Here is a 72,089-nt window from a genome sequence, read left to right as displayed (position 1 = left end):
TATTTATAAAGCCCTTCTTACATCAGCTGATATCTCAAAGTGCTGTACAGAAACCCAGCCGGAAACACCAAACAGCAAGCAATGCAGGTGTAGAAGCACGGTGGCTAGGAAAAACTCCCTAGCTAATAGTTGATACAATGTTCCAAGTTCGTTGCAGACAAGCCATGCATAGCCAATGAATTATAGGATATTTATTTTTATTAGGATATTTTCCCGACTGCAGGCTGCAATGTTTTTACTTGTTGGCTTTGTAGGCTATTTTTTACATAGTTGGCAATGTCCATATAACTAACTTTTTAGGTTTGTATAATTTTCATTTAAATTTGGATAGAATTTTGTATATATAGAAAAATACAGGCTTAAACATTTTGACCAATCAAACAGACAACTTTTGGTTGACCAAGATTTTTTTTAGTCGGGGACAGCCCAAGTTTGTTCTTTAGAGATGTAATTTTCTGATAACCTGCCATCAGGGATATACACACAGCGTTACAGTTTAACTCGTCTTTCTATTTGCTTCATATATCACACTATGCAAATGAGCGACCAGAGACTGAACGAGAGGTGATTGGCACATTTCCACTGACAGTATCACCGGGTGGATCTGCATAAGATAAAGAAGGCATCAAGGACTCAATGTACTGTTCCTATTAAATATAACTGAGGGGCTGCAATATCCAGTGTTCTTCACAGAATATGCCTTTGTGTCATGAAATTTTGATTATAACAATACCAAGTAAAAAACAGGGAAACGTATGAACAGTGCTCGTGGCAGAATAAGCTCAGTGTTAATTTATTAAATATATTTTACACTCTAGTGAAAAGCATGAGCTGGAGCACCAAAAAATAACCTGAAGAACGCAGAGTGATTCCGAAATGTTGGTGGTTTACCCAATAAATTACTGGAAGTTTACATACACTTAGGATGGAGTCATTAAAACTAGTTTTTCAACCACTCCACAAATTTCGTGTTAATAAACTATAGTATTGTCAAGTCGGTTAGGACATCTACTTTGTGCATGACACAAGTTATTTTTCCAACAATTTTTTACAGATAGATTATATCACTTATAATTCACTGTATCACAATTCCAGTGGGTCAGAAGTTTATATACATTAACTTGACTGTGTCTTTAAACAGCTTGGAAAATTCCAGAAAATGATGTCATGGCTTTAGAAGCTTCTGATAGGCTAATTGACATAATTTGAGTCAATTGGAGGTGTACCTGTGGATGTATTTTAAGTCCTACCTTCAAACTCAGTGCCTCTTTGCTTGACATCATGAGAAAATCAAAAGAAATCAGCCAAGACGTCAGAAAAAAAATGGTCTGATGAAACAAAAATAGAACTCTTTGGCCATAACAGTTATGTTATGTTTGGCGGAAAAAGGGGGATGCTTGCAAGCCGAAGAACACCATCCCAACCATTAAGCACGGAGGTGGCGGCATCATGTTGTGGGGGTGCTTTGCTGCAGGAGGGACAGGTAGATGGCATCATGAGATAGGAAAATTATGTGGACTTATTGAATCAACATCTCAAGACATCTGTCAGGAAGTTAAAGCTTGGTCGCAAATGAGTCTTCAAAATGGACAATGACCCCAAGCAAACTTCCAAAGTTGTGGCAAAATGGCTTAAGGACAACAAAGTCAAGGTATTGGAGTGGCCATCACAAAGCCCTGACCTCAACCCTGTAGAAAATGTGTGGGCAGAACTGAAAAAGCGTGTGCGAGCAAGGAGGCCTACAAACCTGACTCAGTTACACCAGCACTGTCAGGAGGAATGGGCCAAAATTCACCCAACTTATTGTGGGAAGCTTTTGGAAGGCTACCCGAAACGTCTGACCCAGGTTAAACAATTGAAAGGCAATGCTACAAAATACTAATTGAGTGTATGTAAACTTCTGACCCACTAGAATTGTGATGAAAGAAATAAAAGCTGAAATAAATCATTCTCTCTACTATTATTCAAACATTTCGCATTCTTAAAATAAAGTGGTGATCCTAACTGACTTAAGACAGGGAATTTTTACTGGGATTTAATGTCAGGAATTGTAAAAAACTCTTTGTTTAAATGTATTTGGCTAAGGTGTATGTAAACTTCTGACTTCAACTGTATAGAGCCTCTCTTTATTTTTATAAATATATTTTACTAACAACAACACTGAAGGTCTGAGCATTCACCTGAGTACACACACACAGTGACTGGGATTATTAAATGATAACTGCTAATTTAATTGTGGAAATAATGGAATTAATAACCCTTTACAAAAACAGGAAAACACCATCAGTTGATCTCTCCAGATTCATTGATTTTAATGAGAGGAAATGGCTACCTCCTTCATAAAAAGAGAACGCAGAAAGAGGGAGCGGGAAGGGCCCTAAGAATTGATATTCAAGAGCAGGACCCCAGTACACCCATTTAGAAACACTCATAAGACTGAAAAGGACATAAAATCCAAATGGAAAATGACAACTAATGCAGAACAGAATTAAGGCTTTTATTTGCCCTGACTGCTGAGAATCTCCCCTTGACTTGTGAAAGACAATAACCTAAACCATTTCCTGGTTCATTCTCTAGATCTGCATTTAAAATACATTCACAGTGTCAGGGTCCCCAAGCTGCAGACCCCACACAGACACTGATTGATATGGGATTTTGTTGGGCACGCGCCTATTACAATCTACAGTGGTGGCACACACAGGTTCACAAACAGTATAAAAGAGACATTACATCAAATATGACTCAAGTGTCAAATCAACATAAGTGGATTGCACAAAGGCACTCAACTGTATAACATCAACGGTAGCTGTCAGAGTACCACAAATGACAACAACCATGTCAAAAACATAGATAACGCAGATCATTTTGCAAAAAAAACTCAAAAAAAGAAGACTAAAGAAGAAGAAAAAAAAGTAATTTGGCTACACATCTTGAGACCCCCGCACACGTTTGTCAGAACAACCTCTCTAAGCCTGCATTTTTTTTACTGGGCTAATGAGTGATATGTATGTGTAAAAACCCATTATATTATTACCATGACAACACGATAGGATCAAAGAATAACCACAAGGTTTGTGAAAACCTCATTACACTAGGCTTGGGGCTTTAAAATGAAGAGAGTATACTATGTCATACCGGTGGTAATCCTTGCATATTTACAATGCCCTCTTCTCTAATTACCCATCTCCACCCCTGGATGTGGAGCTAAAGCACTGCGGGAACTATGTGGAATTACCTCTAGATCTATCATCATGATCAACGTGCACCCACTTTCACACTTTCATCACCAGCAGCAAAATGTCAAATTAGATGAATAAAATGAATTGGCAATATGTGTGTAACTACATGCTGCGGTCTGTGCCGTATAGTGTCTGAAGATTAGTCCGGAGAGTTATCCGCTGGTAGAATTGAACTGTAAAAGCTCATTGAGTATGTCTAAATACGTGGAATCCATCGGAGCCCTGGGATAGCATTATTATTATAGTAACCTACAAACCCTGCCGTAATTCACCTGGGTCCATGGTAACAGCAAATACAAACAAGTCATAGCAATAATCTGTTCCAGATGCAGAAACTACAAAGATTCTTAGTGAGCGAGATGGTTTCTCCTCTCTCCCTGTGACTAAAAATGTCCTTTCTTTTCCCACTAATAAATGTTTCACAAAACCGTCAGACATTTCTTGCTGCTGAATTTGTATTTCTGTTTCTGAAACCCGCTCTATAATTCTGGAACCTACTTCCATGTCAACAATGAACCGTGTGTTTAGTTGAATGTGTCTTTTCTGTGCCACTGATGTTTTTTGATCTACTCAGTGACATCACATGAAAGACCCCAGCAGAGAGAATACACTAACCATCTAAGAGGATTTCTGCAGTGCGCCCCTACAACAGTACAGGAATGAATTGAAAAGAGGAAGTTAGTACATGGATGGTTAATAACCCTAATTCTAATGATCACCCTATTTGAGTCATCAATCTGCATGATTTACACCAGTGGTTCCCAAACTATTTTGCATTGTGACCCACAAAACCTCACATTTTCTAGTCACCCAGATAAAGCCATGCTTCTAACCACAACCCAGGCTTCAGCTGTAGCCCAACACAACAAAGACTGGCTGTGAACTACTATTTGTCAACCACCCATGTTTGCACACCAACGTAAAATATATCACTGGTACTTAATTTATTTGTACAGTACAGTCTGTTCTTAAAACATAACACAGCTTATTGTAGTTTACATTAGTGGATATGGTTATATGGTTAGGTATTCTTGCGTAAATGTTATATTATAAACAGCCTATATTGTTTTCCATTAGAAAATACAAACACAACCATTGTGACTGTGGCTTGAAGGTCGCTGAGCTACAGCAGCAAAGGCCAAACAACAACAACAGCGTTCCAACCGTGCTCAATCTGTCTCCCCCTGCCCTACTATGTTTTGCTAATCTAACAGCAGCCCACATAAACCAGTAGTCTGAAACATTGCATCTAGAGGGTAGTGTTATGAAAATATAAATATTAGAATATGCATCCTCATTCAAATCAATGAGGCCTTATTCTTGGTGTTTAGAGAGAAAATGTTTTATGGGTTAAAGCTAGAATCCGTAGTGGTGAAATGTCCACATCTGTTTGTGATGTTGTGGAAACACACCACCAAGGACTCAAATCAAAGTAAATAAAGCAATCTTTGTTATCACAGCCGGGGAGGTTCACGAACTCAATACAAGCTTCATGAAAACTCAGAAAGGGGGGCGTTCCCCTTCAGTCCTTTTATACTGCTACTCAGACAAGTCATATGAGCATGGTTGGTTCCTGTATGTGACTGACTAATACCACACCAGGCTTCTTACCTGAAAACTGAGATATTGTATCACTCCTTCTAAATCCCAAAGCAATGTTATGGGCGTACTGCCAAATTGCTTATGAGTGATAGTGTGGTTTACTCTTTTGTGCAGTCAACTCGTCACTCGCATGAACCCAACCAAGACCGGTCATTACAAAAGCAGCATTGTGCTAAACTTACGATTACATAGAATAACGTTTCCATCACAGTGATATTACAACAACAAAGATGTCATTTCAAACAACGGACACAGTTTTTGTCCCTCAGACATCATTGCACACGTGATAAGAGCAGCAGAGTATGTACTACGATGAAGGATGGCCCTCTGCCACATTAAAAGAAAATATTAAAAAATCAATAATACCTGTGCCTGGGGTGACCAGTGGGGCTGTTTCACCTCATGTGTATTTCAGCTTTAAGATACTCAATTAGGCTTTTGAAGAGTTCCTCTGGAAATTGATTTGGCTCCAGGCGGTGAAAGTTTTTGTTTTTCCGAATGAAAATAGAACGTCTGGTTGAGGCCCTTGCCCTGAATGAGCTCTCATCTGGATTAAGACAAACAACCACCCTATCTCTTCCTTTGTTTGCCTAGCACTCATTTTATTAACTTTATCAGGACCAAACCACATTTATAGGTCATGCATTAGCATGTATTAATTAAAACAATTTTCACTCGAGACGAAAGGCTTATGTCCATTCTCACTTTTCCCTTCAGTTATTTTTCAAATGATTGTTTTCAGCCTGGGGTGATAAGAAGAAACAGATTGAGCTGCCTTTATATAGGAGGTAGAGAGAATGTTTCTCCAACACTGCAGATTAGACTGTGTTAACTGTCGTGAATTCAACTAGACCCATGTTCTCAACACACCTGTGCCTCATCTGGTAGTTTGTGTCCTCAGAATAGAACATCCTTTAATCATAACTCAAATCATCTGACCAACGCCAGAGCAGTCTGTGTCCTCAGAATAGAACATCCTTTAATCATAACTCAAATCACACTCCTGGCACATCTTCAATTTAACAGAATCCAACTGACAGTGAAATGATCACAACATCCCATCCCCTAAACAAATGTGTATGATCCATCAACAGAATATGAGGTTAAAGTAGCCTCTTTCACAAAGCACTCAGACTCCAGTCATTTGGGTGCTACTTCCTCCCTGTTACAATATTCTTTGTCGATTTCAGCCATACTCTCAAACACCTGCCAACTGAGAAATAGAATATGCAGTTAGAAATCATGTAGTTTATGGACATCATTTTCACCCCTCATTGTCATCTTTTTCTTTTTCATTGACGAATGCCTGGTAACTTCTGTGGTAATTTGCAGTTAGGTAGTAATGATTGATTTTTCTTGCATTCAAAGTACCCAGTATGCAAAGGGACGTCCGCTAGTTTGGAAAAACCACCATTGCCATCAGTTCTTTACAAGCACCATTATATGGGCCATTGACTTCACCCTATGTTAGTCCAACCGAACACTCCTAGTGGTTTCATTTTTACAAGCTACAGTTGAAGTCGGAAGTTTACATACTCTTAGGTTGGAGTCATTAAAACTAGTTTTTCAACCACTCCACAAATTTCGTGTTAACAAACTATAGCTTTGTCAAGTCGGTTAGGACATCTACATTTTTGCATGACAAGTAATTTTTACAATTGTTTACAGACAGATTATTTCACGGTATCAAAATTCCAGTGGGTCAGAAGATGACATGCACTAAGTTGACTGTGCCTTTAAACAGCTTGGAAGATTCCAGAAAATTATGTCATGGCTTTAGAAGCATCTGATAGGCTAATTTACATCATTTGAGTCAATTGGAGGTGTACCTGTGGATGTATTTCAAGGCCTACCTTCAAACCTTAGTGCCTCTTTGCTTGACATCATGGGAAAATCAAAAGAAAAAAAATGTAGACCACAAGTCTGGTTCATACTTAGGAGCAATTTCCAAATGCCTGAATGTGCCATGTTCATCTGTACAAACAATAATACGCAAGTATAAACACCATGGGACCACTCAGCCGTCATACCAAATCAGGAAGGAGACTTGTTCTGTCTCCAAGAGATGAATGTACTTTGGTGCGAAAAGTGCAAATCAATCCCAGAACAACAGCAAAGGACCATGTGAAGATGCAGGAGGAAACAGGTACAAAAGTATCTATATCCTCAGAAAAACGAGTCCTATATCGACATAACCTGAAAGGCTCAGCAAGGAGGAAGCCACTGCTCCAAAATCGCCATAAAAAAGCCAGACTACGGTTTGCAACTGCACATGGGGACAAAGATTGTACTTTTTGGAGAAATGTCCTCTGGTCTGATGAAACAAAAATAGAACTGTTTGGCCATAATGACCATTGTTATGCTTAGAGGCCAAAGAACACCATCCCAACCGTGAAGCACAGGGGTGGCAGCATCATGTAATGGGGCTGCTTTGCTGCAGGAGGGACTGGTATGACTTAAAGATTGTTGTACACCAGCGGAACCCATCCAACTGGAAGGAGCTGGAGCAGTTTTGCCTTGAAGAATGGGCAAAAATCCCAGTGGCTAGATGTGCCAAGCTTATGGAGACATACCCCAAGAAACTTGCAGCTGTAATTGCTGCAAAAGGTGTCTCTACAAAGTATTGACTTTGGGTGGGTGAATAGTTAGGCACACTCAAGTTCTGTTTTTTTTGGTCTTATTTCTTGTTTGTTTCACAATAAAAATATTTTGCATCTTCAAAGTGGTAGTGTTGTGTATATCAAATGATACAAGCCCCCCAAAAATCTATTTTAATTCCAGGTTGTATGCCAACAAAATAGGAAAAATGCCAGGGTGGTTGAATACTTTCGCAAGCCACTGTATATCAGACCGTATACCACAGGTATGACAAAACATACATTTTTACTGCTCTAACTATGTTCATAACCAGTTTATAATAGCAATAAGGCACCTATGGGGTTTGTGCTATATGACCAATACACCACGGCTAAGGGCTGTATCCAGGCACTCCGTGTTGCCATACCATGGCCATGGTATATTGGCCATTATACCACACCCCCTCAGGCCTTATTGCTTAAATAGCTCCCTGTAGGACTATAAAAGTGACTGCTTTTACAACGCTGGCGGAATAATAATAGGACTTGTTTCTCAATGGCTACACACCATTCAACTAAACCAGAAATCAGTTCTGGAAGAAGAAGAAGAAACAAAACAAAGGCAACTTGTTTGAAGTAAATGGATGGAGGAGGACGTTCAAAAGACAGGAGATTGACACACAATAGTATATCGTATCAGATGAGGCACAACCGCAGGTCTTAAAGATATCCTGATCAGTAAAGTTCAATCATTGAAAGACGGAAAATAACTAATCCACTTCCCAAATTTAATCACTAGATGATGCCATGCCGTGTATTAGAAAAAAACCCAAATCAAATTGTGAAACTCATCAATTATTTAATTGCACAAAGCTGGATATCCAATTTCTTATACTCTGAAAAGCCATATTTTTGAACAGTACTAGACAATCACGATTCAGTTAAAGCACTACAAGCCCATCTTGCTATAATTCTTAACTAATGGTCTGTCTTTCTTTCTTTTCCAGGAAACATAAGACGTTCAGACATTAGCTAGCTGAGCACCTGTCAGCAAGACCTAGTAAATAGAGCTCTGTAGACTGAGAGACTGTTATAGGCTGGAGTACCTCTTCACATTTTTACATCTTTATCAAGTATCCCCTCAAACATGTCCTGATTTGTTCTTCTCCCTCTCCTCCAGTCCAGTCATCCCCATCCCACTGTGTCTCTCTAGAGTGGACCATGTGTTGCACATTACAATGTGCTACTATTCACACAATGCAATGTGTTACACCCTGGGAGATGCAGCATGCGCAACTCCAATATCTACCATATGTCCCAGCGTGATGTCAGGTTGTCTCGAAAAAAACACATTGTCCCTTAAAGGGAAAACAAAGGTGATATCTGGTGGAGAACTCATATTAGGTCACTGAAGCATAAACCCAAGCCTTGCATACTGAGCAGGAGGTATGGTAGCCTTGGTTGTTGCCACACAGGAATGAGTATTTAGTGAGGCTGGTGAATCATTGATATGCTGGATATGTTCTCTTTGCATAAAGTGTAACCCAGGTGTGTTGGGCTTTGCCTACTTTGCTCAAGGGCATCCTCCTAGTTTCGGGGCCACTTAACCTTGCACGACCCCGGATGAATCTAACTCACGTCTGAAGAGTAGGATGCCGTTCTCCTACTTGGCGCCTTTTTTTGCACAGATCCAAATGACATTTTGTAATTATAAAAGCACATTATTCAGATGTGTTCATAAATATTTATTGTGAGATGCAAGTGAGGGAGCGGTATTCTACTCCACTTCCACCCCCCGGTCATGGAAATTATGCAATACAAGATCTGAATAGCAACTATTTTTGCCGGAAACCAGGGGGTTCAGCTGAAAACAGGTGGAAACAGGTCAGAAATTGACATTTTGTTGTGCTTGAAGCACTGCTGCCCTAGGTCACATGTGGGCTGGTTCACACTAGCCTGCTCCAGTCATGGCTGCCCATGTCCTGGGTTGGAGTGCAGGCCCTCCCTTTCTCCCACTCTGCTCTGCCTGATGCCAGTGATAAAGCTTCTTGTTTGACCGTCGTCAGGTCCAGTACATCTGCCAGTCTCTGTGCCAGGCTGGCAGTGCCCAGCCAGGAGAGTCTGGGTGGAGTCACTAGGCAGATTCACCACATTGTCTTTTTGTACTTGACAGATGTGACGGCTGTAACATATTCCCTGTAAGAGGTTGAATTACCACTACCTCCAGTGGTTAGAAACAGTTAGCGTTTGGTTCTATTGTGTTCGACACGAAGGACCATTTTATATTATATAATATTATGCATTTGCTTCTCATACACTGATGTTTGGGGGTGTGGCTAACAATAGAGTCATGTCTGATTGGAAGTATTTATACAGTCACAGGTTTTTAGAGAACACAGCCCATTTGGTAACTGCATAAAACAGAATTTGAATCAAAGAGTCTCTCATTATTTGACCGTTCTTTCATTATTTCTTAATACAATTAGGGTGAATTGAAAAATTATAATCATCTCCAAAGACAAAATGGCTCTATTCCATCAAATTCTTATGAATGCTGCCACAGTGATTTCCGGCACAGCTGCCAGTGTGTTAATGTGAGGAACATACTGTGGGTGTTTGGGTACGGAAGCAATGTATTTGACTCCCATTTCAGTCCCCCAACAGCCCTTTACAAGGTGCTGACTATTTTACCATGAATGTTCACATACAGTAGAAAGTGCTGTTGTATTTGCTGTTCCGACACAGACCAGTTTTTTTGTGCAGTAGGATAATATTGATTGGTGTCCTTAAGACTCATTGTCAATTCATTTGTCCGTTTTCTCCCACTGCCCAAGATTTTGACACCTTTAACATGACAAAAAGTGCAATATTATTCTGTGCATGTACCATACGTGTTCGGGAATAAGTTTCATAGTCAGGTGAAAAAGTATGAAACAAAATCATGAGTGGCTGAGCCCAGTTTTGCTATTTTGTTCACTTGTCAAGTAATTCATTATTTATAACCCACCTGTCACTCTGAAGCTTCTCCTGAGACACTGACACAGGAAACAGGAGGGCTCCTAAATATTTCACCTCAGAGCTCACAGCTCCATCTCTGGCTCAGCACACAGAGCAGTGCAACATGCGCCAACCAAGCTATTCACCTATGGGGCAGAGTCAAGTCATTGGTGCCAGGTTGGCTTCTACCGCCTAACATCCTCTCTATGCTAGCCTGTTATCCATCTTATGGGACAGATGTGTCGTGCCACCCTTGCAACTTCCTTTTAGGGCTTGTGTGGCAGAGCCTGCCTGGTTCTTTTTCCTTGGGCAATCCAGCTTGTCCTTGTATGCCAGTTGATTGGTTCGTCCCCTCTGACAGCATGCTATTTCACCTCTGGCAGGAAGCAGTGTTCTGTGTGGCTGATGGCTCACCTCTGGCAGTCAATTGTCCTGGTGCTGGAAGTCAGTGTCTCTGCCTACTATGTTCCAATTAACTCTCCACTCTCCTCACCAGAGTTTCGCATCTATCCCCCAGAACCACCTGTGACCCTCTGGCAGGTGCCAATCCAACAACAAAGCCATCACAGCTCTTATGATTACTAGAATAGAACATTTTGTAGATCTACCATTGTCATCATGCCTGGTGTGTTTCGGCCTTGCTCCCAGTCACATGTAGCTGCATATCACTGCACCATGCATGTGAATGAACCCCTAAAATGGGTGACCAATCACAATGTATGCTCTATATTTGGACTTTTATTTTATTTTATGAGCTTTCTATCCTCGCTGAATATTTTACAGTTTAGTGTGACTTTTATTTTGAAAGAAATTAGTTTACCTTCTCGGTTTTATGTGCCAAGGGTATATGGGAAACGGGCGCGAGAGGAAAAGGAAAATACGTTCTTGTTAAGGTTGTTCAAGCACCCAAGAAACAACGTAAAACTTAGCACCTAGCTGGAAAGAGAACAGGGTATTTCAATATTGGTCTTGTTTCAGATATCTTTCTAACTATTTTTAACATGTACTGAACATATATTTGTGTTGTAATTGATGTTAAGAAGTCTGCTAGCAATATGACATTATTAGCTGTAGCCTAGCTCCACTGGGTGCTGGCTAATATTAGTTAATCTTGACATTATTAGCTGTAGCCTAGCTCCACTGGGTGCTGGCTAATATTAGTTAAGCTTTCACCACATTATCAACCTTTTAGCAAGTAATCAACTATTCAGATAGAAATTCTCATGCATATTGATGCATTTGATGTATCAAGCACGCTAATGTAAAATTGTGTAGTGTATTAGGTATTGTTTGTGGGATGTATTGTTCATATTGTACAGTCGCTTGCGAAAGTATTCACCCCCTTGGCATTTTTCCTATTTTGTTGTCTTACAACCTGGAATTAAAATTAAAATAGATTTTAATTTGGAATTAAACCTGGAATTAAAATAGATTTTTTTCGGGGTTTGTATCATTTGATTTACACAACATGCAAAATATTTTTATTGTAAAACAACAAACAAGAAATAAAACAAAAAAACTGAACTTGAGCGTGCATAACTATTCAATCCCCCAAAGTCAATACTTTGCAGAGCCACCTTTTGCAGCAATTACAACTGCAAGTCTCTTGGAGTATGTCTCCTTTAAGCTTGGCACATCTAGCCACTGGGATTTTTGCCCATTCTTCAAGGCAAAACTGCTCCAGTTTCTTCAAGTTGGATGGGTTTCAATGGTGTACAGAAATCTTTAAGTCATACTACAGATTCTTAATTGGATTGAGGTCTAAGCTTTGACTCGGCCATTCTAAGACATTTAAATGTTTCCCCTTAAACCACTCGAGTGTTGCTTGAGCAGTATGCTTAGGGTCATTGTCCTGCTGGAAGGTGAACCTCCGTCCCGGTCTCAAATCTCTGGAAGACTGAAACAGGTTTCCCCCAAGAATATCCCTGTATTTAGCGCCATCCATCATTCCTTAAATTCTGACCAGTTTCCCAGTCTCTGCCGACGAAAAACATCTCCACAGCATGATGCTGCCTCCACCATGCTTCACTGTGGGGATGTGGTTCTTGGGGTGATGAGAGGTGTTGGGGTTGCGCCAGACATAGCGTTGTCCTTGATGGCCAAAAAGCTCAATTTTACTCTCATCTGACCAGAGTACCTTCTTCTATGTTTGGGGAGTCTCCCACATGCCTTTTGGTGAACACCAAATGTGTTTGCTTATTTTTTTTCTTTAAGCAATGGCTTTTTTCTGGCCACTCTTCTGTAAAGCCCAGCTCTGTGGAGTGTACGGCTTAAAGTGGTCCTATGGACAAATACTCCAATCTCCCCTGTGGAGCTTTGCAGCTCCTTCAGGGTTATCTTTGGTCTCTTTGTTGCCTCTGATTAATTCCCTCCTTGCCTGGTCCGTGAGTTTTAGTGGGCGGCCCTCTCTTGGCAGGTTTGTTGTGGTGCCATATTCTTTCCATTTTTTAATAATAGATTTAATGGTGCTCTGTGGAATGTTCAAAGTTTCAGATATTTTTTTTTATAACCCATCCCTGATCTGTACTTCTCCACAACTTTGTCCCTGACTTATTTGGAGAGCTCCTTGGTCTTCCTGGTGATGCTTGGTGGTGCCCCTCGCTTAGTGGTGTTGCAGTCTCTGGGGACTTTCAGAGCAGGTGTACATATACTGAGATCATGTGACACTTAGATTGCACACAGGTGGACTTTATTTAACTGATTATGTAACTTCTGAAGATAATTGGTTACACCAGATTGTATTTAGTCGCTTCATAACAATGGGGGTGAATACACATGCACACACCACTTTTTTGTTTTTTATTTTGAAGATTTTTTTTAAACAAGTTATTTCTTCACTTCACTTGACCAATTTGGACTATTCTGTGTATGTCCATTACATGAAATCCAAATAAAAATCTATTTATATTACAGGTTGTAATGCAATAGGAAAAACGCCTAGGGGGATGAATACAAGGCACAGTAACAGAATTTCTGTTTTGTTTCTCCATCAGCTCTTATGGTGTTTTTATGGAATTGGTACCGCAGTAAACTTTCATGAACCATCAGTTTGAGACTTGATTATTCATTCAGTAAGTTGAGATAAGGCGGGGCTTTACCTAGCATAGAATTATAGATGACCTGGAGCCAGCCAACGAAAGCATACAGGTCGCAGTGGTGGGTAGTATACGGGGCTTTGATGACAAAACGGATGGCACTGTGATAGACTACATCCAGTTTGCTGAGTAGAGTGTTGGAGGCTATTTTTTAAATGACATCGCCGAAGTCAAGGATTGGTAGGATAGTCAGTTTTACGAGGGTGTTTGGCAACATGAGTGAAGGAGGCTTTGTTGCAAAATAGGAGGCTGATTCTAGATTTAATTGTGGATTGGAGATGCTTAACGTGAGTCTGGAAGGAGAGTTTACAGTCTAGCCAGACACCTAGGTATTTGTAGTTGTCCATTTATTCTAAGTCAGAACCGTCCAGAGTAGTGGTGCTAGTCGGGCGGGAGGGTGCGGGCAGCAATCTGTTGAAGAGCATGCACTTAGTTTTACTAGCATTTAAAAGCAGTTGGAGGCCACAGAAGAGTGTTGTATGGCATTGAAGCTTGTTTGGAGGTTTGTTAACACAGTGTCCAAAGAAGGGCCAGATGTAAACAGAATAGTGTCGTCTGCGTAGAGGTGGATCAGAGAATCACCAGCAGCAAGAGCGACATCATTGATAAATACAGAGAAAAGAGTCGGCCCGAGATTTTAACCCTGTGGCACACCCATAGAGACTGCCAGAGGTCCGGACAACAGGCCCTCCGATTTGACACACTGAACTCTATCAGAGAAGTAGTTGGTAAACCAGGCGAGGCAGTCATTTGAGAAGCTAAGTCTATTGAGTCTGCCGATAAGAATGCGGTGATTGACAGATTCGAAAGCCTTGGCCAGGTCGATGAAGACGGCTGCACAGTACTGTCTTTTATTGATGGTGGTTATAATATTGTTTAGGATCTTGAGCGTGGCCGAGGTGCACCCATGACCAGCTCGGAAACCAGATTGCATAGTGGAGAAGGTACCATGGGATTCGAAATGGTTGGTGATCTGTTTGTTAACTTGGCTTATGAATATTTTAGAAGGGCAGGGAAGGATGGATATAGGTCTATACCAGTTTGGGTCTAGAGTGTCTGAGGGGGATGACCGCGGCAGCTTTCCAATCTTTGGGGATCTCAGACGATACAAAGAGAGGTTGAATAGGCTAGTAGAAAGAAAGAGAGGGTCCAGATTGTCTTGCCCAGCTGATTTGTAGGGATCCAGATTTTGCAGCTCTTTCAGAACATCAGCTGTCTGGATTTGTGTGGAGAAGCGGGTGGTGGGGGGGGAGAAGCAGGGGGTGCAGAGATGTTGGCCGGGGTAGGGTAGCCAGGTGGAAAGCATGGCCAGCCGTAGAAAAATTCTTATTGAAATTGTCGATTATCGTAGACTTATCGGTGGTGACAGTGTTTCCTATCCTCAGTGGAGTGGGCAGCTGGGAGGAGATGCTCTTATTCTCCATGGACATTACAGTGTCCCAAAACTTTTTGGGATTAGTGATACAGGATGCAAATTTCTGTTTGAAAAAGCTAGCCTTAGCTTTCCTAACTGTCTGAGTATATTGGTTCCTGACTTCAGTGAAAAGTTGCATATCGCGGGGGCTATTCAATGCTACGTGGCAACGGTGAGAGACTTGTTTCTGGAAAAGGTGGATTTTTAAAAGTATAAGCTTGAATTGTTTGGGCACAGACCTGGATAGTATGACAGAACTCTGCAGGCTATCTCTGTAGTAGATTGCAACTCCGCCCCCTTTGACAGTTCTATCTTGTCAGAAAATGGTATAGTTAGGGATGGAAATTTCAGGATTTTTGGTGGCCTTCCTAAGCCAGGATTCAGACACGGCTAGGACATCCGGGGTGGCGGAGTGTGCTAAAGCAGTGAATAACAAATAACAAAGTTAGGGAGGAGGCTTATAATGTTAACATGCATGAAACCAAGGCTTTTACAGTTACAGAAGTCAACAAATGAAAGCGCCTGGGGAATGGGAGTGATGCTGGGGGCTGCAGGGCCTGGGTTAACCTCTACATCACCAGAGGAACAGAGGAGGAGTAGGATAAGGGTTTGGCTAAAGGCTATAAGAACTGGTCGTCTAGTGCGTTCGGAACAGAGAGTTAAAGGAGCGGGAGAATAGATTCAAGGCATAATGTACAGACAAGGGTATGGTAGGATGTGAGTACAGTAGAGGTAAACCTAGGCATTTGAGTGACGATGAGAGAGGTTGTCTCTAGAGGCACCATTTAAGCCAGGTGAGGTCACCGCATTATCTCCATGTATGACCAATAGACGATCCAAGCCCGCAAAGCAAGAGAGCAGCTAAAGTCAGACATAACAGAGAGCCAACTGGCATTTCTGATTGACACATTGGAGAAAGGAAAGGATGATGTCATGAGCAACTATCTTGAAATTAGAGATCACATCACACCGTCAACCGAGTTAAGGCCTATGAAAGGATATCAGGCATTGATGAAGCGTTTGATGCGTAACAGGAACAATGTTGTCTCTGCGAGCTACCTGATCATGACTACACTCGCTCCATTTACAAATCTACTGTCTCACAATTGAGTCACAAGTCCAGCCACCACTCCATGTCCTCATGTATTGCGGCGCTGTCAGCAAAGGAAGTTGAGTATGAAGTGTTGCAAGGAGGAAAAGAAACAAAACTAAAGGATACAACACTTAGAAGAGCAGCAAAGGAATGATCTATCTTGAAGCTCAGAAATGTGAGTTGGAACGACTACAGGCAGAGAGAGATGTAAGGGCAGCTCGGGCCAGGTTGGAGGCCTATACAACCAGGAGGTAGTACGGGAAACTAGCTTCCAAACTGCTGACAACATTACTCCAACTACCATCCAACAACCCTCCAGTGCCCCAGCGTCATCATCTCATGTGGATGTGATTCTCTGGCTCAAGCCTTCCAAGATAGCATAGCCCTTATCAACTTCCAATACCAGAGTCATTTGTTTTCAAAGTGGATCCAATTCAATTCCTTGAGTGGAAAGCCTCATTTGTGTCACTCATCGATCGAAGAAGCATCTTGTCAGCTGACAAGCTTTATTATCTTAAGAAGTATGTGGGTGGCCCAGCTCTTAAGACCCTAGATGGTACATTCTACAGAAATTATGAAGAGGCCTACAAAGACGCGTGGAACAAACTCAACCATAGATATGGCCAGCCACAGAGAGTCTTTAGAGAAAGGCCTGCAAACTGGTCAATAATTCAACCTAGGGACACTGTAGGACTCAGAGACTTTGCAGATTTTTTGAATGCCTGTCAAGATGCTATACTTCATGTTAAAGGTCTTCAGATATTAAATGACTGAAGAAAATCAGAAGCTAGTCCTAAAACTGCCTGACTGGGCAGCTTCTCGCTGGAACAGAGAAGTTACACAAACCTCGAACAATAGTCAAGAATTCCCCAGTTTCCAGGACTTTGCTACCTTTATGATGATGGAAGCAGAGATTGCCTGCAATCCGATAACTTAATTCTAGGCTCTCCATTCATCCGAATGTACCACTGAGAAACAAAATGTCAGGGAGACCAATAGGAACAAGGCAAGTGTTCTCAGCACTTAATCACAGATAGTGAGAATCAAAAGTCAGCCAAAGGAAGTGCGAGGCCTTCGTGTATGTTTTGCCAGGACAACAAGCATCAGCTCCATGGCTGTTCTAAATTCATGACAATGTCTCTAGAGGAGCAACGTAAATATGTGAAAGAAAATAAGCTTTGCTATGGGTGCATGATACCTGGTCACAGTGCAAAGGACTGTCCTCATCACCAGACCTGTGACACCTGCAAAGGAAAGCATCCCGATTTGTCTCCACGATGACAGTTACGTAAAATGGGAAAGGCCTACACCTCTGCCAATTTCTTCCCAAAATAATATGAACAAGGCAGAAACTGCATTGTCACTCCACGTAGCTGGAGAAGGACAATCTACTAACACTTCCATGATCGTACAAGTGTGGGTGTCATCAAAGAACAACTCAGGTGCTAAAAACGTGTCTATGCCCTGCTTGACACTCAGTGATACCTCATTAATTGACCAGGAAGTGAGCAATGCTTTACAAGCAGACAGGTATCCAGTGAAACCGAAATTAACTACTATGATAGGACGTGACACAGTTGTGAAAAGCGAAAGAGTCTCAGGGCATCGTGTGAAGGTTACAGCTACACTATCCATATCGATCTTCCTCCAACCTACACAAAGGATTGCATACCTGTAAACCGCACCCACATTCCGACATGTGAAATGGCCAAGAACTGGAATCATCTCTCCACAGTAGTAGATGAAATCGCACCACTGAAGGATTGTGAGGTTGGCCTTCTGATAGGCTTATAACTGCTCAAGGGCAATGGCACCAAAACAAATGATTTTAGGTGGGAATGATGAACCCTACGCTGTTCAAACTGACTTAGGATGGAGCATTGTGGTGCGCTCATCACCGTTCCTCGATACACCAAGCGTCGCTAGTCTGTGGCACTGGGAAATTGTCAAAGAGATCCCCCCCCTCAGCAACCCCTGCAGATGCTATTCGCATTCTGGAGTCCGATTTCAAGAACGCCAGTGAAGATGGCAAGACAGTGTCTCAGGATGACATCCTCTTCTTGAACAAGCTGAATGATGTGTCACAGGCCGGCTCATAGCCTGTGTCAAAAATGAGGGGACACGAACAACAGATATAGGCCAATCGAAAAGGTTTTTTATTATAAACCAAACTATTAACTTTAAACAAAGAAAAATGAATGAGGTGTGAAAGTATTATAATGTAAGGTGTATGTAAAGTGCAGGGATGCGGGAATCTGTGCGTGTGAATGACAGTGAAAACTATGCAAAACTACAAAGGAACAAACAAAACAGGATCATACCTGGAGTAGCAGAAAGAGAGAGACAAGAGTGATTAGTGAAGCCGTTTAAATAACCTGAGCCCAGGTGACTCCAATCACTAACGACCCTCCTCTGCCTGCAGGAGGAACTGCCCCTGCACTGCAGAGGAGGGACCATGACAGATGGCATAAGGAAAAATAGTCATGGTCATTACGAAATGCCCTTGCCTTTTAAGAAGAGACCCAATCTACCCGACAACAAACAACTTGCATTGTACGGCTAAGCCATCTCAAAAGGAAACTGTTAAAGGATGAAAGGTATAAGGAACATTATGGCAATGAAAATAGTGACCCGGAAGAAGTTGAAGGTGATGGAACTGCAGCTGAGAAAGGGTATATTGCTGTCTATCATCCTAAGAAGCCAGATAAGCTACGCATAGTATTTGATTGCTCTGCCAAGTACAAGGGAACCAGTTTAAATGACCATCGGCTTCCAGGGCCTGATTTGATGACAAGCTAAACTGTGTTCTCATGCGTTTTCGGCAGCACCCTATTGCATTGATGTGTGACATTGAGAAGATGTTTCACCAGTTCCATGTGCCTGAGATTGACCGAAACTACCTATGCTTCCTTTGGTGGATAAAGGGAGACATTACTGCACAGCCACAAGAGTTCCGCATGAAGGTGCATCTCTTTTGCGCTGCATCATCTCCTGGACGTGCAAACTATGGGCTGAATCATCTAGCTAAGGAGAACAGAGACCTATACCCTCTGGGCTCTGAGCGACTTTCACGTAGATGATGGGGTCACAAGCATAGACAGTACGGTACATGCTATTCAGTTTGCACGTGAGGCTCGAAAACCTTGTGCGATGGGTGGTCTTTGACTGCACAACTTTGTATCCAATGACAGAGCTGTCCTAGAAAGCATACCGCCATCTGAACGTGCATCTGACATTAAGGACCTTAACCTTGCATTTGTGACTTGCCATTGGAAAGAGCACTAGGGATTCAGTTGCACGTTGAGTCTGACTGCTTCAAGTTCAATGACAATCTCAAGGACCAACCTGCAAAGCATTGAGGTGTACTGTTTACAGTTGCCTCCTTGTATTATCCTTTAGGGGTTGTAGCCCCATTCCTGCTCAACGTAAAAAGAGTACTGCAGGAAATGTTTAGGCATGGCACAGGTTGGGATGACCCTCTGACTGATGAACTTCAACCAAAGTGGGAATGTTGGAAAAACGATCTTGTTCATTTGGAGACGGTGAACATACCCCGTGGTTATGCACCAGCTGACTTTGGAAGGGTTAACAAAACAGAGATACATGATTTCTCTGATGCAAGCACGAGTGGATATGGTCAGTGTTCATATTTGAGACTCAAGAATGAAGAGGGAGACATTCATTGTGCTTTAGTCATGGGAAAATCTCCTGTCACTCCCACAAAGGTCACAACTATTCCCAGACTAGAACTCACAGCTGCAGTTGTCTCAGTAAAAGCAAGCAATGTCCTCAAGGAGGAACTTAGATATGCTGATTTTGAAGAGTTCTTCTGGGCAGACTCCAAAGTAATTCTAGGGTATATTAACAATGACACGACGATTCCACACATTTGTAGCCAACCGAGTGCAGAAAATACATCTCAGCATGACTCCCCAGCAATGGAGATACGCCCCGACTGATAAAAATCCCGCAGATCACGCGGCCAGAGGCCTAACTGTCAATGAACTGCTATCATCTGATTGGTTCACAGGACCCAAGTTTTATGGAAGAAATAAATATTTTTCACAGAAGATGTGGTCTCAGAGTTGCAAGTGAGACCCGGGAGTCAGAAAGGCTCAAACACTAAACACGAGAACCACAGAACAAGTAAGTCTTGCAGATCGTCTGTCTAACCTCTCATCCTGGTCTTGGGCTTCTCAAGCTGTTGCATGTATTCTTCGAGGAATCAGCAAGGATAGATCAAATGGTCTCTCGACGGTAATGGAATGGGAGAACGCAGAGCGTCTCATAATCGAAGATGTGCAGGGACAGGTATATCAAGATGAGCTTAAGTTGCTAAGTAAAGGGACTCAACTGACACTCCAAAATTAGTTGTACCGCCTCAATGCCTTCCTAGACAAAAATGGTGTGCTCAGGGTGGGAGGAAGACTTTGTGACTCGTCTCTTCCTAACCCAGTCAAACACCCTGCAATCATTCCCAAGGAACACCACATCACAAAAATTAGAATTGCTCACTACCATGAAAAGGTCAAACACCAGCGTAAAAGCCTCAGCTTTAATGAGATCAGGTCAAATGGCTACTGGATCCAAGATATCAATAGCATCTTATCTTCGCCAAAGTGCGACTTGTAGAAAGCTCAGGAAAACCACAGAGGAGCAAAAGATGGCTGATTACATACTGCAGTATGGATTGTTTTGGCCCATTTGTCATTAAGCAAGGACGAAGAGTGCACAAAAGGTATGGTCTTGTCTTAACCTGCTTTTGCTCTTGTGCCGTTCATATTGAAATGTTAGATGACGTGTCAACAGATGCCTTCATATGGTCTGCGTTGCTTCATAGCCATACGTGGCGTAGTTCGTCAGATTAAATGTGACCAAGGAAGCAACTTTGAGGGAGCCAAGAATGAACTGAAGGAAGCACTCAAGGAAGTTAACATGGACAGGCTGACTGCCTATCTCGTTGAGAAAAAGTGTGACTTCAGCATGGTGGTTGGGAGCGACAGATCAAGACAGTGAGAAGCATTTGACATGTTAAACATGACAAAAAGTGTGATATTATTCTGTGCATGTACCATACGTGTTCGGGAATAAGTTTCATAGTCAGGCAAAAATGTATGAAACAAAATCATGAGTGGCTGAGCCCATCCTTGCTATTTTGTTCACTTGTCAAGTTATTCATTATTTATAACCCACCTGTCACTCTGAAGCTTCTCCTGAGACACTGACACAGGAAACAGGAGGGCTCCTAAATATTTTACCTCAGAGCTCACAGCTCCACCTCTGGCTCAGCACACAGAGCAGTGCAACATGCGCCAACCAAGCTATTCACCTATGGGGCATCCTCTCTATGCCAGCCTGTTATCCATCTTATGGGACAGATTGTTGTTGCATGTGTCGTGTCACCCTGACAACTTCTTTTTAGGGCTTGTGTGGCAGCGCCAGCCTGGTTCTTTTTCCTTGGGCAGTCCAGCTTGTCCTTGTAAGCCAGTTGAGTGGTTCGTCCCCTTTGACAGCATGCTATTTCACCTTTGGCGTTCTGTGTGGCTGGTGGCTCACCGCTGGAAGTCAATGTCTCTGCTTACTACATTCCAATTAACTTCTTCAGGCTAGGGTCCTTTTTTCTAAATTTCTGCCTGACTGATGTGCCTAAGTAAACTGCCTGTTGCTCAGCCCCTGAAGCCAGGACATGCATATAATCGGTACCATTGGAAAGAAGACACGTTGAAGTTTGTAGAAGTGTTAAAATGATGAAGGAGACAATAACACAATATAAATGTTAGGAGAAAATCCAAAGAAAAACCAAACAGAATTTTTTTTGAGAGCTCATGCTCTTACAATGGAAAGTATAGGGAAATAATTTAATCTATGCAATTCATATGGCTTCCACTGGGTGTGAGCATTCATTGTTCAAGGTTTCAGGCTTGTTTATTCTAAAACGAGTAAGAATAATGAGTTTTAGTACTGGGACACACTATTGGAAATTTGAGTATGCGCGCGATGAAGAGAAGACCTGCTAATATTGTTTTCCTATTGAACATACTTTTTTCCTTATGAAATATTGTTTGTTTAGCGGTAGATTTTTGAATTCCTTTCTCTGCATGTTGAATGCGTGGATTACTCAAAACGATGGCGCCAACTAAACTGACTTTTTGGGATAAAGGATTTTATCTAACAAAACGACACTATATGTTATAGCTGGGACCCTTTGGATGACAAATCAGAGGCAGATTTTCAAAAAGTAAGTGAATATTTAGTCGTGAATTTATGACACGTGTGCCAGTGGAAAAATATTTTGTGGGGATGTGGGGAGCCGTACCCAAACAATCGCATGGCATGCTTTCGCTGTAATAGCTACTGTAAATCGGACAGTGCAGTTAGATTAACAAGTATTTAAGATTTCAACCGATATAAGATATTTTCATGATTATTCAATTGAATTGCGCGCCCTCCAGTTTCACCATCAGCTCTTACCGTGTGTTTTTGGAAATGGTACCGCATTAAACTTTCATGAACCATCAGTTTGAGAGTTGACCAATGTTACAATGCAAGCTGGGGGGAGAGAGAGTCCACAAAAGCCTTCTCCTCATAAAACATAGAAATACAAAACAAATGCTTAACAGATCATTATCATAATTTGGCATTTAAACCTTTCTAATGATCCCTAAATCCAAGAGTGATGATGTAGGCTTATTTCTATAGAGGCAATATGTGACCCTTTTCAGGAAACTTGGCATATTGTTGCGGTTCACTACTTCACAGGAGAGCCGTTTGAACTTAAGCTTTAAAAAAAAATCTAAATCCATTTTTTGGTAGAAATGCCTTCTTGAACATGTTAACTTTTATGTGCTTTCGTAACAAAATTGTATGCTCTCTGTAAATACGAATAAAATTGTTAAATTACGAGCCTAGTTGGTTTAGCACCAGTAAAAAGTCAGCAAACTTCCCGCTAGCTACGATTGGCTGAGATAATGAGTGGGCTGGGCATGCCGAGAGCTGAGTTTGGATTAGTCTGCCATATCGCACGCTTCTGTCTATTTGAGCTCGTCAGTATGTGTAGGTAATCCTGTCCACCACAGCTTTTTTTTTTATGTATTGTGTAGTAAACTGCATAAGTGTTGCTCTCCACTTTCTGTAGGACTGTTTTGACTGTTTCTGTAGGACTGTTTCCGAGTATGATAGCTAAGGAGATGGAGAAAACACCTGTCTCCGGATTACATCTTCCAACTAAGGGCAACCATGGCATCCGTGACAGGAGACGATTTCATCTCTTATGTATACGGGTAAGATAGTTTAGCTAGCTACATTTTCAGATATTACATGTTTCTAATTTTGACAGAAAGTTGTTTCATTTTAAGTTAAAGTGTACTGTTAGCTAGCTAATGTTAGCTGGTTGGCTCGCTAGCTAATGTTATGTGTATGATCTTATTATTCAAATCTCAGAGCCATTTGTTTGGCTAGTTATAGCCTACTGTTAACTAGCTAACATTGAACCTGGTTGGTTAGCTACCTGCATATGCATGGAGGGTAGTAATGTCACAAGTGGGGATTATGGTTTAGCTAGCTAGCTAGCTACATGTCTTAACAAAATACTCCACTTTGCAAGCATCCATTTCAATAGAATGTCACTGAAACAACTGTTGTTAGCTGGCAAATTCACTATCTATTCCGATTTCAGACAACGGGTAAGTCTAGCAAGCTACATTTTCATATATTACACATTTCTAATTTTGACATAACGTCTTTTAATTTCAAGTTAAAGTGTACTGTTAGCTTGCTAGCGAGTAGAACATCACCTGATCAAAGCTGTCACGGGAGTGCTGCTGGAAATTATTGTGGGAGGGAGGTCAAAACAGGGAGGTGGAAGGTGACATTTTCTTAATGTAAAACCTGAACACACATTACTGTTTGGTTCATTTAAAGCTAATATTAGCCCCAGGGCTTTTGTGTTATGTCTAAGTAATAGAGAGGAATCAAAGCCGTGCAGGAATTTTAAACAAAGGAAAGAAGAAGCTTCTCATATTTGGGAAGTATTTTGTGGAGAGCAGGGAGTGTACATACAGTGCCTTGCGAAAGTATTCGGCCCCCTTGAACTTTGAGACCTTTTGCCACATTTCAGGCTTCAAACATAAAGATATAAAACTGTATTTTTTTGTGAAGAATCAACAACAAGTGGGACACAATCATGAAGTGGAACGACATTTATTGGATATTTCAAACTTTTTTAACAAATCAAAAACTGAAAAATTGGGCGTGCAAAATTATTCAGCCCCCTTAAGTTAATACTTTGTAGCGCCACCTTTTGCTGCGATTACAGCTGTAAGTCGCTTGGGGTATGTCTCTATCAGTTTTGCACATCGAGAGACTGACATTTTTTCCCATTCCTCCTTGCAAAACAGCTCAAGCTCAGTGAGGTTGGATCTTTCCACAGATTCTCGATTGGATTCAGGTCTGGACTTTGACTTGGCCATTCTAACACCTGGATATGTTTATTTTTGAACCATTCCATTGTAGATTTTGCTTTATGTTTTGGATCATTGTCTTGTTGGAAGACAAATCTTCGTCCCAGTCTCAGGTCTTTTGCATACTCCATCAGGTTTTCTTCCAGAATGGTCCTGTATTTGGCTCCATCCATCTTCCCATCAATTTTAACCATCTTCCCTGTCCCTGCTGAAGAAAAGCAGGCCCAAACCATGATGCTGCCACCACCATGTTTGACAGTGGGGATGGTGTGTTCAAGGTGATGAACTGTGTTGCTTTTACGCCAAACATAACGTTTTGCATTGTTGCCAAAAAGTTCAATTTTGGTTTCATCTGACCAAAGCACCTTCTTCCACATGTTTGGTGTGTCTCCCAGGTGGCTTGTGGCAAACTTTAAACAACACTTTTTATGGGTATCTTTAAGAAATGGCTTTCTTCTTGCCACTCTTCCATAAAGGCCAGATTTGTGCAATATACGACTGATTGTTGTCCTATGGACAGAGTCTCCCACCTCAGCTGTAGATCTCTGCAGTTCATCCAGAGTGATCATGGGCCTCTTGGCTGCATCTCTGATCAGTCTTCTCCTTGTATGAGCTGAAAGTTTAGAGGGACGGCCAGGTCTTGGTAGATTTGCAGTGGTCTGATACTCCTTCCATTTCAATATTATCGCTTGCACAGTGCTCCTTGGGATGTTTAAAGCTTGGGAAATCTTTTTGTAACCAAATCCGGCTTTAAACTTCTTCACAACAGTATGTCGGACCTGCCTGGTGTGTTCCTTGTTCTTCATGATGCTCTCTGCGCTTTTAACGGACCTCTGAGACTATCACAGTGCAGGTGCATTTATACGGAGACTTGATTACACACAGGTGTAATCATTTGTATTTATCATCATTAGTCATTTAGGTCAACATTGGATCATTCAGAGATCCTCACTGAACTTCTGGAGAGAGTTTGCTGCACTGAAAGTAAAGGGGCTGAATAATTTTGCACGCCCAATTTTTCAGTTTTTGATTTGTTAAAAAAGTTTGAAATATCCAATAAATGTCGTTCCACTTCATGATTGTGCACCACTTGTTGTTTTGATTCTTCACAAAAAAATACAGTTTTATATCTTTATGTTTGAAGCCTGAAATGTGGCAAAAGGTCGCAAAGTTCAAGGGGGCCGAATACTTTCGCAATGCACTGTATATATAAAAATTCCTGCATGGCTTTGATTCCTCTCTTCATTGCCTAGGCATAACACGTATGCCATGGGGTTAATATGATGATATATGATGTTCTACTTGTCCAATTTCCTTGGGAAATCAATGACCCCTGTTAACCAAATGGCAACCCTGGAAAGTAATGGGTTTAGCAGGACTCTGGGGTAAGGGCGAGAGTACACTGGCTTTAAATCCTATCCTGAGGCCTCTGATAAACTAACCTACAGTATGGACACCCCTGATTTGAACAGTGTTTCATAACATTTTCACTGAAATAAGCCCATCCCTGGTGATGCATAGTATTTAGTATATATTTGGGTTTCATGTGAAAATTCTAGAAAATGCAAACGATCTAAAGCAAAATATCAGATCTGTCTCTCAGTCTTATGACCAAACAAAATACTAATTTTGTCTAAAAGCCTTATCACAATTATTTCAGCTAGTTTATCTAGTTCAGTGTCTTTCTAGCATTGCATCAGCTGTGACACGGCTATAATTGACTATATGAGCAGACTAATCTGGCTAGTGTTGTGGGTCTGAGGGAGAGAGAAAAAAGCCTAGTGGTAGTAATTAATGGAGGGGTTCCAGGCTGGTCTTGGCAGAATTAAAGCTATTTGTAACACAATTAAAAAGGTAGACAGCGCTGGATGAGTAATAATGGAATCAATAGTAGCCATTCTCAGAGACGTTACATCATCATTTGCAGGTAGCTGTTGTCTAGTGATTAAAAGTGCTGAGTGTTCTGAATCAGTTGCATTGCTCTGGAAATGCTCTGAAGTTCAGGACTAATGATTTCACAGTAACACAAACTTCGAAAATTGAAAAACAGTGGACTGGGCATCGTCCACCATCATTAGTCATATGCAGTGGTGGAAAAAGGTACCTAATTGTCATACTTGAGCAAAAGTAAAGATTCCTTAATAAAAAATGACTCAAGTGAAAGTCACCCAGTAAAATCCTACCTGAGTAAAATAAAAAAAAGTATCAAAAGTAAAAGTATAAACCATTTCAAATTCCTTATATTGAGCAAACAAGAAGGCCCGATTTTTTTGTTTTTTAAATTGACAGTTTGTCACGGGCACACTCCAACACTCAGACATAATTTACATACAAAGCATTTGTTTTTAGTGAGTCCGCCAGATCAGATGCAGTAGGGAAAAAGCATAAATAGTAATGTAAAGTACAGATACCCCAAAAAACTACTTAAGAAGTACTTTTACTTAAGTACTTTACACTACTGGTCATATGGCCAACAACCATGTTGTATTTTCATTTATAAAAGAAAAATGAGTCAATATAGCGTTCAGAGGGGCAAAGGAAATCAATTCTTACAATTCATAAATCTATTGAAAATGTGCTTTGAAGTCATTAAAACAGGAATACTGTACTTGTTCTACAGAACATTCACAGGTGAAGTCCAGATATAAAACATGTACAGTACCAGTCAAAAGTTTGGACGCAGCACTTCATTCAAGGGTTTTTCTTTATTTTTACTATTTTCTACATTGTAAAATAAGACATCAAAACTATGAAATAACTTATATGGAATCATGTAGTAACCAAAAAAAGTGTTAAACAAATTAAAGTATATTTTAGATCGTTCAAACCCTTTGATTTGATGACTGCTTTGCACACTCTTGGCATTCTCTCACCCAGCTGAGCATGCTTTTCCGTCACTCTGCAGTCCAACTCATCGCAAACCATCTCAATTGGGTTGAGGTCGGGTGATTGAAGAGGCCAGATCATCTGATGCAGCACTCCATCACTCTCCTTGATCAAATAGCCCTTACACAACCTGGATGTGTGTTTTGAGTCATTGAAAAACAAATGATAGTCCCACTAAGCGCAGATCAGATGGGATGGCGTATCGCTGCAGAATGCTGTGGTAGCCATGCTAGTTAAGTGTGCCTTGAATTCTAAATAAATCAGCGACAGTGTCACTAGCAAAGCACCCTCACACCTCTTCCTCCATGCTTCACGGTGGGAACCACACATGCGGAGATCATCCGTTCACCTACTCTGCATCTCACAAAGATACGGCGGTTGGAACCAACAATCTCAAATTTGGACTCTTCAGAACAAAGGACAGATTTCCACCGGTCTAATGTACATTGCTTGTTTTTCTTGGCCCAAGCAAGTCTCTTATTATTGGTGTCCTTTAGTAGTGGTTTCTTTGCAGCAATTTGACCATGAAGGCCTGATTCACGCATTCTCCTCTGAACAGTTGATGTTGATGAGTCTGTTACTTGAACTCTGTGAAGCATTTATAAGGGATGCTATCTGAGGTGCAGTTAATTGCCGATTTCTGAGGCTGGCAACTCTAATGAATTTATCCTCTGTAGCAGAGGTAACTGGGTCTTCCATTCTTGAGATGGTCCTCATGAGAGCCAGCGCCATCATAGCGCTTGGTGGTTTTTGCGACTGCACTTGAAGAAACGTTCAAAGTTCTTGAAATTTTCCGGATTGACTGGCCTTCATGTCTTAAAGTAATGATGGATTGTCGATTCTCTTTGCTTATTTGAGCTGTTCTTGCCATTATATGGACTTGCGCCGAATACAACAGGTATCTTACAGTGAAATGCTTACTTACAGGCTCTAACTAATAGTGCAAAAAAGGTATTAGGTGAACAATAGGTAAGTAAATAAATAAAAAGACTGGCTATATACAGTAACGAGGCTATGAAACTAGCGAGGTTACATACAGACACCGGTTAGTCAGCCTGATTGCGGTAGTATGTACATGTAGAAATGGTTAAAGTGACTATGCATCCTTGTTGTAGAAAAAATATTTGTCTAATCCGAGGTGAGTGATCGCTGTCCTGATATCCAGAAGCTCTTCTTTGCCGTAAGATACGGTATGCAGAAACATAATGTACAAAGTAAGTTAAAAAAAGAACGCAAAAAAAGTAAACTGCCTGTTGCTCAGGCCCTGAGGCCAGAATATGCATATAATTGCTACCATTGGAAAGAAAACACTTTGATGTTTGTAGAAAAGTTAAAATAATGTAGGAGACTATAACACAATAGATATAGTAGGAGAGAATCCAAAGAGAAACCAACCAGAATTTTGTGTTTGTTGAGAGACCATGCTCTTACAATGGAAAGTATAGGGGCATACTGAATTCTAGCTCCCATGATGCAATTCCTATGGCTTCCACAAGGTGTCAGAAGTCTATGTCAATGTTTAAGGCTTGTAACTTCCAAAACGAATAAGAAATATCAGTTTTATTACAGGGACACAGTCTTGGAAATTCATGTTTGGGTGCGCCATGAAGACAAGACACACCTGCTAAAATCGGTTTCCTATTGAACATACTTCTTTCCGTAAGAAATATTATAGTTTTATTATATTTTCTGGTATCTGAGGAGTAAATAGAAACATATTTTGACTTGTTGAAACAACGTTTAGGGGTATATTTTTGAATGCATGCTCTGCACATTGAACAAGTGGATTACTCAAATCGATGGCGCCAACTAAACTGACTTTTTGGGATATAAAGAATGATTGTATCTAACAAAATGACACTACATTTTATATTTGGGACCCTTTGTATGACAAATCAGAGGAAGATTTTTAAAAAGTAAGTGAATAGTTAATCGCTATTTATGAATTTATGAAACCTGTGCCGGTGGAAAAATATTTTGATGTGGGGCGCCGTCCTCAAACAATCGCATGGCATGCTTTCGCTGTAATAGCTACTGTAAATTGGACAGTGCAGTTAGATTAACAAGAATTTTAGCTTTCAACCGATATAAGACACTTGTATGTACCTAAGTGTTTAACTTTTTATGGCTACAGGGGCAGTATTGAGTAGCTTGGATGAAAGGTGCCCATATCAAACAGCCTGCTCCTCAGTCATAGTTGCTAATATTTGCATATTATTATTAGTATTCGATAGAAAACACTCTGACGCTTCTAAAACTGTTTGAATTATGTCTGTGAGTATAACAGAACTCATATAGCAGGCAAAAACCTGAGAAATTCCACTTCCTGTTTTTTTTTCTGGAGGTGGCAGATTTTCAACCAAGGTCTCTTTGAAATTACAGCGAGATGTGGAGGAATTTTCACTTCCTACGCCTTCCACTAGATGTCAGCAGTCAATAGAACTTTGTCTGATGACTCTAATGTGAAGGGGGGTCGATTGACACAGGAAATAGTCACCACAGCCATGAGTGGACCATGCTTTCACCAGGCGCGTTCACAGGTGAAGGACTTGCGTTCCACCGCTTATCTGAAGTAATTCTAATTCTCCGGTTGGAACATTATTCAAGATATATGTAAACAACATTCTAAGGATTGATTCAGTACATCGTTTGACATGTTTCTACTGACTGTTATGGAACTTTTGGATATTTCGTCACGTTATAGTGGACGCGCTTTGTGACTTTGGAATTGTTTACCAAACGCGCTAACCAGAGTATCTAATTGGACATAAATAACGGACATTTTCGAACAAATCAAGCATTTACTGTGGACCTTGGATTTCTAGGACTGCATTCTGATGAAGTTCATCAAAGGTAAGGAAACATTTATCATGTATTTTCTGGTTTCTGTTGACTCCAACATGGAGGCTAATTTGGCTACTGTTCTGAGCGCCGTCTCAGATTATTGCATGGGTTGCTTTTTCCGTAATTAAAAAAAAAAAATCTGACACAGTGGTTGCATTAAGGAGAGGTATATCTATAATTCCATGTGTATAACTTGTATTATCATCTACATTTATGATGAGTATTTCTGTTGAAACGATGTGGCTATGCAAAATCACTTGATGTTTTTGAACTAGTGAATCTAACGCGCCAATGTAAACTCAGATTTTTTTATATAAATATGAACTTTATCAAACAAAACATGCATGTATTGTGTAACATGAAGTCCTATGAGTGTCATCTGATGAAGATTTTTCAAGGTTAGTGATTCATTTTATCTTTATTTATGCTTTTTGTGAATGCTATATTTTGCTGGAAAATGGCTGTGCTCATTGTGGTTTGGTGGAGACCTAACATAATCGTTTGTAGTGCTTTCCTGAAAAGCCTATTTGAAATCGGACACTTTGGTGGGATTAACATTGAGAATAGCTTTAAAATGATATAAGACACATGTATGTTTTAGGAATTGTAATTATGAGATTTCTGTGGTTTGAATTTGGCGCCCTCTATTTTCACTGGTAGTTGCCATATCGATCCCGATATCGGGATTGCAGCCATAACAGGTTAATGTCCATAATTTTTATCCCTGAATGCCTATCCCTGAGAGGTTTTTAAGCTGGTTGAGAGAATGCAAAGCTGTCATCAAGGCAAAAGGTGGCTACTCTGAAGAATCTCAAATATATTTTTAATTTGTTTAACACTGCTTTTGGTTACTACATGATTCCATATGTTTTATTTAATTGTTTTGATGTCTTCACTATTATTCTAATATATAGAAAATAGTAAAAATAAAGAAAAACCTAGGGATGAGTAGGTGTGTCCAAACTTATGACTGGTACTGTATGTAATAGACTATGTACCTCACACATAGTTCAAAGAGCATTAAGAATTAAACCTGTTAATACAGCCCCACCTGAATGGCTGACAAGTGGCTTACTGCCTTTGATGAGATCTACTATGTACACAATGACATTATCGGTGTGTGATGAGCTTTTACTAATGCATGACCTATGATAACTAACTACACCATCCTTTTCCAGATGTCACACAACTCTGTTAGAAGTTTGTATTCAGTAGGCCAGTCAACGACAGTCACTTAGACGCCTCTCTCACAGTAGACTGCTTCCTCAATCTTTTTTTGGTATCAGCAGTTTGATGGTATTTAAAGTGAGCAGCCATCCACCGTTTTTTGACCACCCACTGATGGTTATTTTATTGGTCCCTCTTTGAGGGGAGAGTATAACATGTTGTTGTTCATCTAAGGGATTGTGTACTGTGCACAGAGCTTGGCAGTCAAAATCATCCTTTAGGATATTTCATTTGATTTGATAATAGGGCTGTTTTTTTTCTCTCCAGCCCACATGTACAGTACATCAGTGAACCAGTAATGGATTATTTAAATAGGTTTAAATTCTTGTGCAGAAAATGAAATAGTTTCCCGTCCAATTTTTCTTAAAAGATGCTGAAAGGGGTTTTCTTTATCACTCTGTGAAATGTGGTTTAATGCTATTGTAACTATTCTCGTTGGTGGAAGGAGAGGAGGACCAAAATGCAGCGTGGTAAGGGTTCGTCATATTTTAATAGAAAAACTGAACACTACACAAAATAACAACGAAGAGAAAACGAAACAGTTCTGCCAGGTGAATAGACACTAAACAGAAATTAAACACCCACAACCAAAATGAGGAAAACAGGCTACCTAAGTATGATTCTCAATCAGAGACAACGAACGACACCTGCATCTGATTGAGAACCATACTAGGCCAAACACATAGAAATATAACAACATAGAAAAAAGAACAGACTACCCACCCCAACTCACGCCCTGACCAACCTAACACAGACATAAAAAAGGAACTCAGGTCAGAACGTGACAGCAATTTATTTGTGGGATAGGCTTTTGGTGTGGAGGGAGATGGAGAGCACAACTGCACAGTAGCTGAACATAGCCTGTTAAAGTTCACAATGGCATGTTTCTCCAGCACCTTGTATCCAGGCTAATCTAAGGGATGTCTCTAAAATAGGTTACTAAACCGCACTAAGCAATTACATTTACAGACTAATGGGGAGATCTATCAACGTTTACACCCCTAAGTAGATAAATGCTAGAGGAATTAGCTTGGATAATTAATTTACCTTTCCCTGCAAACATAATACTGGTAATTCTGTAATTCCACGAGGTCAATCGTCAATAAGATCGAAGTTAATGTATCTACAGATATTACCAGACATATTCCTCTACTGAACAACACACCTTCAGAAGAGGCGGTCTCTTCACAGTTAATACACTAATTAGACAACTGAAAAACCTATTATGTGCTCTGTGCATTCATGTTGCCTACAGGCCATTATGAATTGCAGTAGAGTATCACGCAGATAAAGAGTAATAACTTTCCTGTACATTGTTAGGCCATATAAAAGGTCAGATCTCTTTCTAGTCCAGTAATATAGGCGTAAAATATGAGTTTGCGCCACTGTCCCTAACCATTTTAATTAATGTCCCTGTTATCCTTTGTTGTACTGGGCATCCAATGACAATGGATAACACTACAGATTCATCAAGCCATCAAATGAATAACAACTCCATCAAGCTATCGAACATAACTCACTTTGAAAGCGATTGCACGTCTTTGTTTGGGGGACGTTCCCTCTAATGAATAGCTTACACAACGCACACACCCATCATGGCACACCGGGAGGTTGAGTTCCTGTTGTTCCTTTTTAAGAAGAAGAAGCGTTTGTGTTTGGGGGTTACATTTAGGGTGCGTCTGATGTGACACTGTACATGTACCTTTGATTGTATCTAAGCTTCCTGTAAGGTCTTGGCAGCCATACAGTCTCGCTGTCTGTACTGACAGCAGCCCAAGCTCCAGAAGATTATAGGGTCCCCATCTCACACTGCGTCTCATTAGGGAGGTTGCGTTCTCCCGCTCTGATGTTTGCTGTCACCGCCGAGCCTGTGTGTCTATCTGTCGGCAGGCAGAAAGGAGAGAAACTAGGGGGCACTTCCTCCTCCTCAGACAGAGTGGGTGAGTTCGAACGTCTTTAAGGGGACTGGGGGAAGCTGATTCTCTAGTTCAGTTGGACACTTCAACACATGCTGTTTCTTCTGTCAAAGAACTAGAGGCTGAATGTTCCTCGTTTAAAAGCTAAGTAAGTCTACAGGCTGGCAATGGTGCAGTAGTCACGGTCTTAACAAGGGGGGCGACTTCACATTTATACTTGAGATGGATGCACTTAGCTGAATTGAAATTGAAATAGTAAATGTGACAAATTCTGTGGAAATTAAACATCCTGATGCACAATAAAGAAATAAGTATTCCTTTGCTAATCTTAAACGTGAAGTAGTGACTGGAGCTAGCAAAGTCAAAAAGGCAGTAGGTGTTGACCTGCTCCCTCATGGTCTTACGTTCTATCAATAAGAACATTATTGAAATCATATTTTACAAGAAACAATCAAGACACAGCTCAGTTTTATTACAGAAACTCTCTGGCTACACTTAACCTCACAACAACCCAGTTTGCAGCCTAAATAAACAATTTAGATTGCATTTGTATTGTTACTAAGTATAAATGTTGAATGTCTCAAAATGGACACATCTCCCAGCACTGGCAAGGTCCTCTAGGGCAGGGCAATACTGCTTTCTCTCAGCTGGTATTCAATTTGTTTTGTTGAACAAAAAGCCATAGAAATTGCTGCCAAAATACATTTGGTAATCTCATTTCACAATGCTAGATAGGCATAGAATTCACAATCCATGTTAATCCACCACCATCACTGCTAATACCGCTTGAAGAAGTGGCTGTAACACGGGACAATGAATTATAGCAGTCCTGTAGGTGCAAATAATATATGTTATATACAATGTGACACTAAAGCAATGCTCAGAGACATTTTCCATCCAGTCTCATTTCCATTTTATTGAACAGCAGGTAATGCATGACGTGTTGCCTTAAGAATTTGCATATAAATAACTGCAGTGCTTATCAAGCCTATTCAAAAAGACAACCGCATGGAGAAAAGAGTTGGCTTTATATTAATGTAATGGATTTCCTTCATTCCCTTACCATCTGGGTCCTTGTGGGGCCTGGTCTTTAGAGGGATGGGTTAGTGTTGGCGACAGGTGTCGATGGAATCTCTAACCATTGAACTGGGCGGCCTGATCATGTGATAAAGGTATCCTCCTAAACGCAACTAGATTAACAGAGCACTACAAAAGAGAGGCAGAGTGTAAACAACCGGGTCTTTCAACTCCCATTTCCCCCGTTCCCACAGCCCACCCCCACCAAAGGTACCCGGTGCAATGTTATTGACGCCTCCAAAACGGAGAGCTTGAACAAATTAACCTTGCTTGGTAATTATGTGGAACAACAAGCCAGTGGTGGACATGTTTCGCTGCTCCCAGCATTAAAGCCTCCATCCAATCAATAGTAAAGTGTATAAACAGCATCGCAGTGAATGAATGTTTCCATGGACTCATTGAAGTCTTCAGTGAAACTCACAGGGCTTGCCAGGGCTTTGATATGCATACAACAGCCAAGCATAGAGAGATGAGAAAGTAAGATCAAAGGCTTCACAATGGTTTCCTCATAGACTAACTGATGAAGGGGCTCATGTAGATGGATATAATGACTTATTACTCAGGCAGCAGCTCATCCCATCCAAAGTCACCTCTGGCGCTCCTCTTTCCTATGCTTTCACGAGAAGCACAATTAGCCTAATTAAGCACATTACAAATAAACCAGATGGATCTGTAAATGCAGTGTGTCAAGGTAGAGTTACTTCCAATGCTATTAGAACAACTTTTCACGAGGTTATATGAGTTATGTCGCTGTTATACCTCAAATAGCTAAGGCAGTTATTTTCTTTGTCAATCATGTTGGTAATTTGAATTCTGGTGGTTCCCGTTATAAAGACACACCTACAGTTCACAATTACTCATTTGAATAAGAAAAGCAGGTCTCTCTGAATAATATAGAGGCATTGTAATGGCATTATAACCTTGGGAGAGTGAATTGTTTGCTTGTCTGTCCTGAAAACACTGAACGGTGCTAATATGTTATTTTGCACTCCGAAATTCGAATCATAATTATTTTAAAGCCTGCACTGGTCTTTCTCGATGACACTCTGAATTCCCCGACAGTCCAAATTTGATCTACCACCTTCAAAATAATTTCAAGACTGTCACCGGTTAATAATTTGCTAGATGTGTACAGATTCAATAACCTTGATGTGAAATGCTTCAGTCTGGTTTTAGACCCCATCATAGCACTGAGACTACACTTGTGAAGGTGGTAAATGACATTTTAATGGCATCGGACCGAGGCTGCTTTTGATACCATCGATCACCACATTCTTTTGAAGAGATTGGAAACCCAAATTGGTCTACACGGACAAGTTCTGGCCTGGTTTAGATCTTATCTGTTGGAAAGATATCAGTTTGTCTCTTTGAATGGTTTGTCCTCTGACAAATCAACTGTAAATTTCAGTGTTCCTCAAGGTTCCGTTTTAGGACCACTATTGTTTTCACTATATATTTTACCTCTTGGGGATGTCATTCGAAAACATAATGTTAACTCTCACTGCTATGCGGATGACACACAGCTGTACATTTCAATGAAAGCTGGTGAAGCCCCAAAATTGCCCTTGCTAGAAGCATGTGTTTCAGACATAAGGAAGTGGATGGCTGCAAACTTTCTACTTTTAAATTCGGACAAAACAGAGATGCTTGTTCTAGGTCCCAAAAAACAAAGAGATCTTCTGTTGAATCTGACAATTAATCTTAATCGTTGTACAGTCGTCTCAAATAAAACTGTGAAGGACCTCGGTGTTACTCTGGACCCTGATCTCTCTTTTGAAGAACATATCAAGACATTGCAAAAATCAGAAACTTTCTGTCCAAAAATGATGCAGAAAAATTAATCCATGCTTTTGTTACTTCTAGGTTAGACTACTGCAATGCTCTACTTTCCGGCTACCCGGATAAAGCACTAAATAAACTTCAGTTAGTGCTAAATACGGCTGCTAGAATCCTGACTAGAACCCCAAAAAATGTATCATATTACTCCAGTGCTAGCCTCTCTACACTGGCCTCCTGTCAAGGCAAGGGCTGATTTCAAGGTTTTACTGCTAACCTACAAAGCATTACATGGGCTTGCTCCTACCTATCTCTCTGATTTGGTCCTGCCGTACATACCTACACGTACGCTACGGTCACAAGACACAGGCCTCCTAATTGTCCCTAGAATTTCTAAGCAAACAGCTGGAGGCAGGGCTTTCTCCTATAGAGCTCCATTTTTATGGAACGGTCTGCCTACCCATGTCAGAGACGTAAACTTGGTCTCAACCTTTAAGTCTTTACTGAAGACTTATCTCTTCAGTGGGTCATATGATTGAGTGTAGTCTGGCCCAGGAGTGGGAAGGTGAACGGAAAGGCTCTGGAGCAACGAACCGCCCTTGCTGTCTCTGCCTGGCCGGTTCCCCTCTTTCCACTGTGATTCTCTGCCTCTAACCCTATTACAGGGGCTGAGTCACTGGCTTACTGGGGCTCTCTCATGCCGTCCCTGGAAGGGGTGCGTCACCTGAGTGGGTTGATTCACTGATGTGGTCATCCTGTCTGGGTTGGCGCCCCCCCTTGGGTTGTGCCATGGCGGAGATCTTTGTGGGCTATACTCAGCCTTGTCTCAGGATGGTAAGTTGGTGGTTGAAGATATCCCTCTAGTGGTGTGGGGGCTGTGCTTTGGCAAAGTAGGTGGGGTTATATCCTTCCTGTTTGGCCCTGTCCGGGGGTGTCCTCGGATGGGGCCACAGTGTTTCCTGACCCCTCCTGTCTCAGCCTCCAGTATTTATGCTGCAGTAGTTTATGTGTCGGGGGGCTAGGGTCAGTTTGTTATATCTGGAGTACTTCTCCTGTCCTATTCGGTGTCCTGTGTGAATTTAAGTGTGCTTTCTCTAATTCTCTCTTTCTCTCCTTCTTTCTCTCTCTCGGAGGACCTGAGTCCTAGGACCATACCCCAGGACTACCTGACATGATGACTCCTTGCTGTCCCCAGTCCACCTGGCCGTGCTGCTGCTCCAGTTTCAACTTCCACCTGGCCGAGCTGCTGCTCCAGTTTCAACTGTTCTGCCTTATTATTATTCAACCATGCTGGTCATTTATGAACATTTGAACATCTTGGCCATGTTCTGTTATAATCTCCACCCGGCACAGCCAGAAGAGGACTGGCCACCCCACATAGCCTGGTTCCTCTCTAGGTTTCTTCCTAGGTTTTGGCCTTTCTAGGAAGTTTTTCCTAGCCACCGTGCTTCTACACCTGCATTGCTTGCTGTTTGGGGTTTTAGGCTGGGTTTCTGTACAGCACTTTGAGATATCAGCTGATGTACGAAGGGCTATATAAATAAATTTGATTTTGATTTGATTTGATTTGATGCTTTCTGCTCTTCATCAAATCATGTTGGAAATCACATCTCAAATCTGCAGGCGTTCTCTCTCATCTGTGAGGACGGTGTGGTGTTTGACAAGGGTGTCCTCTCGCACCATTTCTGATTTAATGGAAGATAATATAAATAATCCCCCATGGCCTCTCAGCCCTGGCAGACCTCAGATGATGACTAATCAACAGATGCAGCACGGTCGGTCCTACCTCTGATTGAAGCCAACCATGATATAGGGTTATTCTATTTTGCAGCATAAGCTGTGACCGAATGATCAACTATGTTCAGTTGGCTGGCCTGCACAAAACAGCTCTTTCCACCATTTCAATTGTTTGTTCCTGCACACATTCCCAGGGTTATTTGTGTTGAGGGAAAATGTCCTGTTTGTAGTGACTGAACAGCACCCCCATTAAAACATCAACACTAACTAGATTTTGTCTTCATGCAATGGTTTCACCTACACTTAAAATAGTATTATCTGGCACTGGTCTCACTATAGGATCTGTCCATTCAAAGTTCTCCAATATTTTTGTTTCGCTATATTGTCTTCACAGTTTTCAAAAGAGCCATACTAACTTCTGTTTGAATGATTGCATCCTTCAATTCATTTAATTTCACCTCAACAAGGTTCACATATGAAACAAAACAAATAGAAATGATCCTTTGTGTACGAAGAGTAAATGAAGAGTATTGATCATAATGATGGACGGTTTGGATGTCTGGCTGACACGGTTTAGCAGTCTGGAAAATTATATTTGTCTCCTGCCTAACCATTTTGTAACAGACTGATCCCCTGGGGACATGGGCTCATCAATTGCTCCACTGTTGAGTAGAACGCAGTGCTTTTGTGGTACTATTTTATCCAACAAGCTCATCTGGAGTCAACACAGTTATTGACCATGCTGGTTTCTAGTTTAAGTCATTCTACTTACGATCCTAATAGGAAGTTTAGACATGGACTTATTCCATTCTTGTGTAGGAGTCTCAGAGATATAAAACATGCAACCAATTATGCATGAATATTTAACAGCTATGTTCCCTCGCATTGTGCTACTGACATGTTGACAACCATCAGTACCGCAAATAGCAGACTGAGAAATAATCCTTTGAAAGGTATGACTAAATACGGGCAAGAAAATCCACCTAATATGAGTTATGGGGACAATAATGAATCCTGCCTTATGTTGATAATAAATCATTTCTCAAAGTGAAAGCAGCAATGTCACAGTGCATTTCCTTCCCATAATTACCACAGAAATATAGACTTCTTCAACACTTATTTGAGGTGTATGTACGGTAGGCTTCACATGCTATGTGACCTCTAGTTGGAAGAAAGTGTTGTTATTTGAGGTGCAAAGTTCTGGATCTAAAATCCATCCAAAGTCCAATGTTCCTTACTACAAGGGAGTGCTCAGCTGTGAGCTACCAACCTTGGTAACTAGGCTACAAACTGCATAAAATAATGATATGATAATAATCATAAAAAAATACCAGCTGTTTTTTAAGGTGCATCACCTGTCTTTGGGAAGCTATTTGCCTGCTTCCTCCAATTGAGTCTAGAGGCCAGTCATTTTGATTCCAAGAAGCAAGCCTGCTCTCACATTTATTTATATAAATCTTGTTAAAGATGTCAAGTCAGTGGGAGCAACTGTCAGCTCTGTTTCTCCCAGCCAGAGTTACCAACATTGAATTATAATGGAAAGGTAGGGCTGCACTTCAGCATTATTGCCAAGACTGTGTTCATATTGGAATCAGTTATGGCCAATTGATGCAGTCAGAGGACTTTATGGGTAACATGTTGTTATGGAACAGCATCGAAAAGACTGCATCACACAGCATATTGTCTGTGTGAGTGGGGGTGGGACATATGGGGAATTCAAGCCAACCAAGATATAACCCATAACAAAATATTTTGTTTATTGGCATATCAAATAATGAAGCTAAGCTATATACGTGATTAATTGTCTGACATTAATACATGCCTTGGGGGAAGTTATCTGGGCTGAATACCACACCATCTGTCTGTGTTCTGTGTTGTGGATTGTCAACAAGACTGATGCTAAAATACTGATTGTATACAGTGTATTATTGAATGAAAGCCACAGCAATTCCTATTCAGCATTGTTGACCTTGCTTTAACAAATTCTTGTTTATTCTTTATAGAAGCATCATTGCTTGCAACTACTAAGAGACGCCGACTAACCTCTTGCATCAAGTGTCTGGAAAGAAAAACATTCATTCATCCACGCCATTATACCGAGATGAATTTTAGATCGGAAACCCTCCCTATATCCCAAAAGAATGCATCGTCCAACAATTTCATGTTTTTTTTACCAACCTGGAAATACATAACTGTTCAGCCATTCTCTCCCCGAATGCAGCATCGTTAAGTGTATGCTCAAGAAATCAATCATGGATAAATGTCATATCCCACATGGAGTGATAAGCACCAGGACGCTTCATGGGATGCCAGGCTTTGAATTTCATTCACTACCTCCCGCTGTCTTCTACAGAACATTGGATACTGTAGGGATCCATGTTTCCAATTCAACTGTGAACAAAGAGCACTAACTGTACGTGTTCTTTAAGTATGTATAGCAGTACTATACTCACCTGAAACATCCAACTTTGGCAAAGTTTTCCAATATGTTGCAATGCTTTGGATAATATTTGTGGCAAGAATATCCCTATGAACTATACTATTTTACCAGTAGTTGTGACTTCCATTACCTATAGAATCCAAGATGATTTTAGCTACTCTCATGGAAAGTTGTACTGAAGCTATCTAATGTGCACAATATAGAACTGGCCAACCATATATTTATTTTATTTTTTTATTTTACCTTTATTTAACTAGGCAAGTCAGTTACGAACAAATTCTTATTTTCAATGACTGCCCAGGAACAGTGGGTTAACTGCCTGTTCAGGGGCAGAACGACAGATTTGTACCATGTCAGCTCGGGGGTTTGAACTTGCAACTTTCCGGTTACTAGTCCAATGCTCTAACCACTAGGCTACCCTGTCGCCCCCTATATCACACACTTCACTCCTTCATACAGACCTGCATGTCCACACATGCACACAGAAATCTGAATCGAATTAATAATCTATCATATGTTTTGTGTCAGAATACTCAAATGTACCCTATTTGCTTATCCACAAGTATGACCTTCTCTTTACGGAAAGGGTGCCAACATTTAAGTACAACAGATGTGTTCTCAGTGTGAACGTCCTCTTCAATCCATAAAATGTGCATCACTTATTGCCTAAATGTGAGGATATGGTGCGGTCAAAATGTTACATAAGATTGGGGGACCATCTGTGATGGATTACGCAGTTTATTAAGTGATATGTCACTAATATGGAATATGAAGGTAAGGTGTGCCTTTCGAAGCAAGGAAGGCCTAGAAGGCCAGAATCCCGGAGTCGCCTCTTCACTGTTGACGTTGAGACTGGTGTTTTGCGGATACTATTTAATGAAGCTGCCAGTTGAGGACTTGTGAGGCATCCATTTCTCAAACTAGACATTCTAATGTACTTGTCCTCTTGCTCAGTTGTGCACTGGGGCCTCCCACTCCTCTTCCTATTCTGGTTAGAGCCAGTTTGCGCTGTTCTGTTCTGTGAAGGGAGTAGTACACAGCGTTGTACGAGATCAATTTCTCGCATTGGAATAGACTGACAAGTTTCAGAAGAAAGGTCTTTGTTTCTGGACATTTTGAGCCTGTACTCGAACTCACAAATGCTGATGCTCCAGATACTCAACTAGTCTAAAAGTAGGCCAGTTTTATAGCTTCTTTAATCAGAACAACAGTTTTCAGCTGCGCTGACATAATTGCAAAAGGGGTTTTCTAATGATCAATTTGCCTTTTAAAATGATAAACTTGGATTAGCAAACACAATGTTCCATTGGAACACAGGAGTAATGGTTGCTGATAATGGGCCTCTGTACGCCTATGTAGATATTCCATAAAAAATTTGCCAACATTAAAAATGTTTACACTGTATTTCTGATCAATTTTATGTTATTTTAATGGACAATTTTTTTTTTTTGCTTTTCTTTCAAAAATAACAACATTTCTTAGTGATCCCAAACGTTTGAACGTTAGTGTATATTAATCAGATTTAGTCTTTATAAGACATGCTTTGTTCTGGAACATTGCAATTCAGTTGAATGTGAGTGAAAGGAAAGAAGATAAAGTTTCTGGCACCAAAGACTGGTGCCAGAAAAGAAGAAACTCCTTCACTGGATAAAGAACTGCTACATACAAGTAAATAGTGTTTTAAATATCTTTATATTTGTTATTAAAAGGCACTCAAACATTGACCTATTTCAGCACCTTTCTCATGCCATGGTAAGTATCCACACTGAATACACACTCTGCTCCACCATCGTTTCTCTCACTTCTTAGACTCTTATTTCACATTCATGGGAAGCTTCTTAGGGAGGAGCCCCATTGCAATGAAATGTTCAATTATGCATCAATTATTCCTAATGTTGGGAACAGCATGGTGGCAAATGGGCTCCAAATTGGTACACAACTCCTGGACGAATTCTGCCAATGGAATGGCCTGTAAGTGTATCTAATAAGCGGCACACATCAAGAACACCTGCAGCACCAGGCCTTCGTGGCATACTAATGAATCTGTTGCTTACACACAAAGAGAACTGGGTCCCCAGATCTCCATGTCCAACCGAACCGATGCCAACGGGGGAAAAAGGTCCTGCTTCGCCTGCATGTGGTGAAAATAATTGATCAGTGGAATGAAAAGGTTTTTGTGGATGAATCAGCCTCTTTGTCACTCATGCACTGATATGATTATTCATTTTGAATGACGCAGCAGGCTCTCTCAAGCTGTACATCACATCACACTGGGAAATACTTTTCAACTTGTGGAGTTAATCCTTTTTAAAAATGGACGTCCTGATAATTAAGGAAGGTTACCTTCTTCATTGAGGCACAAAAATGGGGGTGAGCCACCACAAGCTTGTGTGCGAGTAGGATCTGAGTGAAATCAGGAGAAACTTGTTTGGGAGGCCCAGTCTTAGTAGCAGCAGCCTTTCCAATGCGCTATGTGTCTCCCCAGAGCCTCCCAGAGAATTTGACTTATTCTAACAATACATAGAGCAACCACAGTCCAATGACTTATTCATCCAGTTTTGTGTGTGTGTGTTTGTGTGTTGACTCTGAGTGTCTAAATAAAGTTGAATATAGTAGAGTGCCCCACAGTGCATTTCTCCCATGTGAGTGCATATGGGTCACTCTGTCATTCTTCAGCTCTGAGAGCCTATCTGACAGAAGAGATGGGGAACAATGAAATGCAATTACAACCATATGCTCCTTAGGTTGTTGTTTTGCTAAGAAACTTTATCTGACAAAAAAACAACAACTCATTCTTAAAACTAAAAGGAACTAAGACCAGATCCAGCTGCACAAATTCAACCAATATAACAAAGATCAATCTGGATTTGAATGATCCATTCATTTGCCAACACAGGATAATCTGAAACAAATAGTGTATAAGCCACAAGCACTCTTAGATTTCAGCCCTTGCCACTATTAATTTTAACATGCATTGAATGCAAATCATGTGCTTTTATTCTGTCAATGCAATTATCAACCATGTTCTCACACTTCCTCCAGAGCAGTCACATCTTGTCTCTGTCTCCTTCAGAGCTAAACCTGAATCTTTCACCTCTACCACCACAATCTAATGAAAAGATTCAAATGAAGTTCCTAGAATAAATATTGTACAGAGTAAACTGGGCTGAGGCTTAGAGAACACAGATGCCTGAAGAACTCTGGGAGTCCTCCTAGGCCTCTGGGAGGGGATGGCAGCGCAGCCTGAAAAGCTAGGGGATAGTGTGCCATTTCAAAGAGACCAAGTGATTTAAGAGAGATAAAACACCATTTAAAATGGCTGCAAACTATTCTGCTGCCACAGTGCTCCACAGAATTGAAATGGTCTGTTTCTCTATTTTAATGGGATCTTAAGACAAGAGATAATGTCTCAGACACAAGCTTCATTAACAAAACAACATAGCTCCTACTTCAGCATGCCACAAAGAACATAACTAATACCACTTATGTGCTGGGCTAATAATGGAGCACATTTGTGACCGACCGCCTCGATTCGGTCTTATGTAGCAACATTTGAAATGGTAGTTTATACATTGGATAAAAGTAAAGACCAAAATGGTATATCATACAGTACACTGCAGTTGAGGAACATTGGGAAAGTAATTCTGTTTTGAATGTTTATAAACTTGTAACCCCACTTTTGGCTAAATGGGATTTGAATATTTTGGTACACCCACTGGAGTGCTCTTCTTTGTCTCCCCCTATTCAGCATCATTCACACCCTCTTAATTAAGCCCCACCCATCTCTTTAAGGATTCACATGTGAGGCAATGTGCTAAACAGTGTAAGGTAGCGTAGTAAACAACCAAAGATTTCAAAACTAAAAGTGGTGAAAGTAGAAGCATTCAATAAACTAAATATACACTTCATCTAGTCCTTTGCTTATATCTTAATCTGATTTTGGTACAGGCCATGTTGTTCTTCACATTACCGTCACTGGTAAACACATAATATATCAAATAAAATCAATGTTTATTTGTCATGCACAGGCTAAAGAAGGAGTGAACAGTGAAATTGTTATTTGCATATTTGCATAGTAGAAATTTCAAAAATAGAAAGTGTGTCATGTTCGTTATAGCGATGAGACCAAGGCGCAGCGTGATTTGCATACATCTTCTTTTAATGAAGGAAGAACACTGAACGAACTATATAAAAACAACAAAACGAACATGAAGCTATATAATAATAGTGCTGACACAGGCAACTAAACATAGACAATAACCCACGAAATACCCAAGGAATATGGCTGCCTAAATATGGTTCCCAATCAGAGACAACAATAAACAGCTGCCTCTAATTGAGAACCAGTCTAGGCAACCATAGACATACATAATACCTAGACTAGTGAAAACACCCATAGACATACAAAACCCCTAGACAGGTACAAAAACACATACATCACCCATGTCACACCCTGACCTAACCAAAATAATAAAGATAACAAAGAATACTAAGGTCAGGGCGTGACAAAGTGTCCAGATACAAATATTTGTATCATTATTAGATGATGCTTATCCAGATACACTTGTCTAAATTGATGGGTCATGTGAAAGAAATCCTATAACCGCCTCCCAGCCACATCTAGCTAAGTGGATGGGTCACTCACTATTGTCTAGAGATATCCACATGTTCATGAAATACAATAGATGGCAGGCTAACTTGATGGGTCATGTATAATCATCTGGTGAAGTTGGGTCTTTTGTTTAAACATGTACAGTGCCTTGCGAAAGTATTCGGCCCCCTTGAACTTTGCGACCTTTTGCCACATTTCAGGCTTCAAACATAAAGATATAAAACTGTATTTTTTTGTGAAAAATCAACAACAAGTGGGACACAATCATGAAGTGGAACGACATTTATTGGATATTTCAAACTTTTTTAAGTTTACGAATACTTTCGCAAGGCACTGTAGCTAGCTAAACAATGAATCATAATCACTACCCAAAGCTACAGTACAAACATATTGTCATAGCTTGCCACCATGCATGAAATTATGTAATATGAATCTGCAGGTAGCTAAAGCTGACCAACTAGGTTCACTCCGGTTCACACTTATCGTGTGCAGAAAGTAGTCCATCACAACTTTTCCCCACTAATCTTTGTCGATAGCGCCCGCTAAATTCAGGGCAGCAATGTTGTTGAGAGCAGTGGCAACACTTACAGTTCTCCATGGCTAACGTTATATCTTTCAAAAAAAGCGTGCTACATGGCAGACCAATCCGAACTCATCTCTCGGCATGTCCAGCCAATTCATTATCTCAGCCAATCATGGCTAGGGGGAAGGTTCCTTCCTTTTTCAGTGGATAAACCAACTAGGCTCGTAATTTAATTGTTTTCGTATTTACATGTGGCATACACGTTTGCAATTAAGGAACATGAAAGTTCATATATCCCTGCCAAAAAACACATTTTGATAAAAATAATAATAATTTTCAAATGCCTCTACTGTGAAATAGTGCAGTGCAACATATGCCTAGCTTCTTGAAACGGGTTACATTCCATACTGTTTTTCCATTACAAGCCATGAAAGTCAGTGCTGTTCTCATGTGTGAAACTACTTCAGATCCCCGAGTACATTCATGAAAGACACGTAGTTAAAGATGGAATCTGCAGTAGGTAGAAACTGCACCACTATCGCCCCACCACCTTTGTTGTTTTTGCTGCCGAGTTGAGGAGTTGTCACGCAGCATGGTTCAAATAACTGCAGTACATATTGTCCTCTTCTGTCACGCTTGCAATGATGTCCAAGGGGAATTGCGGTAACTCTTTTGATGTTGCAATACCGCAAACTGAGGTTGTGTCTACACTTACATGCGAATTCTGCTATCAGGATACAAAGATCGCATTGAAAAGACTGTTCCAGACACAAAAGTTGCTTTGTGGTCAGATAGTGTGCAGATCCGGCTGACCACTTCAGGAGGTGTTCAGGGATGCATTGTGTGCAGATTTCTCCATAGTCTGGATGCATTCAGGCTACTGAAAGTGCATACAGTGGGAGAAGTCATCAACACTCCTCCCACAAGTCTCCAGAAAACTTGTGCTTTGGGACCAAGAGGCACCCTTTCATTATTACATTGGAGGAAATGTTTTTTAAATATTTGTATTTATAAATGTAAAACAATTAAACATGTTAACCTTTATTTAACTAGGCAAGTCAGTTAATTAAGAAAATAATATTATTTACAATGACCAAACCCTAACTCGGGAGATGCTGGGCCAATTGTGCGCCACCCTATGGGACTCCCAATCACAGCCGGTTGTGATACAACCTGGAATCGAACCACGTCTAGCACTGAGATGACACGTAATGACACGTCTAGCACTGAGATGCAGTGCTTTAGAGCGCTGCGCCACTTGCGAGCACGTAAATATGTTACTGAGAAGCTTGTTGGCTTCAGAAATGCTATGCAGCTAGCTAATATTTAGAAGAAGAAAAAAATGTTTGGCTAGAGTTATGCTAACTGTTTGCAATCCCTTTAGAATTGCTAGTTTGCTGGCTAGCTACAGAGGTTAGCAGGATAGTTAGCTACAGTAGTTAACTACTGCCATTGGTTGTTGTTGTGTTATTATCATATGTTGTCTATTCCACCGTTTGTAAAATGCATACTGGCATTTGAATATAGCGTGGGAAAATGGAATCCGGACACACTAAACACATTTAAAACATAGATGTAGAATTCAGGGGTGGGCAACTCCAGTCCTCGGGGGCCTAATTGGTGTCACACTTTTTCTCCATCCCTAGCAAACGCAGCTGAATAATCAAATTGCATTCTAAACTGAAGATCATGATTAGGTGATTATTGGAGTCAGGTGTGTTAGCTGGGGCTGGGACAAAACTGTGACACCAATCAGGCCCTCGAGGACTGGAATTACCCACCCCTGGTAGATGCATGACGCATTTGAAATTCAATGATCAGAACTCTATAATCAGAATACTAAAGCTGCATGAACTGTCAAGTCTAGACACGGCGTGAGGTGGCTGTTTCAACATTAAGGATTTCAGCTTTAAGGTCGGATATTCAGCCCGATTTTTTTTTGTCTGTTTAATTTTTAACCCTCAGATTCATAGGATAGACATGTTTAAATTCAGCTATTTCTCCTTTGACTGAAAAAACACTGTCTACAATTCGACCAATCCAAGCAAATATTATTTTATAGCAAATATTATTTTCTTTAGTAAACATATATACTGCCAGTATAGACTGTGCCTGACAAGTGAGACCTGATAATTACTGAAGTATATACTCCATAACAGCAACCAACTACAGTATACGTCAAAATACTATAAACATGTTAGGTCTAAAGTAAAAAAGAAAATGGTTCAGGCTACAGTTGAAGTCAGAAGTTTACATACACTTAGGTTGGAGTCATTAAAACTAGTTTTTTCAACCACTCCACAAATTTCGTGTTAACAAACTATAGTTTTGGCAATTAGGTTACATCATCTACTTTGTGCATGACACAAGTCATTTTTCAAACAATTGTTTACAGACAGATTAATTCACTGTATCACAATTCCAGTGGGTCAGAAGTTTACATACACTAAGTTGACTGTGCCTTTAAACAGCTCGGAAAATTCCAATAAATTATGTCATGGCTTTAGAAGAATCGGGTAGGCTATTTTACATCATTTGAGTCAATTGGAGGTTTACCTGTGGATGTATTTCAAGGACTACCTTCAAACTCAGTGCCTCTTTGCTTGACATCATGGGAAAAATCAAAAGAAATCAACCAAGACCTCCTGAAAAATGTATAGACCTCCACAAGTCTGGTTCATCCTTGGGATAAATGTCCAAACACCTGAAGGTACCACGTTCAATTGAACAAACAACAGGGGACCACGCAGCCGTCATACCGCTCAGAAAGGGGACGCGTTTTGTCTCTTAGAGACGAACGTACTTTGGTGCAAAAATTGCACCCAAGTTAAACAATTTAAAGGCAATGCTACCAAATACAAATTGAGTGTATGTAAACTTCTGACTCACTGGGAATGTGATGAAAGAAATAAAAGCTTAAATAAATCATTCTCTACAATTATTCTGACATTTCTCATTCTTAAAATAAAGTGGTGATCCTAACTGACCTAAGACAATTACTTTTTACTAGGATTAAATGTCAGAAATTGTTGAGTTTAAATGTATTTGGCTGAGGTGTATGTAAACTTCCGACTTCAACTGTATGTCAATAAACTGGTTAGATGTTACATGCTCTGACTTTGTGGAGAGTTTAGAGGGTCAAATGAGGTCAATGGATGTCAATAATGAACTTGCTTAAAGATCTGGCGGCAGGTAGCCTAGTGGTTATAGCGTTGGACTTGTAACTGAAAGGTTGCTAGATTGAATCGTCGAGCTGACAAGGTAAAAATCTGTCGTTCTGCCCCTGAACAAGGCAGTTAACCCAATGTTCCTATGTCGTCATTGAAAATAAGAATTTGTGGCCATCCCGGGTGGCGCAGTGGTTAAGGGCGCTGTACTGCAGCGCCAGCTGTGCCATCAGAGTCCCTGGGTTCGCGCCCAGGCTCTGTCGTAACCGGCCGCGACCGGGAGGTCTGTGGGGCGACGCACAATTGGCCTAGCGTCGCCCGGGTTAGGGAGGGCTTGGTCGGTAGGGGTGTCCTTGTCTCATCGCGCACCAGCGACTCCTGTGGCGGGCTGGGCGCAGTGTGCGCTAACCAAGGTGGCCAGGCTTCCGGGTTGGATGTGCGCTGTGTTAAAGAAGCAGTGGCTTGGTTGGTTGTGTATCGGAGGACGCATGACTTTCAACCTTCGTCTCTCCCGAGCCCGTACTGGAGTTGTAGCGATGAGACAAGATAGTTGCTACTACAACAATTGGATACTACGAAATTAGGGAGAAAAAGGGGTAAAATGAAAAAAAAGAAAATAAGAATTTGTTCTTAACTGACTTGCCTAGTTAAATAAAGGTTAAAAAAAATCAGACTATCATCACTGACCAAGACCTATGGTCGTCAGCCCACACAATAAACTCAGACCAAGAAACACAGATCCACATTAAAATCCCTCATTGCCCAGAGGACAAACAAACAACACTGGTGTGAGATCTAAGAAGGTCAAGGGGTTGCTTTGCAGTGCTGCTGAGGAGAACCAGAGCAACCTTAGAGTCACAGCTAAAAAGGTTCACAGGAGAGCTCATTATTATGGGGTAAGAGAACACTAGCAGTGCTGGGATTATCAACCATAGACCACTATATATAGATGGAGAGAGCAATGGACAATTGAGGAAAGGTATGGTGAAGACCATATACTGTAGAGACTTAAGGGCTGATACCAAGTAACCAAAGGAGTCGAGAAGACCTCAAACTATTGTTGTCATGCAATTCAATATGGCCTCGCTTCAATCTCAGCAGTGGTCATTAACTACAAACACCAACAAATGGATGATATCTGTTTGGCATGACAACAATAGTCAGATAATTTTGCTAAAGCAAAAATCTACCTACAGATCTGGGACCAGGTTAACAAAGATGTGGCTTTATCATTTTGAGCCACTTTCAAAATAAATGATGATCCAGCCATAGTCTAATATCACATATTAAATTCACATTTAATATGTGTTTCTGCTGATTTACCATGTGGGAGGAGGAGAAATTAGGTATATTGCATATTATGTTTAATTTACTGAATTCAACATTAAATACAATGTTTACAATATTGTACATTTAGGAAATGGTGTGGAAAACAATCATTTATTGTTAAAATAACTTTGTCATCTCTTCTTAAATAAATTATATCTGGGCTTCATGCTTCATGCAGCGAAAATGTGCATTGTGGAAATAATTAGTAAAAATGTAGGAGCATTCTACACTATCTGATATTACTTTGAGGTGGAGAGTAATATTAGTACATGTGAATGTATCTCTGTTGTTTACATGGCTTAGGGATTAACTCAAATGGATACCACATTGTTTATCAATCATGAGATAATTCAGAAGGTCACATGAATCAATATGCAATATTCACACTATGAGCCTCTTATAAGCCACAATGATTACAGCTACTCTATTTTGACAGCCAGGACCATGTAAGTACATCTCGCAGTTTGTCTCTCTGGCTTTAAAAGCATGTAACAGCATGTGAAGAGAAACACGTTTTTTCCCAACAATTAAGTAAGCGTAATTTAAATGGTGACCTGTAGGAAACAATTATTGAAAAATGTGTGAAAAAAACAAGTTATACAGGATTTCACCAGCAATGAAACAGTTTGATCTGAATGGCTATCGAGTCCATTTAGGAGGCGCAAAGTATTAGGTTTCTGTCTCGTACTAATTATTACATCACCAGAGAGAAAAGATTACTTACAAACGGCTTTATGTCAGAAGGACTTATGGGTATAATTTGCTGCCAAAAGGAGGTCTTTGCATTGTCCGTGTAATAAATTGAGTGTAATTGTTGAGTGGATGTGGGTAGCATTGAGCGCATTGATTCCCTTTGCAATGTTTCAATGCAATAAAGCACATCCACACTGTCAGATCTGCTGACACACTCGTGCCCAAGAATGATGGCATCCTCAAGAAATACAGCTTGGTGAAACTGAAATCATTTCCACAGACAGCTACATTTGGGAGAGACTTGTGCCTTGTCAGGAGAAGAGAGCCTGTCTTTTATGCAGTGGACTGCAAAATGTGGCGGGCCACGATCCTCTCTACACAGCCTTGTCCAGGGACATGGCTTTTCCTGAGTCGACAAATAGAAAGCGTTCTTTATCCAGTGGATGTCTGATAGCTCAGAGGGAATGTATACATGGTGCATTGTGCTAGCATAAAGAAACGCCTCAAGATGGCATTGCCTGACCATCCAATCAAAACAGTTCCTTTTCAAGGACTGAACCCTCGTCATGGTCACCCATTTGATGTTGTCCTGAGGAATTACTCCTTGTCACACACGTGTGTCTTCATTAATGTTGTTCAGGCTTTTAGCCCTCTTCATATGCATGATTTAGTGAACGAGAAAACATCTCTATGGTTGACAACACAATGTGTTGAACGAATGGCAATAACAGGTCAAATAAAGAAGGATCTGATGTGGAAGTAGTCAGTAATAGTTTCCCCGTCCATTGTTCTTGGCAATGGATTTTTCCCTAGTGTTTGGTGGTGTATTCATTTTGCAAAGTCAATGTGTGCTAATACGAATTAAAAAAAGATTATTGAGAGAGTTCACTACTATTAAGCTTGAGCTTATTTTTCGACTTACATAAGGTGTTGCCGTTTCATCCACACCCCAGCTTGAAAAGTGAACTATGCCTTCAAAAAGTACAATGAAATGGAATTATTTAATTACTCAGCTGATTATCCTACTTGTCGTCTGTTTGATCCGTCTGCTTGTCCAATGCTTATGTTAACAGACAAACCATCTGGTATGCTGATCAAGGTGAATAATAAGACACACTTTGAAGGAACATGTTGTGCTTTGAACATGAGGAGGATAACTCTGATGTATTTTGAATATCCACTCAGGATCACCACTGTACAGTAAGTCCACGTCCACATTGGAAATGCCCAGTGTACCATGGGGTGAGAAAGACAACTGTGCTCCCTGCTAGCACAAGGTTGAGTTTCCTTTCCTTTGTGTGATCTGTATCGAGCTGTTACATCCTTTTCATGATCCCTCAGCCGTCATACAGAGACTCAGAATAAAAGGATGACAACGTGAGCTACAGTAGGCTTGTGGTCATTAACCTGTCACGTCACACCCTACACATTTAACATTGTCAAAAACCGTTGCCTTGTGTGGAGTCACTTTGATAAAATCTTGGTATTCTCCTCTTTAATTTGATTTAATTTGCACCTTAATACCACACATCTACAGCACAGAACACTCAGTCACAAAAGCCATTCTTTTGAATTAATCTTAGGTTGTTTTACAGTTGGAAAAAATACACGGCCTCAATTTCTGATGTGTGTCGATTCAGGTAAAATGTTGAGGTAAAATTGCGGTCTTTATCTGTTCTGTACAGGTCAAAGTTTATCTGCTTCTCTCCGATGGAAGACTACAGGAGATAAATGAGCACTCTCGATGAGCTATCTGGTCTAGTCAAAACACATTTCACTAAACAACACGTGTTTTCTCTCAAAAAGGAAGAACATTGCAATTATCTTGTGAAAAGATGGTTCGGGGAAGAGCAAGGCGAGAGGGAAGAGAAAGAGAGAGACTCCACGGTTCAGCCAAGATATTGGTTCTGCTCAGAGGGAGAACTAAAGAAGTTCATTGGCCACTTCTTGCAGATTTAAAAAAAATCGAAATATCCAAGTCCTAACCAAGCTGAACCTCACTAAGCTTCACAGGAGACCTGGCAGGATTGTATGGTATTTTTCAAAAGGAGAAAACCTATAAATAACACGCCACCAGCAAGGTATATTTGCTGGGCTGTTTCATTTCAGGATTTCACTCCTTTTAGCTCCCACCACTCACCTCGGATCTTCCAAAGACCTGCCCTTCCTCATGCAAAGTTGATGCAAGTCAAACTGACGGCTACTTATTGGCACTCACAAGATTGAACCCTGTTTAAATCTTCGAGAGGCTTCATGATTAAATAAATATTGCCGTGCAAAGCAGTGTTGTGTCGTTACTTATTTCAAGCATGCTCTTCAAGTGCCGAGCTAATGTCTTCAAGTAATCCAATGTACGGATGTATGGCTAAAACGGTTTATGGCCAGGATTAAAAAATACAATACATTTTTTTTAAAGCCAAATAAATAATTATAAACCAATCATGAATGAAGAGTTAATTACTTACTTAAGAGGGTCGTCAAAGACCGATGAAATGATCAAACTTTGCCGCTGATTTGAATTGTTCAACATCTTTATGCTGGGTGGACACCTTTCAGATACAGGCCTATAGCAGAAGTCCCTTCCATCTCATGGCTCTCCCTATTGGCTGGTTACTAAAATGTGACTATACTGTATAGCCCTGGTGATTACTCTCTTTTACAGAGCAACAGAGAGCTGCAGTTGACACCTTTTAATGGCCTTTTTCTACCTTACCCCCTGCAGCTTGTGTCAAATCCAATCTTCTGGTCTGGTGCAACTTGTCTGCATAAATGTGTTAAATGTTAACGTGCACTGTAAGATTAATAGCCGGCTGCATAGCTCTAGGTGTTGGATTTAAGAAATGTTTTATCTTCAAATCTGACTATTACATTAAAGGAACATTTTGACAAATCTAGTGTTCAATATGGATCTGGAGCGCTAGACTGGGACATACACCCTCTGACTGCCTGCAGCCAAATGCACACTCTGCAGCAAAAGAGAAAACCCAAACATATTGAAGTATTCCTATGGATATATGACAACAGACTAATTAGAAACAGACCAACCTCATGGACCCCCATAATGAGTTCTGAGGAAATGTTGACGCAGTATTGTTAAGAGATTACAAGAAAGGACAACATTATGAATTGTAGATTTTCATTAAATACAATGCCCTTTAAGACCTTGCAAAGAAGCATGTTGAATGTTGACCTTTACATGAGCATGCACCTATCAGACTGTAACCTTCTTTCATGTTCCAAACCAAGCCCAGTGGGAAAGCGTCTTAAAGTGAAAATAATGGGCCTTACTCTCGTAAGCTAATGATGTAGCCTATTTCTGAGAGTCTCGCTCCTCCAATACTGACTGCTAGCCTATACCAAGTTGGCAGGGAGAGAGCAAAATCAAACAGTCAGGGATGATACAGATGTACACTGCTGCTTTGAGGATGTATTAAATATTGATTTACCATGAGACGAACAAAGTCCTGGTGATTTCTCTCTACATTTACTCCGTATTTGAAATATGAGTCACAATACAATGAGCAAAAGAGTTTAAGGGAATAGAAATCGTATCATTATCAAGACTTTGAGAAAATCCTCATAATTACTAGAGCAGACTTAACTGGAAAGCACTATTCATGATCAACAATTAGCCACAGTACCACTCTCAGGCAATAGCTCTGGGACTATTTCTCTCTCATCTCAGCCATAAAGATTCCAACTGGAAATCTAAATCACTCCACCAGATAAACCAGCTCTACATTACAGAGAAATTGATGAGCAGGGGTACGTACAGAAGCAGTGGTTCTGCTATAAACACATTCAAGTGGACGGCCAAAATTCCACAATGAGGGGGAAGTTAAAGCTGATGTCACTGCCATTAATCTGGAATTAATTCAGTGTTCCTTCCTTTGACACGCAAATGGATTATTCTGACGGCCAGGTCGCTATCGTGCCATATCTCACTCCACCAATAGCAAGGATGATTTATAGAAAAACTGCATTCGGTGAGATGAGCATTTCACACTTCTCTTTTTGTGAAATATGACTTGGACGGAATCCTCAGTTGACACAAGCCAAGGCTCCAGCTCCAACCAATGTTCACCGTCACCCTAGAGATGAATATTACTTATATAGAGCTTGAGACGCCTGCAGATAATGTACTACTGGCTACAGGTTTAACACATCTGCCTGTACCCCTTAGGGGCATCAAATGATAAACAGATTGGGTGCAGTTTGAAATGCTAAGCACACAATGAGATGGCATATGTGTGTGTTGTCTGGTAAGCTTTTAGGCTATATTATGTTTCTGTATCAGATATTCAGTGTGTGGTGTATTTAAATGTCCTGTTTTGTCTTCTTCCATGAATTAATGCAGTGTACACATTGCATTATTTATTTTTTATTATCTAGTTGAGCTAACTTTTCTTCAAAAAAGTTATTTGAAGTTGACTGAGTTAAAAGTTGAATTCAAGACACACTCACCATTTGATGATGTAAGGGCCAGTGTGGCCACAGTAATTGCAACCGCTTGTAGCAGTGGGTTCAACAAGCAGTCAAGTGTAATACTGATTAAGTAGAAGAGTGAGCTTGTAATACTTCTGAGATTGTAAAAAAAGGTGGATTTGCATCTCATCACAGAATTGCATATTCAATACTTTTTTTCAGGGACATCACTACCTACAGTTTATATTGAAGCAAGATCAAGGGTGTGGGGTTTCCACGTCAGCAAGTTCACTAACAATACAGGCATCACTAGCACAAATATAATACAAATGGGAAGTTTATTAGGGATTTTTGTACACAGGGAAAGGAGGAAGTTACCAAGCACCTCACAGTCCACAAGTCGTTCTCTTTGTCCGTTCCATTTTTCAGGGGTAATCCTCACACTCGGGTCCTCAGCCAATCCGGTCCGGTACACAGGGGGTTAGTCCGACAGTCCAGGTCACAACGGGCAATCACACAGATTTTACTCTCGTTTCTCTCACTTCATACCTCTATTGTCTCTCACCTCTCCCCTTGGTGCAGGCTGCTTCCTCCTTTATTCTCAAGCACTCCCTGACTTAACGAAAAACAGCCTTTCCTCGTTGGGGCAGGAAGTCCATATAAGGCCTAGGTGTGGAGCCAGCTACCTGCAAGGTATCTTTCCTCAATTACCACTCCTCTCATCGCTCCCTGCCGGTTGCCACAATATGTATATGATTCTTCTAAGGGGGTATAGTCAGGTAGGCTAACGTTAGACTACTCATGTGGGGTACATTAAACATCCTCAAATAATCTCATTGGCCTAAGCTTTCAGAAAAACTGATATCTCTGTTAAACGCTATATAAACTGACAAGGAAAATAAACACAGCAATGCACATATATAAACGGTTTGGTTTATTGATGTCACATGACAAGGAGGATGTCAACATGTCACATAATTATGCCATATTTCTCTCCTCAATCTAACAGTATATAAATGTCACCCAGTGTTTAGACTGAAACTGTATCACTCAGACACTATATGAAAAGTGTTTTATTCTTTTTCTGCACTTATCCTCCACTGAGTCCTCTTGGGAGCTGTGGTAATGACCCACCTTTATTTATTTTTCATAACGACACTGTGCCCTGTGACATTGTGTGCTTCCTTCCTGCCTCACTCCCTGGTTCCACACCATACACAGCTCCAGTTGGAGGCCCTAATTAAGTGTTTATGTGGCCCACAGTTCTATATGCAGGGGTCAACGGCACCAAAACACACTCCAGGTAGCATTCTCTCTGTGTAAGCCTGTGTACTCAGTTTGTTACAAGTCACAAGTTGTAAAAGTGAAAACTGAGTATACCAAACATTAGTCATACATCACAACATATATCAGTAGGTAGGTGATAGAAATGGGAAAAATAACTCCGCTAGAAACCTTAACCTCTTTACTGTGTAGGGAGAGGGATTTGTTATTTTCTTAGATGATAACTGCATTATTTGTTGAATTCACATTCATGGCACCGTGCGATTTCAGCTGAACCACTGACCTTTCAACAATATGTATGACTATGAATGCTGAATATCAAACACATTGGTAATGTACTGAGATATATAGTGAAGTATTAAGGCTACAGTAATAGTTTGGATAACGAGTTGATTTCATGTTATAATCATGTTTGATTTTCAATGTTGTGATGTTTAAAAGCCATAAAGTACAACCATAAAATGCAATCAAAACCAAAAGTGCAGTTGCCAACCACGACACATGGGGACTAGTTTACAAAATGTATTCGTTAACCATTTTCAAAAGATGTAATTGTTTCATCTGAAAAAGCCAATGACTTCCCTCATGAATAATCATGAAGGTGCTCAGTTTCTGCCTCACCCTCATGAAAATTCGATAGGGCCCGGCCAAAAGTGGAGGGCCCACTGCTTTTGTCACCCTACTGCAATAAAGCATCAGGGGTCAATCCTGAGGTAGCCATCCAACAGACACCTCTCATACGGGAGTCAGTGTACTGTATATAGTGCATATAATTTGCTGAGATGGTCAATTATTCAAAGAGCTTTAAAATAATGCAAGGGCAAAGTATCAATTGAAGAAGATTTTCAGCAGCACAGTTTTGTCCAGTTGACCAATTTTTTTACAAAATCTCAAAGTTTGAGAAAAATATGAGGAGTAATCTAAACTAAATAATACAGTCTATGGTTTAACTGGGTATTGCCAGGCGAACAGTAAAGCACAGTAATTCAAAGTGTGTTTTATTCATGTCTAACACTTCAATTCTGACAGGGACAACTTAGAAGCAGAACTATCTCCAGCCTATCTAAACCCGAATGAATATTCAGCACAAAACACATTTCTAAAGAGTTAATTCATGAAAATGATTCAGACAGTAGGAAACATGTCCTTTCCTGTTGATATTTGAATGAGGACAACTGCCCAAAGCTCTCTCTCTGTGTCTCTGTAGACCTGACAGGGACTAATATCATTTGAGATATTGAATTACCCGGTGTGGCTTGGGATCCATTTCATTAGTGATAAGGACACGTACAAAGCAATGTGTCTTTAGAGAAAGTAAAATAATCCACCTTGGAATAGCAATCGCTATAGACATAGCGGATGACCTTGAAACAACGTTTCTCTGGCTTTGGTGCATGGGTTGTTCTCTGGTCAGGAGTCAGTATTCCAGTATTAATGGAACACAAAAACACATCAGTAAAACAAGGTTATAGTGGCCACCTTGCTCAGAGAACTGATGATTCAAACCACCAGGGTGGTATTTTCTCTTTCAGGTCAGGAGGATTATCAGAGTCTGGCCCAAACACACATTTCCTGTTGTGGACTTTTTTTTACAGGCACTGAGTCCACCGTCCACCTGGTCACCTTCTCCATAGCTGATAACAGAGGAGAGACACGCTCGGATTGCCCTGAAATGGCTGAGAGAGGACCACAGCAGTCTTCGTAATATATTCGCTCCGTTGTCCAACATGGGATTATAGCTAGCTAGGGCCCGGGAAGGACGGATGCCGGGCTGCCTCTCAGGCTCATGATATGATTGTGTGAGCCAGGTCGTAGAGCGCTGCAGATGGAGTGAGACAACCCTGCAGAGAACCAGGGACCCTGTCTAGTCTTCTCAATCCCCCAGGTGGTGTAGGGGAGTGCTGGGGCTGCTAGTGACAGATGGGTATGGCTGGTTCATCTGATACAGATGGTACACTACAGCTGTCTCAGGCCCAGCCAGGGAGCCTAGAGTGGGGAGACTAGCACCGGCAGCACATAGCCCACTGTCTTACCAGGCACAGGGAGGGAGGATGATTAGTAGGACAAGCTCAGCAGTCAACCGAGATTGACAGGCACCTGCAAGGCTTACAGCCACTCTGTGTGATGAGACGACTAGCTCCCACACAGCAGACGACAACACAGACTTAGTCAGAGAGGAAACTAGGGGGAGAAAAAATTAAGGAAGGAAGGAAGGAAGGAAGGACGGAAGGAAGGAAGGAAGGAAGGAGCAGGAAAGAAGTGAAATACCAAAGAAAGAAGGAAGGAGGGCAGTTACAGTATGAAGAGTCCTTGGACAGGGCCAGAGAGACATGTTGAGTATGTCTGCCATGTTGAGTATGCTCAGAGATTCTAGCCACAGGGAACCATAATACACCAGCCAGGAAAACCTTAGAGGAATAAGTGCCCAATCCTTCATCCTAACTATATGCTTACTATGAATTAAACAGGTGAAGTTCACAAAACTGGCATAATATAATACTTGCAGCAGGAATCCTGTCTTTTTAGCAATAAGGTCCATGAGATGGCAGCAATTGTTTACTTTAGATCTGCATAAAGCACTGTGAAATTGGTGCACTGGGTCATTGGATGAATGCAATGCACGTAATGCAACTGGAAGCTGCTGTATCCCTCAAATTGTTTCATATAAATTACACTTCCATCTACTGTATGTGAAATTGCATTGTTTTGGGAAACATGTTTTTTGCCCCAAGGGAATGATAACTTGACCATCCCACCATAATGTACCTGACAAAACCACTGTTGGTTAACTTTGATTAAAGTGATAAATAGTCATCATTATGAATATGAAACAAATAAATAATGTATTATTTTTATAGATGGTCACATGGTACCAGTTTGTTTATTAATTATGTATGCTTAAGTAACTTCAAAAGGATTTAATGAGGTATAGTAATTGGTCCAGCTTTATGAGAGTGGGTCAAACTAAATGTATGGATTGTTTCAACAGCCACTACAGCAACTGCTTAAAACAGACAACACCACATCACAACAGGCCATACAGAGGGATCATTGTATTTCAGTTTTAGTGTAATCTTAATGTGGTGGAACATGGTCTCATTCGAATATGTCAAAAGTGATATTTAACCATTCCATTTATACAGTGCCTCCAGAAAGTAATCACATCCCTTGACTTTTTCCAGATTTTGTTGTGTTACAAAGTGGGATTAAAATGTATTTGTCATTTTCTGTCAATGATCTACACAAAATACTCTATAATGTCAAAGTGAAGGAAACATTTTTACACTTGTAAAAAGAAAAACCCACTAATATATATTGATTAGATAACTATTCAACCCCTTAAATCAATGCATGTTAGAATCACCTTTGAGTCTCTAAGAGCTTTGCACACCTCATTGTTCAATATTTGCATATTATTATTTTTTTAATTCTTCAAGCTCTGTCAAGTTGGTTGTTGATAATTGCTAGACAGCCATCTAAGTCTTGTCACTGAAAGGTGAATTTGTCTCCCAGTTTCTGGTGTAAAGCAGACTGAACCAGGTTTTCCTCTAGGATTTTGCCTGTGCTTAGCTCTATTGTGTTTATTTTTATTCACCCCAAATAACTCCCTTGTCGATGAAAAGCATACCCATAACACGAAGCAGCCACCACCATGTTTGAAAATATGTAGAGTGGTACTCTGTGATCTTTAAGATTTGCCCCAAACATAACGCTTTGAATTCGGGACATAAAGTTAATTGTTGAAGTTTTACTTTAGTGCGTTATTGCAAACAGGATGCCTATTTGGGAATATTTGTATCTGTACAGGCTTACTTTTTTTCACTATGTCATTTAGGTTAGTATTGTGGAGCAACTACAATGTTGTTGGTCCATCCTCAGTTTTCTCCTATTACAGCCATTAAAAACTCTGTAACTGTTTTAAAGTCACCATTGGCCTCAAGGTCAGCTTTACGACTGATGTTGGCTACATATTGGTGATGCCTAAATTAAAATTAAACCATACAGGCACCATTTCACACCTGTTTCCTTGCTCGGTCACTAAATCAAATCAAATCATCAAATCAAATTTTATTGGTCACATGCACATGGTAAGAAGAGGTTATTGTGAGTGTTGCGAAATGCTTGTGCTTCTAGATCCGAAAGTGTAGCAATATCTACGTAATCTAACAATGCCACAACAACTACAGAATACACACAAATCTAAGTAAAGGAATGGAATAAGAATATATACATATAAATATATTGACGAGCAATGACAGAGTGGCATAGGCAAGATGCAATTAGATGGTATAAAATACAGTATATACATGTGAGATGAGTAATGCAAGATATGTAAACATTATTAAAGTAGCATTAGTGACTAGTGATCAATTTATTCAAGTGGCCAATGATTCCAAGTCTGTATGTAAGCAGCAGCTTCTCTGTGTTAGTGATGGCTGTTTAACTGTCTGATGGCCTTGAGATAGAAGCTGCTTTTCAGTCTTTCGATCTCAGCTTTGATGCACCTGTACTGACCTCGCCTTCTGGATGGTAGGGGGGTGAACAGGCAGTGACTCAGGTGGTTGTTGTCCTTGATGATCTTTTTGACCTTCTTGTGACATCGGGTGCTGTAGGTGTACTGGAGGGAAGGCAGTTTTCCCCCGGTGATGCATTGTGCAGATCGCTCCACCCTCTGGAGAGTATTGAGGTTGTGGGCGGTGCAGTTGCCATACCAGGCAGTGATACAGCCCGACAGGCTGATCTCAATTGCGCATCTGTAAATGTTTGTGAGGGTGTTAGGTGACAAGCCAAAATTCTTCAGCCTTCTGAGGTTTAAGAGACACTGTTGTGCGGGTGCAACATTTCAGTTTGTCTGTGATGTGTACGCTGATGAACTTAAAATGTCCCACCTTCTCCACTGCTGTCGCGTCGATGTGGATAGGGGGGTGCTCCCTCTGCTGTTTCCTGAAGTCCACGATCATCTCCTTTGTTTTGTTGATGTTAAGTGAGAGGTTGTTTTTCTGACACCCTCACTTCCTCCCTGTAGGCTCTCGTCACTGTTGGTAATCAAGCATACTACTGTTGTGTTGTCTGCAAACCTGATGATTCAGTTGGAGGCGTGTCCATGGCCACGCAGTCATGGGTGGGCAGGGAGTACAGGAGGGGGCTGAGCATGCACCCGTGTGCGGTCCTAGTGTTGAGGATCATCGAAGTGGAGATGTTGTTTCCTTCCTTTACCACCTGGGGTTGGCCCGTCAGGAAGTCCAGGACGCAATTGCAAAGGGCGGGGTTGAGACCCAGGGCCTCCTCAAGCTTGATGATGAGTTGGAGGGTACTATGGTGTTGAACGCTGAGCTATAGTCAATGAACAGCATTCTTACACAGGTATTCCTCTTATCCAGATGGGATAGGGCAGTGTGCAGTTCGATGGCGATTGCATCGTCTGTGGACCTATTGGATCGGTAAGCAATTTGATGTGGGTCTAGTGCAGGCCTGGGCAACTCCAGTTCTCGGGTGTCACACTTTTGCCCCAGCCAACACACCTGACTCCAATAATCAACTAATCATGATCTTCAGTTAAAAATGCTAATTGCCCAGGCCTGGTCTAGGGTGACAGGTAAGGTGGAGGTGATTTGATACTTGACTAGTCTCTCAAAACACTTCATGATGACGGAAGTGAGTGCTACGGGGCGAGTCACTAGAGGTACGGTATGTCTTCATCTCAGAACTGACATTTCAGTCACATCCTCTACCTTCAACATGTCACTGCTATGCCTCAGAGGCTCGTGCACGTCCATGTGTCACCTGCTTTTAGAAAATATACCTGGGGAAAAGAGGCCGGCCTCATTGTCCTGAGCCCCACGTCCTACATCCTTGTACGGGTGACATAATAGAAGCGGACACAGGTGTCAAAGACGAGGCCTAGAGCCATTTTATTTAACACAAACCCCTGACGTCTGGGGCCCAGGCAATCCCGCTAGAGAAGGTCTACTTAGCAGAAGTGAGCAATGCTCCGGGCTCCAGTGCATACTATGACCACCACAGAGCCTGGAATAAGGGAAGGTGCCCCTCTGCACAAAATCGCCTTGAGTACTACTTGTACATTGACCAAAATAAAACTTCCTGGTTTAAAGTAAAAGTTTCTGGTTCAACTTAACTACAAGGTAAGAGTGATATAATATGCATGAGTAACTATAGTACTGTATGTGTGCTTTAGATAATGTTAACCCTATCATCACAGGTAACATACCATCAACATCACAATAATAGGATCTCAAACTAAGTCTCTGCAACTAGTTCCCCATCAAATATGACTATGTATAACACATTTGATTTGACCAAATCAATCCCAATTAAACAGCTTGAAATGCAACATACAAAGAGAATGTTCCTCTTCGTGTGAGGTACTGTATACAGGAGAGGGAAGCATACATCAAAGAGCAGGAATGTCATGTAATGCTGAGTGCTGAGTACAGTGGGGAGCTGTTGTCTTACTGTGTCTCGTGAAGTCTCTGCACACCCAGGAGGATCACGTGCCCCCATTTCCCCTCTGGCACACAAACAGGTTTAAAGAGCTCTCCCACTTACCTAGAACAAGGAAAAGGGAGAACAACATAAATGATGCTGCACTGAAACAGTGAATATTTTTAGTAAAAAAAAATCTGATCTGAGCTTGTCACGCAATAGGTACACCGGAGGCGATTCATTCATTTATACTGTGAAACACTAGGAACTGTTAATGTTGTCACTGTACTACATAAGGACTAAAACCTTAAAGCAAGGATTTAATCTGAACATCAACCTGAAGTGTTTTGGTTGTAAATTGTAAAGTACATCAGAACGCTATATACAGTTGATATTACAGTAGAACACACAAGAAAATAACATGGTATACAATTAGTACTTAAAAGACAATTGAACAATTGGAGTAGGTCTGTTAATGAGTAGATATAAGAAAGAAAGAGAAACACAATTTTTTTATGACCGATCTTATTTAAAAAGATACATTTACTTGCATACAGATTTCGTAAATATGCACATTCAATGACTTACAAAACTGGCATATTTCAAGTTCAACGACTTACAAAACAGTGTGACATTGAGGCATTCAACCTTCACTGCTTCAGTGAAAGGCAAAGAATACATGCCACTGTGGTTCTCAACAGCTGTTTGGCAAGCACGTTGACAAAAGACAGAGAAAATACTTCAACCTAAAATCAGTCAGCCCAATATAAAGTCAGCCCCATCCACAGTACAGAAGTAGCACCATTGAAGGTGTAACCTTTACACAGATAAAGTAGGAGAGAAAAAAGGTATCAGTCATTTACAAAAAGCTTTTGTCAATCGAGTGACCCCATGTGAATTTTATAGTCCCCAATTTAGCGTCACATGTAAGCAGAAGTGTGGAGGGGCTTAATAATTCCCAAGAGCCTCAGAGGAAGGTGTAAAACCTTTAACAAATTGATTCAGGCACAAACGCTGTTATTCTAGTAGAGATTAGATGTGTCGGTATCGAAAAGCTTTATCTCACGAATAATGTGAAAAGCCCACAATGTAATCTATTAAAAGGGTTAACCCTGGGGACGTTGCCATCAAAGAGTTCATACAGAGGACAATGTCCAAAAGTGTTCAACATATAACACACATACACACACTTATAGTGTAACTACACTAACAAAAGGTTTGTAGAACACATGCTGTTCCAAACTCAACCCCAAATATAGAGGGAGATGAAAAATGCCAAACAAACACAATGTAACAGAAAGGGAAGCATAGCATAATTGTTTTTGAAACCCAAACCTGTTGAAATATAAACAAGACTATTGTCTAAACACATTGACCAAGCTCTCTTTCAAAAATGTATGCCTCTATACGGTATGTGAGCGACATAATCTACATTAATAAGAGAGTTGGAGCATCCCCTATCCATTTCAAGTAGGGCTGTCCCCGACTAAAAAAAAACAAACTCTTGGTCGACCGAGGGTTGTCTGTTCTTTCGACCAATCGATTGGTTTAAATTTTACAATGTGTATTTTTCCATATATAGACACACCCTATGTTTGGATAAGATCAACGATATGTAGGCTACTGAGCTTGTCTGGTGCTTTAAGCACTGCAATTAAAAATGAAGACACAAATTACTAAAGAGGGAGCAAGAGATCAATATAGCCTAACCAGAAGAAAAAAAACTGATCCTGACTCCTCCTTCCATTGCCCACTGCTGCTGTGCTTCGCAGATTCTGCCATTACTCTCCCAAAGCTGCCGGTATAGGCTGCACCAGCGGTCGGTAACCTTTTCCATTTGGAGTGCCAAGTTATCGTACCATTTCTACTGATTTGTGTGCCAGTTATGATTTTCATATGCACATTTTTGTAGAAGAGTTTCATTTTATTTATAATAAAGTCTTCATATCTGAAAATCAGTGGCATGTTTAATCAAAATTCTATCTAAATGAAAATGATAGAAATCTAAAAGTAACTTCTATTGCCATTGCCAACATGTAAAAATAGCCTACATAAAGACAACAAATAAAAACATTGCAGCCTGCAGGTAGAAAATATCCTGATAAAAATAAATACCCTATACATCACATTGGCTATGCATGGCCTGTCTGCAGGGAACTTGAAACATTGTATCAATGGTTAACATGGCCCCAAGCTGATACTAGCAAACATACAACATTGTATAATATATTCTGGGCCCTCAAGAGTTTCCAGCTCCAGTGAGCTCCAGAAAGACACAGCTGTAGGCTATTTGTGCAACAGATAAGAAGTAATCAGGTAGGCATATTTTAGGAGGTTTCCACCGAACCAGAGCATGACATTTTTTTCCCTTTCATGCTGAGTAGTTATTAAAAGGGAGAGAACAGGAAAGATTTTCCAAATAGGCTTCGTTGAGGAACTGTTCTTATTCTCAATGGATGTAAAGACAGACTTTGTTTACTTGCTGTTTCAGGCAAATAAAAAAATACTTTGAGAAGCTCCACAGTGATGGTGAGTTAAGACAATCAGAAATAGTATGAAAAAAACTAAGTCTGCACTAATAAGTACACGATCGTATAAGAGTTTCTGCTTTGAAGGAAAACGTTAACTATAAAATGACTAGACAGAAAGCTGCAGACCCCATGGACTCTCAGGGTCCCATGGACTCTCAGGGTCCCATGGACTCTCATATATTGTGGGTGAGGCGGAGGTGGTGGATGGGTTATCCCAGGAAGATGATAGTATCAAATTGACATTTTTATAGGCCTACATTTGCGTGCCTAACCCTACTTCTATGGGTAATCATGTGTGTGTGTCCTTACTCAAGATTGACAGGAACGCTCCAAACAAAATATGTTTAATAAATTGACAACTTGTAAATGGAATTAAATACACCAGAACTTTTTTCCTCACAAGTGTAGCCAAGGTTTTGCGCTTTGCAAACAACGTGTCCACTCCTACAATGACAACGGTAAGCCTGTAATAATTATATATTGAATACATTAACAGAAATTACCATAACCAAACAAACATTGTATATTAGAAATGATGGGAATTAACGGCAGGCTAAATGTACTACTGCTGATACTGGTGTACCATCCAGCGGCTTCCTCAATGGATTAGTCCACTCAGAAAGGCTTGAATCAGATAGGTATCTCATGTGGAAAAAATGTATATATTTTCATATACTTGCCACTGCTCGACTAAAAAAAACAGCCTATCGACCAAACAATCGACCAGTCGACTAAATTTAATTTCAAGCCATTCCATTATTCAAACCCAGAGTTGATACTTTTGCAATCTTAGGCAGAAATCTATTGTTTCCAGAAGGCATTTTTATTTTGGACCTTCATTTGAATTTCAAATGACTTTTGCTGGCAGGTATCCTGGACATTTTCTCTCATTCCCCTTCCATTTTCATCTATGCATTGTCAGAAAGAGAGTTGACGTACTGACTGCTAAGTAGGAACAGACACAGGAGCCAAATGTAAATGAGCTCGCCGGGAACAAATTGAGTGGAGTGACTATATCCCAACAGCATTCTTTCACAACATGACTACAGGTCCATTTCTGCTGACAGAAATATATAACTAAGTCTCTGTAAATGAAATGCATAATTGAGTGGCAGAACAAACCCTTCTATTTGAAATGTTCTATTTGTGTATCACACTTTAATATTCCATTAGGATTTGTGATTCTCTATGACACCACAACAATGACAACCTGGAAGCGATGCATTTGGCGACTTATTATCCACCTATCAAGACAGCAAAAGTGTTCCATAGCAATTTCAAGTAATAACAGAACATGATAACAGAAAATGGCATAAATGTACCCAAACAAAAGCATATTTGTTTGTTATGTACCTTAGGGACCATGCTACAAAAATACTTCAACTTACATGTGAGAGAGTTATTTAGCACTATGTCATATTCAGTACAATCTAGACAGCAAACAGACCTTTCAAAGAAGTTGTTAAGAATGTGTCAATGGAAATATAGAGGACAACATCATATGGATTCTGGGCCCTGCCCAAGCCAGCCATCTACAGTAAGTGCTATGTGCAGTAAACCACAGCTATCTGATCTGAGATCGCCAACCTTGCTCTCACTGAATACAAAATTAGCAAAAAGTATAGAAATATATTTTCTTGCCTAAAGGTGGTAGTGATGATGATCACTGAGAATTTGAGTGCCCAGCTTGCCTCTGCTTCCCTTGCGTCATTAGGACTGCATTATTAGGAAAACTCAACTATGCAATATGCCATCCACTCCAATGAGCATAACCATTTGCTGACACACAATTCCTTTAGCAGATGAGTCATGAACCGCCCAAATCAAACTCTTCAGCAGTTTCCAAATAAGACCGTAAAATGCAATTTTTCTGCCCACTCACTGCAGCAATTACATGGAAAGCGGTCCCTGAAATGTAGACGGTCTGCTTGGATTCTAGAGGAGTCCAAGGCCATTGAATGTTAGCGTTCAAATTAGGATTTTTTTTAAAAATACACTCACCTGACAGTTTGTTAGGTACACCACCCCATTTACGAAAATGGATCTCTCCTACAGACAGTCAGTCACGTGGCCGTGGCTTGCTATATACTGCCGGCAGACAGGCATCAAGGCATTCAGTTACTGTGCTACTCAATGTTAGAATGGGCAAAACGAATGACCTAAGCAACTTTAAATGTGGCATGATCGTCGGAGCCAGGCTCGCCGGATCCAGTATCCCAGAAACAGCCACACTCCTGGGCTTTTCACACACGAGTGTCTCAGGCTTACAGAGAATGGTGCGACACAGAAAAAACATCCAGTCAACGGCAGCTAACAGGCGGGCCACAAACAGACAAATAATGCCGCCGTACATCAGTGGTGTACAGAACAGCATCTCAGAACACACAACTCGTTGATCCTTGCCCCGAATGGGCTATTGCAGCTGGCAACCACACCAGTTTCCACTCCTATCAGTTAGAAGAAGCGGCTCCAATGGGCAAGTGATCACCAACACTGGACAATTGAGGAGTGGAAAAACATCACCTGGAATATGACAGCAAGTTCAGTTAACTTGAGATGCCTGCGTAGTCCCCAGATCTCAACCCAATAACGCATCTTTGGGATGAGATGGAATGGGCTGTTCGCAGCTTGAATGTACAGCTGTCCAATCTACAGCAACTGTGTGATGCCATCGCGTTTACCATGGACCATCGTCCCTGTGGAACGTTTCCGACACTTTGTAGAGTCCCCCGAATAATTAAAGGCTGTTTTGGATGCAGAGAGGGATCCGACCCGGTGTGTGTGAACTGTCCGGTGAGTGTATATGGTACATGTATACCAACTTGAGACTTTCTGATAAATTCTGACATTCTAGATTGATAGGACGAAATATACAGTACCAGTCAAAAGTTTGGAGACACTACTACATTTTTCTTTGTTTGACTATTTTCTACATTGTAGAATAAAACATCAAAACTATGGAATAACATATGGAATCATGTAGTAACCAAAAAAGTGTTAAACAAATCTAAATATATTTTATATTTGAGATTCTTCAAAGTAACCACCCTTTTCCTTGATGACAGCTTTGCACACTCTTGGCATTCTCTCAACCAGCTTCACCTGGAATGCTTTTCAAACAGTCTTGAAGGAGTTCCCACATTGTCACGGTCGTCCTCCTCTTCTTCTGAAGAGGAGAGGCGAAAAGGATCAGAGGACCAATATGCGGCGTGGTAAGTGTCCATGGTAAATCTTTAATAAAGAAAGTACTGAACACTGAAAACTATACAAAACCAGTAAACAAAATAACAACCGTGAAGCTAATGCGAGCTGTGCTGAAACAAGCCATCAACATAGACAATCACCCACAAACAAACAGTGCAACCCAGGCTACCTAAGTATGATTCTCAATCAGAGACAACTAATGACACCTGCCTCTGATTGAGAACCATACTAGGCCGAAACATAGAAATCCCCAAATCATAGAAAATCAAACATAGACTGCCCACCCAACTCACGCCCTGACCATACTAACTAAATACAAAAACAAAGGAAATAAAGGTCAGAACGTGACACACATATGCTGTTGGCTGCTTTTTGTTCACTCTGCAGTCCAACTCATCCCAAACCATCTCAATTGGTTTGAGGTTGGGTAATTGTGAAGGCCAGGTCATATGATGCAGCACTCCATCACTCTCCTTCTTGGTCAAATAGCCCTTACACAGCCTGGACGTGTGTTTTGGGTCCTTGTCCTGTTGAAAAACAAATTAAAGTCCCACTAAGCCCAAACCAAATTGGATGGCGTATCGCTGCAGAATACTGTGGTAGCCATGCTGGTTAAGTGTGCCTTGAATTCTAAATAAATCAAGGACAGTGTCACCAGCAAAGCACCCCCACACATCACACCTCCTCCATGCTTCACGGTGGGAATGACACATGCGGAGATCATTCACCTACTCCGCGTCACACGAAGACACATCGGTTGGAACCAAAAGTAGCAAAGGACCAAAGGAGAGATTTCCACCGGTCTAACTGTCCATTGCTCATGTTTCTTGGCCCAAGAAAGTCTCTTTTTCTTATTGGTGTAATTCAGTCATGGTTTCTTTGCAGCAATTCAACCATGAAGGCCTGATTTATGCAAAGCTCTCATCAAGGCAAAGGGTGGCTACTTTGAAGAATCTCAAATATAAATGTTTAACACTTTTTTGGTTAATACATGATGTGTTATTTCATAGTTTGATGTCTTCACTATTAATCTACAATGTAGAACATAGTAAAAATAAAGAAAAACCCTGAAATGAGTAGGTGTGTCCAAACTTTTGATTGGCACTGTACATTTTCCTGTTTTTAAATGGTGATACTGAATGTAACGTTTTTGTTTGATCTGATGGAAGTAAGTCAGTGAATAAGTATTTTGGCATTGTGCACTTTACTTTAAAGTTGTATTTTATTTAATTGGGCAGGTGATTTTGAGTAAGCACATGCCAACAACTAGAGAGGATTAAGATAGCATAGAATTGGTGGTAAAGCTTGCTGATGATAATGCTTGAGAGTGTTCCCAGCAGAGTATGTGAGCGGAGCTGGAGCAGAGCAGGGAGCGGAGCATGGGGTGAGTTTCCCAAAGGCTGGAAGGTGGCCTTCTCGGCCCGCTCAAATTTCACTCCAGTAGTGCTCCAGTAGCGCTCACTTCACAAGTTCAGGGCATGCCCGGCCAGCATGCATTTGCAGACTACTTGTGTGCTGCTATAGCCCATTGCTTTAGATACTGTCATCTAGTATGCTAAATATTTTCATAATGTCACACCTGCTCCCGCTCTTCCCCCCTTGCGCTCTCGCCTGAGGGCGCCAGGCTCCCCAGCATTGGGCACTCCTGCCATCATCATTACGCACACCTGCCTTCCCCCCGTCACGCGCATCAGCGATTATCGGACTCACCTGTCATTTCCCTCCCTATATCTGTCTGGTTCCCCGCTCTGTTCCCTGCTTCTGCATTAATTGTTGTTTGTTGTTAGTTCACCCGTGTGCTGACACTGTTCCTGTCTTGTTCCCTGTCTGTTCCATATTAAATGCTGACTCCCCATACCTGCTTCTCTACTCCAGCGTCGGTCCTTACAAATAAAGAAACTGATAAAAAACGTCATTGAAAAAGGGGTTACCTACAAAGATGAGGATGACCAAGAGGAAGAGAGGAAGTGCAGTGATGTAGTGTCCACAACTAAATATTCATTGTGGAATCTGAAAAGACAGGTATCATGAAAACATGGTGTACTTTCTATGTGCACATGCTAACAGAAAGGAATGAGGTGGGTAGCTAGCTAAGTGTGTCATTGTAGCAAAGTATTTATAAACTAAACATCAGTTGTCTTAAAAGTTTAGTTCATTTTCATTCTATTACTGTAGTCCATATATACAAAAGGCTATCATTGATTCTGGCCCAATAGGCAGGGCATATTAACTCTTGCAAGAAGCTTTCCATTTTGACAGTGTTATTTTACCAAGGCAGCAGCTACTCTTCCTGGGGTCTGGCAAAATTACGGCAGCTATACAATTTTAAAAACATTACAATACATTACAGAATTCACAACACACTTAGTGTGTGCCCTCAGGCCCATACTCCACTACCACACATCTACAATGCAAAGTCCATGTGTACATTGAGTATGTTATTATGTGTGTGTATGCACGTGTCTGTGCCTATGTTTGTGTTACTTCACAGTCCCCGCTGTTCCATAAGGTGTATTTTTACCTGCTTTTTAAATCTGATTCTGCTGCTTGCATCAGTGACCTGATGTGGAATAGAGTTCCATGTAGTCATGGCTCTATGTAGTACTGTGCGCCTCCCATCGTCTGTTATGGGCTTGGGGACTGTGAAGAGACCTCTGGTGGCATGTCTTGTGGGGTATGCATGGGTTTCCGAGTATTTTAAAGACAGCTCGGTACCTTCAGCTTGTCAACACTTCTTACAAAAACAAGTAATGAGGAATTCAATCTCTCCTCCACTTTGAGCCAGGAGAGATTGACATGCATGTCATTAATGTTAGCTCTCTGTGTACTTTTAAGGGCCAGCCATGCTGCCCTGTTCTGAGCCAACTGCAAAAGTCCCTCTGTGGCACTTGACCACACGACTGAACAGTAGTCCAGGTGCGACAAAACCAGAGCCTATAGGACCTGCCTTGTTGATAGTGTTGTTAAGAAGGCAGAGTAATGCTTTATTATGGACAGACTTCTCCCCATCTTAGCTACTGTTGTATCAATATGTTTTGACCATGACAGTTTACAATCCAGGGTTACTCCAAGCAGTTTAGTCACATCAATTTGCTCAATTTCCACATTAATCATTATGAGATGTAGTTGAGGTTTAGGGTTTAGTAAATGATTTGTCCCAAATACAATGCTTTAAGTTTTTTTCCAATATTTAGAACTTACTTATTCCTTGCACCCCATTCCGAAACTAACTGCAGGTCTTTGTTAAATGTTGCAGTCATTTCAGTCGCTGTAGTAGCTGACGTGTATAGTGTTGAGTCATCCGCATACATAGACACACTGGCCTTACTCAAAGCCAGTGGCATGTCATAAGTAAAGATAGAAGAAAGCAAGGGGCCTAAACAGCTACCCCGGGGAATTCCTGCTTCTACCTGGATTATGTTTGAGAGGCTTCCATTAAAGAACACCCTCTGTGTTCTGTTAGACAAGTAACTCTTTATCCACATTATAGCAGGGGGTG

This window comes from Oncorhynchus clarkii, chromosome 24, assembly GCF_045791955.1.
Source record: "Oncorhynchus clarkii lewisi isolate Uvic-CL-2024 chromosome 24, UVic_Ocla_1.0, whole genome shotgun sequence".
Classification (NCBI taxonomy): Eukaryota; Metazoa; Chordata; class Actinopteri; order Salmoniformes; family Salmonidae; genus Oncorhynchus; species Oncorhynchus clarkii.
This window is presented reverse-complemented; position numbering follows the sequence as displayed.